At 52.6% G+C, this 68344-nt stretch overlaps 6 protein-coding genes across 7 annotated transcripts; 2 read left to right on the forward strand and 4 right to left on the reverse strand.

Annotated features, from left to right (window-relative positions):
* Positions 1–1328: 1328 nt before the first annotated feature.
* Casp14 (caspase 14) lies at positions 1329–4651 on the reverse strand. The gene is made up of 6 exons (XM_090335782.1): positions 4583–4651; positions 3859–4008; positions 3538–3763; positions 2801–2917; positions 2569–2672; positions 1329–1590 (listed from the first exon to the last, which is right to left on the reverse strand). Exons 1-6 carry the CDS (start codon positions 4619–4621, stop codon positions 1486–1488), a joined length of 741 nt encoding a protein of 246 aa, XP_090191908.1. The 5' UTR covers positions 4622–4651; the 3' UTR covers positions 1329–1485.
* A 12607-nt stretch (positions 4652–17258) lies between these two features.
* Tektl1 (tektin like 1) lies at positions 17259–21438 on the reverse strand. Its single transcript, XM_090328080.1, has 7 exons — positions 20770–21438; positions 20403–20507; positions 19990–20188; positions 18676–18842; positions 18446–18541; positions 18245–18358; positions 17259–17500 (listed from the first exon to the last, which is right to left on the reverse strand). Exons 1-7 carry the CDS (start codon positions 21343–21345, stop codon positions 17300–17302), a joined length of 1458 nt encoding a protein of 485 aa, XP_090184206.1. The 5' UTR covers positions 21346–21438; the 3' UTR covers positions 17259–17299.
* A 5309-nt stretch (positions 21439–26747) lies between these two features.
* On the forward strand, positions 26748–39718 carry Slc1a6 (solute carrier family 1 member 6). 2 transcript variants are annotated; one of them, XM_090335805.1, is made up of 10 exons: positions 26748–26851; positions 30890–31128; positions 31720–31857; positions 33679–33883; positions 34434–34476; positions 34732–35075; positions 36373–36606; positions 37101–37295; positions 38425–38559; positions 39368–39718. In XM_090335805.1, exons 2-10 carry the CDS (start codon positions 30924–30926, stop codon positions 39561–39563), a joined length of 1695 nt encoding a protein of 564 aa, XP_090191931.1. In that variant the 5' UTR covers positions 26748–26851; positions 30890–30923; the 3' UTR covers positions 39564–39718. The 2 variants fall into 2 exon arrangements, with proteins under 2 accessions (XP_090191931.1, XP_090191921.1); XM_090335795.1 differs by lacking the exon at positions 26748–26851 and having other exon boundaries at positions 30717–31128.
* A 2990-nt stretch (positions 39719–42708) lies between these two features.
* On the reverse strand, positions 42709–43652 carry LOC150067876 (olfactory receptor 7C2-like). Its single transcript, XM_090332417.1, has one exon. It carries the CDS (start codon positions 43627–43629, stop codon positions 42709–42711), a length of 921 nt encoding a protein of 306 aa, XP_090188543.1. The 5' UTR covers positions 43630–43652.
* Positions 43653–50937: 7285 nt separating this feature from the next.
* LOC150067877 (olfactory receptor-like protein OLF4) lies at positions 50938–51897 on the forward strand. Its single transcript, XM_090333581.1, has one exon. It carries the CDS (start codon positions 50938–50940, stop codon positions 51895–51897), a length of 960 nt encoding a protein of 319 aa, XP_090189707.1.
* A 3465-nt stretch (positions 51898–55362) lies between these two features.
* On the reverse strand, positions 55363–56440 carry LOC150067878 (olfactory receptor 7A17-like). Its single transcript, XM_090328334.1, has one exon. It carries the CDS (start codon positions 56423–56425, stop codon positions 55457–55459), a length of 969 nt encoding a protein of 322 aa, XP_090184460.1. The 5' UTR covers positions 56426–56440; the 3' UTR covers positions 55363–55456.
* Between the last annotated feature and the right edge of the window lie 11904 nt (positions 56441–68344).

The raw sequence follows: 68344 nt of genomic DNA on the forward strand, positions 1-68344 counted from the left end.
GCCACATTAGAAGGTAAGGAGGGACACAGGCTAGAGCGCAGGCGGGAAGGATAAAGGCTCTGAGATGGAGACAGAGAGGCTGGATAGGGGCCCTTGAGGGGGTTGGGGGTCTTGAGGGGTGTTGGGGGGCAGGGAAGGGAAGAGAACAGGCAGGGAGCCCTGGCATATGGAGGGCTGGGGGCTGGGGATGTCCACAGAGGCTTGGAAAAGAAGCTGCAGTGTTCAGGGATCCCGGTATGCCCGCCGAAGCTGCTCCAACTGCCAGCTCATGTCTAGAAACCTTCCCGAGACCCCACCACCAAGGGAGGGGCGGGGGTATCAAGACAGTGCTAAATACAAAGTCTTCCCTCCCTCTTGGCGTAACAGGCGGGAACCACCAGAGCCTGGCAAAAGGGACCACAGTCACCAGGCAGTGCGAAGTAGAGACATTTTCTTTTGAGGGGACTCATGGGGCTCGTTGAGATGAGGGGATGATGGAGCTGACATGTTGAATTGACACCCCTGGGTAAAAAGATACTTTGAAATAGAGCGAGAAAGCAAGGGCAGCGGTTTACGATCGGAGACTTGGCCCACGGTGGAAACGAGAGTGGGATGAAAGTTAGACCTGGCTCCACCTCTGGCATCCTGGGTGGCATCTGACCACAGACTGGACGTCCCTGGGCCATGGTTAGGCGGGGTGGACACAGCAGAGCCCTGGAATGCCCAGAGCCCCGCAGTTGGGCTCACGCCTGTCACCCTAGCTTCTCAGGAGGCTGAGAACTGAGGACAGCGGCTCAAAGCCAGCCTGGGCACTAAGAAAAAAAAGGCCTGGAGTTTGGCCTAGTGGTAGAGTGCTTGCCTAGCATTCACGAAGGCCGGGGTCCGATTCCTCGGTACCACATACATAGAAAAGTGCTGAAAATGGTGCTGTGGCTCAAGTGGTAGAAAGCCCAAGGACAGTGCTCAGGCCCCGAGTTCAAGGCCCAGGACTGGCAAAAACAAAAAATCCTCAAGAATAGAGGTGGTGGATTTTTTCTTGAAGAAAGGGCAGAATGCAGGGCCTTTATGGGAAGGAGAGAGATGGAAAAAGAAGAGGAGGCAGTTCCATAGCTGAGAGAGAGAAAGAGAGAGAGAGAGAGAGAGAGAGAGAGAGAGAGAGAGAGAGAGAGAGAGAGAGAGAGAGAGGAGGAGGAGGAAAAGGAGGAGGAGGAAGAGAAGGAGAAAGAGGAGGAGGAGGAGAAAGAAGAGGAGGAGGAGGAGGAGGAGAAGGAGGAGGAGGAAGAAAGCAAGCATGGGTCTGAGAGTGGAAAAACCACAGCTTGATGTGGCTTCCTCTGTGTGTTTTGGTCGTGGAGAGGCAGAACAACATGGAGACTGGTTGGATGCATTCCTGGTGGTTTAGTAGAGTGGGGGTTTGGGTGATGCTTGGGTCTTGGGGTGGCTTTTCAGGGCCCGGGAGACTGGATGGTGACAGCTGGCCGTGGCGCTCTGCTGGCTTCTGGGCTTTTACTGAAGGTAGAGCCGTTTGCGGAGCGTGCTGTGGATTTCAGGGTTCACTTTCCTGGCTCTTCCCTCCTGGACCAGCTCTGCTTCAGCCATGCGCCGGGTCACCTGCGAGGTTGCAGGCTTGTTTAGGGGACCTGGCCCGGGTGTGTGTGTGTGACGTGGCATGGGTGTGGGGGGGCGGGAGGAGGGCAGGGATGGGCAGGTGGGCAAAATGAGAGGCGCCCATCCTCTCTGTCCTCCTTCTGAAGGGATCGGCCAGACTGCTCTTGGTTTGTTTGTGTGCTGATCTTAGGATTTGAACTCAGGTCCTGGGCACTGTCCCTGGGCTCTTTTTCATCCAGGTTGGCACTCTACCACTTGAACCATAGCATCACTTTTGGCTTTTTGGTGGTTTCACTGAAGATAAAGGGTTCCTGGGCTTTCTTGCCCGGGGTTGGCTTTGAACTGTGATCTTTGGATCTTATCCTCCTGAGTAGCTAGTTTTATAGGTGTGAGCCACCGGCATTTTGGCTCTGGCTGGACATTTTTGACACAGGGATTGTTTGCCTGTCTGTCTGTCTATCCATCGTCTGTCTGTCTCGCATATATCATCTACCCGATGCACATACGTATTCTAGCCTATGTACTTTTGTTTGCAATAGAAATGTAGCACTGTTAGAAGAAGAAAAGAGTTAACTATAAAGGGGGTGAGCTGGGGGCTGGTGGTTCACGCTCTCACCCTAGATACTCTGGAGGCTGAGATCTCGGGGTTCCAATTGGAAGCCAGCCCAGGCAGTGAAGTCTAAGCGACTCCTATCTCCAGTGAACCACCAGAAATCCAGACATGACCCAGGCCCTGAGTTCAAATCCCCAGGACCAGCACAAAAAACAAAACCAACCAGAGGAAGGCATCATTGATAGAAGTCCATCCATATTTCACTTCAACCATGGGGCCTGCTGCTAGCTTTGGAAGGCCTGGCATCATCATCATCATCATTATTATTATTATTATTATTGTCGCTGTGGGGCTGTGGTGTGGCGGTGGTGGGGGAGTGGGAGCAGGAGCTGGGTTCTCACCTCTCCCACACCTTTGCCCTGCGTTACCTCGGTAAGCAGCTCCAGGACGGGTCCCTTCTTCTTTGTGAACACTTCCGTCAGGATCTGAATGAAGCAGGAACCTTCCTGATCGTGCCTATAGGCGATGTATCCTGGAAGGGGGGGATTAGGAGGGGGGATTAGGAGGGGGGGGGATGTTGAAAGGTGCAGGGGAGGGGGCTGGAACTCATGGGTACAGGAGGAGAGCCTGCCCACCCCGGGGCCGGCTGGGGGGGGATACCCTCCATGGTGGCATAGACATGGACCGCATCAGTGAAGGTTGGTATGGTTTCGGGGGGCTCTTCCTCCATCATCACCATCTGGTCTCCACCTATGGCTTCACCCTGGTCCCTGTGCTCTGAAACAGTGGAGAGGAGCGAGCAGAGTCAGAGAGGCACAGGAGTGGGGTGGGGGGGTGGGGTTGGGAGGAGGTATGGGGGGTGCTCTAGCCTTAGCTGGGGCTCAGATCTGGGAAGGGGATGGCGGAAGGGTACACGCCTGTTATCCCAGCCATTGGAGGAGGAGGAGGTGGAGGTCCAGAGGATCGAGGTTCGAGGCCTGGACATGATTTTGTGAGCCTAATGTTATTTGAAAGTACAATGGGTTTGGGGTGTGTGGGGGGTGTGTGGGGGTGATGGGCGGCTCAAGGGGAAGAATAGCTGCAGAGGAAGACACCAGGACTTGAGTTCACCTCTCAGTGCTGCCCCCAAAAAGGAAAAGACAACAAAGAAGAAAGCAAAGCAAAGGAAGCTGGTCGCTGGTGGCTCTGTCTGTCATCCCAGCTATTCAGGAGGCTGAGAACTGAGGATCCCAGTTCAAAGCCAGCCTGGGCAGGAAAGTCCATGAGACTCTTATCTCTTACCTGGTAGAGCGCTAGCATGGAGCACAAAGAGACTCAGGGACAGCGCCCAGAGCCCGAGCTCCAGCCTCAGGATTGGCAGAAAAGAAAAGGCAGACTGTTGTCCTCCCGGCCCTCACCTCCTCGGCAGGCCTGCACGATGAAGACCTTGGGTCTGCCTCGCAGCGCCTTGCAGTTCCTGTTGTTGAGGGCTTCAAAGATGTCATCCAGCTTGACCATCTCCTCGTCCACCCCCTTGAGCAGCCCTGCGTCCCCGTGGGCCATGAGGACCACGAAGGCGCAGCTCACCGGCTCCGGCCACTCGTCCAGGGTCTCCTGGAATGTCTTCATCTCGTCTAGAAATTGCTGGAAAGGAGAAGAGGAGAGAGGCGGGAGGCTGGCTGGGATCTGAGGCCTCCGGGTCTGACCTGGACCTCGTCCGCCCCCCCCACACCTGATACCTGGCTTGTAGGGTTTTTGATCATTTTGTTCTTGAATCTCAGCTGGTGGAACATGTGTTTCACAGCCTCCATATCAACCCCGGAACCGTCTCGCTCCTCAGTGACGCAGAGCGTGAGGGCCAGGCGGGCGCCAGACATGTCATACGCCTCCTGCGGCCCAGAGGTGACACAGAGGTCAATGCTGTGCACGATTCAAGCGTCAGCTGTGAATTGTCTGCGTCTGCGCACGCGCACACACGCACACGTGCTGGCCAGGGGGCTTCAGCAGTCTTGCTCCCTACCCTTCCGCCAAGCCCCCTTCCCGTTTTCTAGAGGTTAATTGGAGATAAGAGTCTCAGTCCTTTCGTGCCCAGGCTGGCTTTGAACCTTGATCCTCAGATCTCAGCCTCTTGAATAGTTAGGATGACAGGCGTGAGCCACCATGCCTGGCTCTCCCTCCCTTTCTTCCTTCCTTTTTCCCTTTCTTCTCTGCTTCCTCCCTCCCTTGCTACCTCCACCCTTCCTTCCTTCCTCCCCCCCATCCCGCCCCTCCTCTTTCTTCCCTCCCCTCTGTGTTGGGGATCAAACATGGCGACTCCCTCATGCCAGGCAGGTGTTCCACCACTGAGCTGCCCCCACCCTTCTGTGCTTCATGAAGCATAGAATCAGCCCTCCCCACATCTTCCCCCCACCTCCCCCTGCGCCCCTCTCCCTCCCCCGCTCCCCGCTGCCCCCCCCAGCCCACCTCCTTCAGAGGCTGAGGCTTGGTTACTTGTTCCTCCATCCCGAGAGTGTTCTGATCAGCAGGGATCTGGTCACGACTGGCCATGGGCTCTGAGGAGGGCTGGAAGGCCGAGGGACAGATTGGCATGTCTGCCCGGGGTTTTAGGGCTGGGGAGACGTACAGAAGCAGGGGCTCCAGGGCTTGGGTTGAAGATGAGGATGGCGTGAATGTGAGGAACATGAAGGTTTTGTTTTTGGTGCAGTCCTGGGGCTTGAACTCAGGACCTGGGTGCTGCCCCACTCGAGCTACAGCTCTACTTCTGCCTGGTTCTGGTGATTTATTGAAGTCCATAGACTTTTCTGCCTGAACCCCAGTCCTCAGATCTCAGCCTCCTGAGCAGCTAGATTTGTAGGCGTGCACCTCCATGCCCAGTTAGGAATATTCCTTGGAAGCTGTCATGGGGAAGAAGTTTGGCCTTGAGAAAATCCTGTCTGAGTTCTGTCAAAGTGCTCCGTTCTCTTCCTGTTATGCTCTATGGCTGGACAGAGAGACGTCAGGCCCACTCTTGGTATTTTCCTATCACTGTGTTATGTAATATGATATTTTTATATTACTCATTGTTAGCCTGGATATTTCTTCACAAATGAAGAGTTCCTTGATGATTTTGGTGGCATAATGCTTGCCTTGCCTCTCCTCCAGCACCCACCCAAGTCATGTATCTGTCTAATCACCTACTATGTACCCCTCCATCCATCCATCCATCCATCCATCCATCCATCCATCCATCTACCCATCCCATCCATCCATCCATCCATCACCTATCATTCACCCATCCATCCCCTCGTTCCATCTACCCTTCCCATCCCATCTCATCCACCCATTCATTCAACCATCTGTTCATCCTCCATCTATCTAGCCAGCCATCCACCTATCTATCCATCCATCAGTCTGCCCATCCATCCATCCATCCATCCACCCATCCCATCCATCCACCCACCCACCCATCCATCCACTCATTTATCCACCCAGCACACATTTTCTGAGTATTATGTGTTAGGCACTGGGAATGCATTATACAAACCAGACATTCTTCTTGTCCTTAGGTAGCTCTAGTTGGGGACAAAAAATGCACATGAAATATTTCCCACACACACATCCATGTGCTTTTGTACACACACACATTCACAAGTGTGTGTGTGAGTGTGTGTGTGTGTGTGTGTGTGTGTGTGAAAGGTGAAGGAGACTGCATGTTGTGAGGTAGCAAATGGAAGGAGCCCAGCTCTAGAACCAGATAAACCAGAATCACATCCTGCCGTGGGCCCCTCCCAGCTGTGTGACCTTCAGCATCTCCCAAGACCAGAGAATCATGGTTCAAAGCCAGCTCCAGCAGGAAGGTCCCCAGGAAATATTTATCTCCAATGAACCACTTAAAACCCAGAAGTGGTTCTGTGGCTCAAGGGGAAAGTGTTAGCTTTGAGCACAAGAAGCTTAGGGATGACACCTAGGCCCTGAGCTCAAGCCCCAGGATCAGCACCAAAAACAACCCCCCCACCCGAAAAAACCCAAGACCAAACCAAAACAAACAAACAAAAAACCAAGGAAGCATTCTGTTTTTAAACCGATTCCTTAAAAAAAAAAAAACCCTGTTCAAGCAGTTGTACAAAGGAGTTGCCATTTACCAAGGTGGGTCATGAATAAACAATGTCCCTTGGTCTATGCGCCCTCCTTTCAAACCTTCTGAATTCTCAAGAGTGGACTGCTTAGCTGTTGCCTTGCGTGTCTCTCAGGACCCCAGCCGGGCCAGGAAGTGGAAAGGATAGACGGTGCATGAATGAATGAAAATTCAGACATCTATGGAAGAATGAGGATGAATGTGTGTGTGTGTGTGTGTGTGTGTGTGTGTGTGTGTATGTGTGAGAGAGAAAGAGAGAGAGCGAGCGAGCGAGAGAGAGAGCGAGCACATTCGAGGCACCACCAGACACTCACCCTAATGCCAGACGCAGTCTTGCCACCCTCCTGGCTTCTAGCTCAGGGATCTGTCTGGGTTTCTCCCCACAGGGCCGCCTGTGACTGCTTGTCCTTTTTATTGCCACCACAGTTTCATGAGTAGAGTCTGAGACACGCCCTTGGCACAGCCTGGGCGTAGAAACAGTCAGCCGCCTGCCCGCCCGTGGAGTAAAAGGCTCGGCTCCGTAAACGCCCCCTGGCTAAGGTGGCTGTGGGAGAGCGTCGGCAGATTCGCAGATCTTTTTACTGTGTGTGCCAGCAAAACCACAGGCCCCTCCGCCCTCACCCTGGGTCCAGCTCACCTGAAGCCACCCTTAGGCCCCGAGAATTCTTTTCCTGAACAGATGGTGCCAACGTCCCTGGCTTCCTGGCACCTCCTGCTTTGCAGAGGAGGAAATTGAGGCCCATGGTTGAGACATCCATTGCCTGCTCCAGGTCACCTGGCTTGTGATTGGCACAGCTTGCGTCCAGGGCCATCCGGTTGCTTCCATGGCTGTTTTCTGGCTCTCCCTAGCCTCTTTCTTGGTTCTCTCTCAGTATTTTATTTTGTGATTTTTTTTTTTTTATTGCCAGCTCTGGGGCTTGAACTCAGGGCCTGAGCACTTCTGGGGCTTTCTCATGACTAGAGCTCTACCACTTAAGCCTCAGCACCACTTCTGGCTTTTTCTATGTTTGTGATACCAAGGAATCGAACCCAGGTCTTCGTGCCTGCCACCACTAGGCCAAACTCCCCGCCCTTTTTGTGATTTTTAAAAAATGTTCACAGCTGTCATAATCCACCCACTTCAGGGCGTGTCTGCTAAAAATGTTCAATTCGACGGTCTTTGTTTTTATTTTTTTTAACTTATTATATGTACAGAATGGAGTCCAAACCCCATGTCATCCTAGAATATTCTGGTCATCTCAAATAGGAAACCAAGACTCAGTAAAACCAGACTCAGGCTGGGGGCATGGTCTGGTGACAGAGTGCTTGCTGGCATGCTTGTTCTGTCACTCTTCACAATCCCCAAGCCACATGCAGTCACTCTACCTGTCCATCAGCCGATGAGTAGACAGAGAGAAAATGGAGTATTATTTAGGAATGAAACGAGGCCGGGTGCCGCTGGCTCAGGCCTGTAATCCCAGCTACACAGAAGGCTGAGATCTGAGGATCCAGGTTTGGAGCCAGCTCCAGGCAGCCCTGAGGGGCTGAATATCAGAATGCCTGGCTTCTCCTTACACACAGGCCTTCACTGCGTCCTTATAATGGCTCAGGAAAGATCTGGGTATTTTGGAGGAGGAAAGTACCTCGCAGTCACTGCGTCTGCTGCAGAGGCTAGAGGTATGGGAGGCGTTGCTGAGGGTAGGGGGAAAAGAAACAGAAGCCAGAGGCACACGAGTTAAATGAGAACCCATTTCCTTTCTGAGCCTGTGTGGAACCCAAAATTCTCCTCGTGTCCCTTTTTGAAACTTTATTTCCTTCCTTCCTTCTCTCCTTCGCTCCTCCATTCCCTCCCTCCCTCCTTGACTTCTTTTTTCTTTCTTCTTCTTCCTCCCCCTCCCCTCTCAATTTTCTTCTTTCTTTTCTTTTCTTTTCGTCAGTCCTGGGCCATGAACTCAGAAGCTGAGCACTGTCCTTGGACTTTCTCAAGGCTAGAGCTCTACCACTTGAGCCACAGCACCGCTTCCAGTTTTTTTCTATGTATGTGGTACTGAGGAATCGAACCCAGGTCCTCGTGCATGCTAGGCAAGCACTCTACCACTAGGCCAAACTCCTGACCCCTCTTTCTTTGGACAGTATTTCGGAGTGAATGTAAGGTCTCCAGCTTGCTGGGCAGCCCGGCCCAGTCACTCTACTTCTTAAACCATCCCTTTTTGGTGTCAGTCCTGGGGCTTGAACTCAGGGCCTGGTCTCTACTGTCCCTGAGCTTTTGTGCTCAAGGATTGTGCTTTACCACTTTGAGCCATGGTGCCACTTCTGGCTTTTGGATGGAGTCTGATGGATTTCCTGCCTGGGTTGACTTTGAACCTTAATCCTTAGATCTCCGTCTCCTGAGTAGCTAGGATTTCGGGTATGAGCTACTGATGCCCAGCTAGCCTTTTCTTTTTCTCTCCTTCCTTCCTTTTTTTTTTTTTTTTTTTTGCCAGTCCTGAGCTTGAGCTCAGGGCCTGAGCACTGTCCTTGGACTTTCTCAAGGCTAGTGCTCTACCACTTGAGCCTCAGCACCACTTCCGGCTTTTTTCTGTGTATGTGGTACCGAGGAATCGAACCTGGGTCTTCGTGCATGCTAGGCAAGCACTCTACCACCAGGCCAAACTCCCGGCCCCTCTGTTTTTGTTTTTTGAATGGGGTTTTGTGCCCAGTCTGTCCAGGACCACAGGGGGAGAATCACCCTGCACACATTTTTTTGGTTGGTGGGCTGGGGGTGGGTGGCAGTGGTTGGTGTCACTAACCAGTCTGGAAGGGTGACCGTCCTGCTCTCTGCCTTCCAAGGAGCTGGGCTGTGGGTGGAAGCCACTGTGCCTGGCTGGAGCTTCGTTGTGCTGAAACACGACTTCGTGTTGGTCAGTTACGATGACTGGCTTTTGAAGGAAGAAATTGAGAAATGCAGTGCTGGCATTTAGAATGACTTCCCATTTTCCTGGTACAAACAACCTCACTTTGGTTGATCTCAAATTTCCAAGATGGCGCCCCCAAAAGTGGGAAAGACTGACCAGAAATGACTTCAGCTAGAACAGGACATTTCTCTCGTGTTCTAGATGTCTATCTAGGCGGGCCCAGATGAGGCTGCTCTCCGGGTGAAGGCTGCGTTTGCGTTTCACTGGGGGGTCAGACGCATAGTCGGAGCATGGAATGGTTGCTAGGGAGTGGATGGTGGACGGAGACTTTGTACACTGGCGGATGGAGAGATGGCCCCTGCCATGTGGAGACCCGAGGAGGTCCTGAATGTTTTAGAGAGGCAGCATGAGTGCCATGTCAGCGTAAGCGAGAAGGGTGTGTCATCCTATGTCAGAGTCGTGGCAAATTGACTAATTGATTCACTATTATAGTAAGAGTTATCGAACAATTGGTTAGTCAGAGAGAAAACAGCCTGGGAGATGGATTCCATGCGGGAATGCTGCCCAGAGGATACAGGATTAGGAACTGGGTTTCGGGGAAGAGGCTGAGGAACGAGTCGTTTTCCAGCTGGGCATAGGGAAGATGCAGCTGGATAGAAGGTACTGGCTTGAGGCGTGTCGGAGGCCCAGTGGGGAGTGAGCTGGACTGTGAGATGCCACGTCTGTTTGGTTTGACAGCAAGGTGTCAGGGGGGTTCTGGGAGGTGAGAGATAAACGCGGATGATAAGGAGTAAGCGGGAGGCGGTGGCTCACGCCTGTAATCCCAGCTACTCAGGAGGCTGAGATCTGAGGACTGGGGTTCGAAGCCAGCCAGGGAAGGAACATCTGGAAGACTCTTCTCTCTAATGAACCACCAAAAAGCCGGAAGTGGAGCTGTGACTCAAGTGGTAGAGCACCAGTCTTGAGGATAAAATCTCAGGGACAGTGCCCAGGCTCCAAGTTCAAGCCCCAGAACTGACAAAAAAGAAAAGAAAAGAAAAGAAAAAACGACATTTCAGTGCTCAAAAACCAGGAGAATCCCAGGGAAATGAGCTGATACCCTAACATACTGGAGAATTCTGAGCTGGAGATGGGTACAGCAGTCCTTGCTTGTTTAAAAAAAAAAAAAGACCCCTCAGATGGGAGTTGGCCGTGGAAATGAAGCTCTGATGGGAAGCTGGGCCAAGCTGAGCCCCTCGTCCATGGTTCTGTGCGTTCAGGAAGCCACACGGCCCTTGGACTGCTGCCTTTGCAAGCCCCCCTTGGTTGGCTGGGGTCTCCAGTGGTAGAGCACTCACCTAGCAAGCAGGAGACCCTGAGTTCAAACTCTGGTACTGACCCTAAACAAAATAGCTAGAGATCCAAGGCTAGCGCCCCACCACTTGAGCCACAGCTCCACTTACGGTTTTATTTGTGTGTGTGTGTGTGTGTGTGTAATTTTGTTGTTGTTGGTGGTGTTTAATTGCAGATAAATGTCTCACAGACTTTCCTGTCTGGGCTTTGTTTTTTTGGCCAGTTAGCGGGGTTTGAACTCTGGGCCCGGGCGCTGTCCTCGAGCCTCTCTGTGCTCAAGGCTAGTGCTCTACCACTTGACCCACAGCACTTCTTCCAGCTTTTTCTGTCTATGTGGTACTGAGGAATTGAACCCAGGACTCGACACCACGCTAGGCAAGCACTCTACTGCTCAGTCCCCGACCCAGCCTCTGGTCTCTGGTTAGTTGTTTGTTTGTTTTGGGGTCTTGGGGCTTGACCTCTGGGCCTGGGCGCTGTCCCTGAGCTCTTCAGCCCAAGGCTACCACTCTACCCCTTGAGCCACAGCACCACTTCTGGTTTTCTGGTGGTTCATTGGAGATAGGAGTCTCAGGGTCTTTAGTGCCCTGGCTGGCTTTGAACCTTGATCCTCAGATCTCAGCCTCCTGCATAGCTGGGATGCCTGGTGCGAGCCCCGGCGCCTGCTTCTCTGGTGGTCTGGGAGGTGGTGTTTCGCGGAACACGTGGGTGTTTTCTGAGCGCCATTTCCTGAGAGGTGGCAGGCGTGCTGGATCCCCCTCCACCTGCAGTCACAGTGGGGTCAGGCACTCAGATCTCCTGTGTGGGGGCACACACACACTCATACTCACACACACTCACACACACCCTTGCTTTCCTCCTGCAGCCTCTTCTCTGCCTGCTGGCCTGCAGCAGCAGCCTTTCCCTGTCCAGCTCCAGCGTAGAACTCCATGCGGCCCTTCTTCTTGACCTCCTCGCCAGGCCCCCCATCTGCAGAGATTGTGGCCCCAAACTTTGGCCAACTTTCCACCAACCCGGACTGCCTTGGAGGGAAAACATCTCAGCTTGACAACACGAAGAGCAGGCAAAGGGCAGGCGAGGTGACTCAAGCAGGATTGAGTCAATCGACACCCCAGTGCCCCAGGCATCCGCTCTCCCTCCCCTCCTCCTCCCCTTCCTCCTCCCCTCCCTCCCTCCCTCTGTCTCCTGGAATGTGTCAAAAGTTTTGCAAACCTCCCTGCCTGCAATCCTCCAGGGAGGAGCGGTGGTGATGTGTTGTGCAAGACCCCAGCCACTCGAAAGAAACGTGTCTTCCCATCTCACCCCGTTTGTTTTGTTTTTAGAAGAGAAATAGCTTCCCTCTGGTATGGATTACCACACCCGGGCACCATCATTGAAAAGCACCCGAATACGTTTAGTAGCAGTTGAAATACCGGTAGCTTGTTTTTGTTGGCTGCAACTGGTGCTCTGAACCACTTTAGCCAGACTCCCAGCCCCGTGTGGCTTTCTAGCACCACTCCCTTCCTCCCCCCCCACTCCCGTCCCCCCCTCCCCCCTCCCGTCCCCCCCTCCCCACTCCCTCCCTTTTCCCCCTCCCTCCTGCACATCACCTGCATGTCATATCAATATCTATAAAGTAAGTGTGTGTGTGTGTGTGTGTGTGTGTGTGTGTGTGTGTGTGTTTGGAATATGGACCAAAGCACTGGACTTTGCACTTACTTAATAGCTGCCTCTCCCTTGAGCAAAGACCTCTGCCTTTTTTTTGCTTTGCTATTATTTTTTCCATTAGGTTTCATAATTATACCAAGACAAACCTCGAATGCAGTCCCCCTGTTTACACAACCAGATGGCTAGGGTAACAGACGTGGGCTGTCGCATTTAGCTTCTTCTTGGTTGAAATGGGACTCTCATGATCTCTACCCACACCAGGCGAGCCTCAGATCTCAGCCTCCTGAGAAGCTAGAATGACAGGTATGAGCCACCATGCCCAGCTCCAAACACCCCAAGATCCTCCCTCCCTCCCTCCCTCCCTCCCTCCTTTCTTCTCAGTCTTCTTTTTCTTCTAACACCACTTCTTGTGTGTTAGTTTGGTGGGCAGCCACCACACCCTCCCAGTGGCCCAGCAGTGGTAGCTGGCTGCTGTGGACAAACCCTCGCCACACAACTGGCTCTTTACTGTCTGGAGGAGCTTGGCCTCAGTCCCTGAAGCTACGTTGTGTGTGCAGGCTTTGGGTTTTCTATGACAAACATGGGAGAAAGAAAATTTGGCATTGGGGGCTCACGCCTGTCATCCTAGCTACTCAGGAGGCTGAGATCTGAGGATCGAGGTTCAAAGCCAGCCCGGGCACAAAAGGACCTGAGACTCTCAAGTCCAATTAACCTCTAGAAAATGGGAAGTGGGGCTTGGCTCAAGGGGTAGGGCGACAGCCTTGAGCTGAAGAGCTCAGGGACAGTGCCCAGGCTGAGTTCAAGCCCCATGACAAAAAAAAAAAGAATGAATGAATATGCTGTGAAAATCCTTGAATATGATATGAAAATACGAAATGAATATGATGGGAAAATACTAATATAACGAATATGATTAAAATGAAAAAAAAAACCCCAATGGAGCTAAAAATACTTAAAGAACTATATTGTCAGTGCCAACTTGTATCTAAGGGCATATGGCCAGAAGAGATAAACCCGCTAGATCATGGCGTGTAGCAGTGACAGTGGTAAACTCCTGGGCACAGGAAATAGCACAATGGTAAATGGCTGAGTCCAGACACCAGGGTGCCCCTGGGCACAGCCAACCCGAGAGAGACTTTTCTGGGCTCTGACCATTTTGAATCAAGCAAGAAGGAGTTGAAGCCAGAAAGCAGCAGCCAAGGACCCATCTAAGCAAAGGACCCAGAATAAGGGACAGCTCTTCTGCTGGCCTTCACCGGGACTGCGGTTCCAGGGTCTCTGGTCATGCAGAAGCTGCTCCTTGCCGGAAAAGACCGAGAAAACCAACGGAGACGCAGGCCCTGTTCCACTTCAGGATCAAGAGATGTCCAGTGGGGGGAGTCCAGCGGGGGTGCTGGATAGGCAGGAGAGAATTGGGCAAGTGAGGACTAGAAGCTAGGAACTAGAATATAGCATTCACTCTGCTAAGTTAAGTTAAATCGATAAACGACGTTGCATCATCGTATCTGCCTATTGATGAATGACTTGGCCTGTTCAGGACAGAGGGGACAGCCCAAAACCTCAGTGGGACCCATGAGCCAAGTCAGGTCTCCTGGAGGAGGAGGAGGATGGGCTGGAACAAGTGTGGGATGTGGTGACTTCAGCGCAATTAAAGATGGATACTTCAAGGGCAAGATGAAGATAAAGGAGTAATTATCCTGTGCGCACCCCAAATACTCAGAAATGGCCATGGTGGTTTATTCTTGGAAAGAAAGAGTTGCAAACATGTTTTCGTGTTCAGGATGAGGTAAGAAAAGATGGGAAACAATGAGAGAGAGAGGGAGGAGAGCAGGGAGGAGAGAGAGGGAAAGAAGAGTGGGGGGAGGGGGGAGAGTGCTCGGGCCAGGTCAGTTCTGCACAGACACTGGAGCCAGAGTCCTGGGGCTGTCAGCCGCTGTCAGGAGTGGCCACAGGAGGTATGTCATGAGATACTGCTGTCCAGGAGCCGAGAAGCCAGAAGTGGGAAGATGGTGGTGTGAATGAGGCTGGATTTTTCCCAGTGCTGGGCAGGGTGGGAAGTTGCTGTTTCTGGGGGGACCGGTTATGGTGTCACACAGAGAGCTCTTGTCTTATTTTATTTTTGAAACCCTCCTATTGGGGAAAAATGCCATTTAGATAGTACTTCCTTTACCCATTCCGTTTTCTCTATTTCTCTCTTCTTCCCTCTCTCTCCTTTCCCTTCACTTCTTCCTCTCCCTTTCCTCCTTCTCTCCCTCCCTTCTTCCCTCCCACTTTCCCTCCCTCCTTTTCTTCCTTCTTCATTCCTTTATGTGTCTATGATTATATAGAGATTTTCACTCAACATGTGATATTTGTCTTTTTTATCCCCCCAGTCCTGGGGCTTGAACTCAGGGCCTGGGCACTGTCCTTGCACACTTTTTGCTCAAGGCTAGCCCTCTGCCACTAGAGCCACAGCACCCCTTCTGGCTTTTATCTATGTATGTGGTACCGAGAAATCAAACCCAGGGCTTCATGCATGCTAGGCAAGCACTCTACCACTAGGCCATGCTCCCAGCGCCAATATTTGTCTGGCTTATTTTGCGTCCTGTGAGGCTCTCCAGTTCTCTCCACGTTCTTCCAAGTGTCATTCTTTATGGTTGAATAATACTCCTGCATTTTATTATTTTCACGAATAACAACCCAATTATAAATGGTTAATGACTAGTCCTATTAATAACTAATAATATTTTTGTGCCAGTCTTTGGACTTGAACTGAGGGTTTGTGTACCATCCCTGAGCTTTATTTCATTCTATCACATGAGACACAGTGCCACTGTGAGCTTTTTTTGCTCTTACCTCATTGGTGGTCAGAGTCTCACGACTTTCCTGACATGGCTGGCTTTGAACCATGATCCTCAAACTCCAGCCTCCCGAGTCGCTGGGGTTACAGGCATGGGCCACCATACCCGGTAGGTCGACTGCTTTTAACTTCTGTCTATGAGCGCAAGCTGGCCTGACTTGTCTTTCCACGGTTGGTTTAATGTAATTCAATGGAAGGTCTCCGGTCTGTACACTTTGTTGCCAATGGCTTCATTTCGTTCTCTGTGGATGAAGAGTAACTGAATTGTGTCTGTAGCCCGTTTTCTCTGGTCCCTCCTCTGTTGATTGACAGCTAGTGTCACTGCCTCTCTTACCAATGATGCAGTAAACCGAAGCATGTGACAGTCTCTTTGGTAGGCTCATTTCATATCCTTTGGACACATACTTAGAAAGGTCAGACGGCAGTTTTCTTTAAAAAAAAACAATTCAGTTGTAAAGAGGGGCTACAGTTACATAAGTAATGAGTACATTTCTGTTAGGACATTGCTACACACTCCAATATCTTCTTCCTTGTAATACTACTGTCCCTCGTAATAGTAGGGCTAATTTATATCCCAGTCAGCAGGGTTTTTTTTTTTCAGATTTTATTTATTTATTTATTTATTTACTTATTTATTTTTGTCAGCCCTGGTGCTTAGACTCAGGGCCTCACACTCCCATCTGGCTTTTTTCACTCAAGGCGGTGCTCTACCATGGCGCATGTTGATGTAAGGCAACTGGGCGGTGGGAAACAGAAACCACCTCGTGGGTGGTGGGATTGGCAGTGTTGATTGGAGCGGCGGCTGCATCTGCGGGTGGACGCCCGTGCCAGAGACCTGCAGCCCCTCCTATCCACTCCACACCGCCAGAAAACTGAGCCAGGAGAGCAGAGAGGACAGAAAGAGCTGGACACCAACCAACACCAACCAACCAGATCAGCTCCAATGGAGAGCTGGCGTGGGATGGATGCTGTGGGGACCAAAGGAGACACAGGAAACCCGAGAGTCTCGCAAGTTCAAGGCACAGGACTGCCAGGCCCTGTAACCTCTCATCCCCTATCTAGAATTCATGTACCCCAGCACCTGGAAGGTGGGACTCCCCATTCCTCCACCATGAAGACGAGACGGCCTCAGTGAAACCCAATACTCTATCATCCACTATGTGGCCACAATGGTGCCGGGCTGGCTTCGATCTGTCATCCTCAGATTTCAACCTCTGGAGTAGTTAGGATCGCAGGCCGTCTGTGAATGATGGCACGTGGCTCCCTTGAGATTGGCTGGAAGGTGTTGTGTCACTTTGGTGGCAGATGGGAGGCATCCTGGTGGGAAAGTGCATGGACGGAGTATTGACAGTGTTGGTGAACTCTGTTGATGTGGGGGTGCTGGGTCTCCCCGGTGCCATCTTGGCCCTGTGGTGGATAGATGCCCCCCCCCCTGCTTTATGGACCACTGATGAAAGTCCAGATTTCATCATCCCCGCGTGCCATTCTCCCACTGTTCCGATTCACCTCTGTGACCCCTAGAGACGTGTGGACTGTTCAGAAAGTCAACTCACGGGGGAGGCTGAGCTGACGTCTCGGCTCTGAGGCAACAGAGGGGATTGTGCAAACGCTGACAGGGTTACGTGTGCGCTCAGGGTGACAAGTGGGGCTGTGTCAGCAAGGGCGAGGGTGGCAGGCTTGTGTCCCACAGGGCAAGACCTTGCTTGCAATAGGGAGGGGATTTGCATCCTCACATGAAGATTCTGGGAATGGTGGCGGGTGAAGCTGCATGGCACGAGGATGACACCAGCACCCGGAAAGAAGACACAGGCAGGGCCGGTGAGGCTGGCCCGACACCCCAGCTACTCAGGAGGCTGAGAGCTGAGGACTGCGGGACAGAGCCAGCCTGGGCAGGAAAGTCTGTGAGACTCTTGGCTCCAGTGAGCCTGCAAAAGCAAAACAAACCCCACCCCCCACCCCCCAAAAAAACCCCATCAACCAGAAGTGGAGGTGTGCTAGTGCCTGGAGCACAGACGTTTAGAAACAGCTCCAGGAACGGCCCCCAGGCCCTCCGTTCAAGCCCAGGACGGGCGTGCAGTGTATCCGGAGTATCCTTTGTGTATGCTCACTAGCAACAAAGAACAAGGGCACAAGCAGAATCGGTGGTGTGGGGTGGACCGGGGCGGCGGCGTGGCCTCCCGGAGACTGTGGGCAGAGCGGGACACGGGTGGATTCTCCCCAGCCCAACGCCAGGCAGCTGAGACGCGGCGGGCCAGGCCCCCGGGCTGCCCACACCCTTCCCGAGAGCTTTCCGGAACGCCTCCCACAGCGGGCCACGCACGATAGATAAATCGCATTTTTAATGGTAGCTCTGGGCGGGTCGGGAGGGGCGGGGCGCCTCAGTCGTGCACCAGCTGCTGGGCCTGCTCGTAGCTCATGTGCGGGTGCTGCTGGCGGCGGCGCAGGCGCACCACGTTGTAGTCGATCTGGTAGCCCAGCTCCTTGGCGCCCAGGCACCCGGCCAGGCCGTCCCGCGTGGCCAGCAGCTCCTTCAGGTTCTTCTCCATGAGCACGTTGTGCCGCTGCAGCTTGTCGGTGCCCTGGGAGCGGGGATGGGGGGGCGGCTGTGGCTCGGGGGCGGGCGAGGCCATGACGGTGGGCGTGGCTGTGGGCGTGGCCAGGGCGAGGGCGTGGCGGTGGGCGTGGCCATGGCAAGGCCATGGCTGTGGGCGTGGCCGCGGGGGGCGAGGCCATGACTGTGGGTGTGACGGGTCGACTGTGGCTCGGGGGCGGGCGTAGTCGTGGCAGTGGGCGTGGTGTGGCCATGGGCGGGGCGGGCGTGGTAGTGGGCGTGGCTGTGGGGCGAGGCCATGGTTGTGGGCGTGGCTGTGGGCGTGACCAGGGCGGCTGCGGCTGGGAGGGGGGGCCTAGCCGTGGCCGTGGGGCGGGCGCGGCAGTGGGCGTGGCAGGGGCGTAGCGGTGGGGGGCGAGGCCATGGTTGTGGGCGTGACATGGGGAGTGGGGGGGGGCGGCTGTGGCTCGGGGGCGGGCGAGGCCGTGACTATGGGCGTGGCTGTGGGCGTGGCTGTGGGCGTGGCCGCGGGCGGGGGGCGGGCGTGGCAGTGGGCATGACAGGGCGTGGCTGTGGGGGGCGAGGCCATGGTTGTGGGCGTGGTTATGGGCGGGGCGTGGTTATGGGCGTGGCGTGGGGAGTGGGGGAGCGGCTGTGGCTCGGGGGCGGGCGTAGCCGTGGGTGGGGCGTGGCCATGGGCGGGCGTGGCAGTGGGTGTGGCGCGGGCGTGGTCATGGCCTTGTGGGCGGGCGCGGGCGCGGGCGGCACCCACCTGGGCCAGGCGCATGGCCTCGGGCAGCTGCGTGCCCACGTGTTTCTGGTACATGCGCACCAGCGGTCGGTCCAGCTTCTCTCTGGCCTCCAGGTGCGTCTTCAGCAGAGGGCCCTGGTGGGGAGGAAGGGGGTGTTGGGGACACCGAGGCGGGCGGGAGGGGGTGTTGGGGACACCGAGCCGGCCCCGGCGCCGCTGTACCTTGATGAGCCCGTGGGTCACGTACATCTCCTGGTTGAACTTGTGGCAGCGGTGGATGGTGCCGCGCATGAGCCCCAGCGTCATGTTCATCTGCTCCTGGGGCGGGGGTGGGAGCGGGGCCGTGGCTGGGCCCGGGCCTCATGACCCCCCCAAGTCCCCCCTCCCGGCCCCCAGGTCCCCCCTCCCCCCTCACGCCCTCCCTTCCCACCTCCCCCCTCTCCCTTGCACACCTTCAGCTCCAGCGTCTCCCGCATCTTCTGCTGCAGCGCGTTGTGCACGCGGTGCCCGATCTGCCGCTGCTGCTCGCCCAGGTCGCGCTCGTGCTGCAGCATGTCGGCCACCACCTCCTTGGACTCCATCAGCAGGCGCTTGGCCTGGAACAGGGCCGCCGCGCACTCTGGGGAGCGGGGGTGGGCCTGGGGCGCGGACCTCCTCCTCCCTCCCGGCCCCCAGCCCGCCCTTGCCCCCGCTCGTCCTCTCGGTGCCCATCCCGGCCTTGAACTCAGCCTGGGCGCCGTCCCGGAGCTCAGAAGATCAAGGCTGGTGCTCTACCGCCCGAGCCACCGCGCCACTTCCCGTTTTCTGGAGGTTAATTGGAGATGAGAGTCTCAGGTCCTTCCGTGCCCGGGCTGGCTTTGAACCTCCATCCTCAGATCTCAGCCTCCTGAGCAGCTGGGATGACAGGCGTGAGCCCCCGCCCGGCACCATCTTTTGTATTTTATTCTTTTTTTGCCTGTCCTGGGGTTTGAACGCAGGGCCTCAGCCCTGACCCTGGGCCTCTTTGTGCTCAAGGCTAGTGCCCTACCACTTGAGCCACAGCTCCCAATCCCAGCTTTTTCAGAGTTTATTGGAGATGAGTCCCACGGACTTTCCTGCTGGGCTGGCTTTGAACCACAGTCTTCAGATCTGGGCTTCCTGAGGAACTGGGATTATGGATGTGAAGGAATCAACGCTTCTCCACAACTTCCTCCTCCTCTTCTTTTTCTTCTTCCTCCCCTTCTCCTCCTCCTCCTCCTTTTCTCTTCCTCCCTTTCCCCTGCCCTCCTCTTCCCCCCTTCTTTCCCATTCCTCCTCTCTCTCCTCCCTTTCCTCCCCTGCTGCTCCCTCTCCCCATTCCCTGGGTAGAGGTAGGCTGTGCACACGGGTGACCTTAGTAGGAATTTCGTGAGTGGAGAAGTAAAAGCCCAGCTTGACTGTGGAGGGCTGTCCAGGGGGAGAAAGGAAGCAAACCCTGGCTGGGAGGGAGTCTGGTGGTGCTTGCTGCGCGCTGGTGGCTGAGGCTTGGGGGTGGGGAATGAGATCTGAGGATCCTGGCTTCAAAGCCAGGCTGGGTAGGGAAGTCTGTGAGATCACCAAAAAGGCCAGAGGCGCAGCTGTGGTTCACGTGGTAGAATGCCTGTCTTGATCATCATTAGCAGCAGCAGCAACAAAGATCAAGGACGGCGCCAGGCCCTGAGTTCAAGCCCCGGGTCTGGTGTGCATGTGTAAGCACGGACACGCGAGTGCTCACGCTGTAATGGAGTCCTCCCTCCTGTGGGCCCTACCTGGGGTGTAGGTGCCCACAGGGTCAGTGGGCGGCGTCTTCAGGCCCTGAGTGCGCGGGGTGGGGGCGCGGGAGAGGTCCACCCACGAGTGGCGGCCCGCCTGCTCCAGGACCTTGTCCAGAGGCTGGTTCATGAGCTCCGCGGCCTGGAGCCGTTCCTGGCAGTAGAAGCCCAGGGTGTCGCGGCAGGAGGCCAGAGCCTGGAGGCCGGGAGACCGGGGAGCTCCTGTGTGGCCGGGCTGGGACGTGCGCCCCCCACGCCGCCCCTGGCGGGAGTGTGACGGGAGGAGGGGTCCCGTCACCCTCTGCAGGCCAGGCTGCCCCTCTCGGGGCCGCCCTGTCCTTGGGACAGCCTTTGGAGTCGGAGCCGGGGACCCCAGGCCTCCGTCCAGCCGGGGACAGGTGACTCCTGACCTTGAGCATGGCCTCCGATTTTTCCATGTCCACCTCCATTGTCCTCTTCATGGCCTTCAGCTCCTCTTTCTCCCATTTCAGCGTGCTGTCCACCCTGTCGGGAATCTGCACACCCAGCGGGGGTGTGAGGGGGGGTGGCTCACACCTGCGGCCGCAGCTTCTCAGGAGGCTGCGATCGGAGGGTCGTAGCTGCAAGTCAGCTCGGGGACGACACCAAAAAACAGCCCTGGACGTGGGGCCGTGGTTCAAGTGGCAGAGCGCCACGGGCCTTGTAACAAAAACTCAAGAGAGGAGGCGATTCCCCCGGGGTCCCCGGGGGGCGGGGGGCGGGGCCAGCCCTCCCCCCGCCCGCCCCGCCCGCCCGCACCTTCTCGGAGGCGTGGCGGAAGCCGCGCAGGCGCGCGCTCTGCTGGTTCACCAGCAGCCCCTTGCGCAGCTCGCCCAGCCGGCGGTCGCAGCTCTCGCGCAGGCGCTGCAGGCGGCACAGCTGGCTGTTGACCTGGCTCTGCGCGCGGCCGAGGCGCGCGGCCGTGAGGCGCGCCCCGCGCGCGTGCGTGAACACATGCTCGGCCGTCTGCAGGGTGCGCGCGTCGCGGTGCAGCGGCAGCGGCATGCGCGCGCGCCAGGCGGGCGGCTTGGTCTTGCCGCGCCACAGCGTGACGCCGTCGCCGGGCGGCGGCTTCTCCACCGTGCCGCCTCCCTTGAGCATCTCCACGCGGAAGCGCCAGGGCTCCATGTAGGCGGCGCGGCTCAGGTGGTGCGCCAGGTGCGGGTCCCGTGCGCCCTCGGCCGGCTGCCACATGGCCACCGCCTCGCGCCCGCAGCGCTCCGTCAGCTGCTGCGCGCGGCGCGCCCCGGCCAGCGCGGCCTCCCGCCATGCGGGGTCCCCCACGCGCAGGTCCTGCGGGCGCTCGGCGGCGGGCGGGAGCAGCACGGGCGGCATGGCGCGGGCCTGGACGCGGACACGGACTCGGACACGGACGCGCGGGGATCCCGGCCCCGCGGTGCGCAGCGCTCCACCCCGGCTCTGGCGGGGAGCGCAACTCACGCGGGTCACCCGGGCGACGGGACGCGGACGCCCGCGGGGTTCCAGGGGGGAGGGGCGGGGAGGCGCTGAGATCGGAGGATCTGGGTTCGAAGCCAGCCCTGGGTTCAGCCCACTGAACCACCAAAAGGCCAGAACGGCGCTGTGGCTCAGGCGGTAGAGCCATAGCCTTGAACAACAACAACAAAGAAATAATCACCTCTTGTTCCTACTACCTGTCCCACCATGGCCCCACTGCAATATCCTGGTAGGTAAAAAAGAAGTTGATTTATATATCCTGCTTGGCAAAAACAGTTTGACCGCCTCCTGACTCCCTCTCCAGGTTTGTTTCAGGTATATGCTGTACAAAAAAAGTTACTAAGCAACCTGCTTGCCTGTCAGTTACCCTTTCACTAAGCCTCTATATTCTGCTGTACAAAAATAAAGATTAAAACCTTCATCAAAATACTGTCTTGGTCTCCCTTCCTTGTGTCTGGTTTGTCTCTCATTCAGGTCTACTCCTCCTCGAACTCTAGTTGACTGCCCTACTGGCTGGGGCACAATTCAGCTGGGTACTAGGAGTTCTGGCCTGTAATCTTAGCTACTCAGGAGGCTGAGATCCGAGTCAAGGTTCAAGGCCTGCCTGGGTTAAGAAAGTCTGTGAGATTTTTATCTCTAACTTAGTCACCAGAAAGCCAGAAGTGGCGCTGTTTCAAGCTCAACCTTGAGCAGAAAAAGCTTGGGGGCACTGCCTAGGTCCTGAGTGTGGGCACACACAAGAAAGAGAAAGAAAAACACATATTCAGTGTGTAATAGCAACGAAAAAAGGATGCTAACACTTGGGAATAAGCACCCCAACATTTGGCTCCTTTTTCAACTCTTAGGACATTCTGCTCCTAAGCTTAGAATTCGTTTTGTTATTCCCTTTACATGTAATTCTCTTTCAGTATCTTTTTTTGTTTGTTTGTTTTTTGGTGCTGGTACTGGGGCTTGAACTCTGGGCCTTGCACAATCTTTTGGCTTTTCCCTTCACGGGCTGACGCTCTACCCCTTGAGCCTTGTCTCCAGTTCTTGTTTTATGGCTGCCTCCTTTTCAGAACCCAGCTTAGGTATCTAAAAGCAGATCTTTCTCTGCCCAAGTGACTAAGCCCCATTCCCTTCCATCACTCAGGAATTTCAATGCAAACTCTAGGAATAGGACAGATGGCCGCCCCTTTAAGATGACAGACAAAAGGCCAGAAACAAAACAAGGCAAGACAATGAAACAACCAAAAGTTGAAAGCCATGTGGCAGCCATTGGGGACCCTGTAGGGCTGGCACTTGCACCCTGTCACCGTCTCCTGTCCTGATCCTGGAGCCAGTTCTGGCTTCTCATCTTCAGAGACCTCAGGGTCTCAGCTGGCTTCAGTTAATTAGCTGAGCCATGGCCAGGCCTGGCAGCAAGGGAAGCTTGGAAAGTGAGTCACGAGTGGAGCATCCTCTTTGTGTGGTGGAAGAGTTAGAGCTCAACTTCTGTTTCTGAGAGGGGAGAGAAATGGCTGAATTTCCTGTTTCTGAGATGGGAGAGAAATGGCCGAATTTCTGTTTCTGAGAGGGGAGAATCAGGGCTGGACTTACTATTTCTGGGATGGAAGAGTTGGAGCTGAACTTCCATGGAAATGTCTTGGCTGATCTTGTTCTCGTTTCTCGGATGGGAGGAGTGTCCTTGCTGAATTTCCTGGTTCTGGAACAGGAGAGTCATGGCAGAACTTCCTGTTTCTGAGATGGGAGAGCCATGTCTGAGTTCCTTGGTTCTGGGACCATCGGAAGAGCTTGTGGCCTATAGAGTCACAGCATTGTCCCTGCCTCAGAGGACACAGCTCAGCGTCAGGGAAAACCAAGAGGCATCCTTCTCTCCTCACTCACTCCCTATCACATCTACGCCCCGAACAAAACCTTCAGATGGCATTCCCTCACTTTTCTCCACTCGCCTAACGTTTCCTCACTTGGAAGTTGGCTCACCACGTACCACTGCTGCTCATGACACAAAATTAGGAATGTTTCGTTAGTTGTGTTTTGTTTTTGAACCTCAATCCATGAACATGTTCTCAGGTTCTACCTTCCAAACTCATCACTGAGCAGAGCGCCCTGTTTTCCATGGTGGCGCCATCCTCTGTCCGGAATGAAGTCTCCTTGCCTCTTGGCTTACTTCCAGCCTAACAGCCAGCAGTGATCTGTTCGGAACCGGGAACACCTGCAGGCTATCTCCTCACAAGACCCTGCAGAGTCTGGCTATTTTCTTGACCTACCCAAATGAATAGTCTTCGGTCTCCACCTCATCTCTATGCCAGCCTCCCTGGTTTATCTTGATGTTCTTACAGTATCTGTGCTGTTCAACTTTCTTGATCAGATCTCTTTATTTATTTATTGGTATTTCCTCTTACAATTAAAAAAATGTTATTTGTGTTGCTCCTGGGCCTTGAACTCAGGACCTCGTGTTCTTGCTTAGCTTTGCCCACTCAAGGCTGGCACTCTACCTCTTGAACCACGGCTCCACTTCCCGTTTTTATTTTGCTGGTTTAAAGGAGGTAAGAATCTCACAGACTTGTTTTTTTTTTTCCCCTGTGAATCTTCAGATCTCAGCCTCCTGAGTAACTGGGATTCCAGGCATGAGCCACTGGTGTTTGGTTATCTCCTCTTAAGTCAGGTGACCAACTACGACAACTTGAATCTTTCTAACTCAGGCCAATAGGGAATTGTTTTTTTTTCTCTATGAAATTACCTCTGTGATTATACACTTTTTTAAAAAAAATAATAAAGCAGTGAGGAATTTTCTCTTTGGCTGTCCTTTTGGCTGGGGCCACACGCTAGAGCAGTGGAGAGTTGTGTCCTTGGGTGCCATGCCTGTGAGGTTCCAGAGTGGCTGGGGAAGGACCTTCAGAATCTTTGAGTGACTCTTTTCGCCTTTCCTTTTGGCATGCCATGGAGATGCCCTTCACGCTGCCATCTTGGCAGGTAATTATCAGAGACCCCTTTTTAGGTTCCCCGAGGTCTTCCCTTCTGGGGCATGGGTTTCTACTTTTAGCAGATGCCCCCCTTTCTCTCGGAGATAATCACATCAGTTGGCCTCTCTTCTCAGGGGGACATGACCTAGAATTTGTTTTGTCTTTGAGAAACCAGGTCGCTTTCCTGGCAGAGGTGTCAGGAGATGTGGGAAGCCCCGGGCTGTGGGGGGGGGTGGTCTTTCCTGGTCCCTGGTCCATATTTACCAGGGAGTGGCAAGGACGGGTCACCACTTCCAGTCTCCTGAGAGGGATTCAAGCAAAGGTTACCAGGGCCCTGTTGGACCTGGCAGACTCCACCCACGTTTCCATTGCAGTCGATTCACCCTTTAGGGTACTATCTGAAACTGTTGATGTCCCTGAGTCGTCTTGTATTTTTTTCACACTTAAAAGCATTTATCCCCCCTCTCTAGGTTCTCACTAGCTGGTTGCTTACCATTCCCTCCTCACAGTTTGCTTGTTTATTTAGTGCTGGTACTGGGACTTAAACTTAGCACCTGGGTGCTGTCCCTTAGTTAATTTATTTTTGCTTAATGCTAGTGCTCTACCACTTGCTTTAGCCACAGCTCCATTTCCAGCCCTTTGCTGTCTCACTGGAGTTAAGAGTCTCACAGACTTTCCTGCCTGAGCTGGCGGGATCCTCAGATCTCAGCCTCCTGAGTAATTAGGATTCGAGGTGTGAGCCGTTCGGCAGCCTGGCTCATTTCTCTTTTAGGTTTCTGTTTTATTAATGATTATTATTTAAAAATGTTAGTTATTGTTTTTTAACCTGCACAGATGACGAGTATTAAGAGGAAGGAGCCCTACCTCGGTAGGTATCCACAGTGACCCACAAGGTTTCTAACACTGCCATTTCGGGCTATTTTTTTTGGAATACGCGTTCCATCACTGTCATCTCTACTACTGTGGGGAGTGGAGCTCAGAACTCCGGCCTCTCTCGGAATTCTGTCCTTGCACTCCCTTCCTGGCTTCTCTGCCCGGCCCCTTCTGGGTCTCTGGTAGCCATGCTGAGCTCTTGATTGTCTCCCTCTGTGAGAATCTGTGAGAACAGTGGTAGATAACCACGCAGGAGCCAGGTTTCCACTTGCCTTTCTGTGCCTGGCTTATTTCCCAGTGACCCCCCCCCCCACACCTCCTTTCTGTGCCAGTCCTGGAGCTTGAATTCAGGGCCTGGGTGCTGTCCCTGAGCTCTTCTCACTCAAGGCTGGGCACCACTACCACCTGAGCCACAGCTCCACTTCTGGATTTTTTTTGGGGGGGGGGTTCACTTTAGTGCCTGGGCTGGCATTGAACTGCGATCCTCAGATCTCAGCCTCCTGAGTAGCTGGGGTGACAGGCGAGAGCCACCTCACCCGCTCCTGCTCACACTTGGTCTTCCCCTGGCCACTGGCCTGACATGGCTCACACCAGCCCCCTAGAGCTGCCACTCTCTCTCTCACGCCAGCTCCCCTGCACCCAGGGGCCCCTGGGAACAGCCGGGAAGCAGCTAGATCGAAATGAGAGCCCCCCCCCACTTTCCCTTAATGACTCTGGGGGTGTCGGGGATGCCGCGGGCTAACTCTGCCCTAATTAATTGACAGGGAGCGCTACCCACAGAGGAATTAGCCTGGTTCTTCCATGTCAGGCTCTTCTCCGCGTGGCTCAGCCCAGGTTCAGGCCCAACTTGCAGCCTGGTGCTCTCCCGGGACGGTGGGGGTGGGGGGTCCACTGGCTGGAGCTGGGGGTCACAGAGGACCTGGGCTGGGTGACACCCACAGACCAGGGGACTCCATCCCCCGTGAAGGCGTGGCCCTCGCCTTGGCCTCTTTTGTCCCCTCCTGTTTTAAGAGGAAGCTGGCGACTCCCACCAGGGACCAGGGCAGAGGGCAGAAGAAATCAGAGCGGGGCTCACGCCCGCCATCGCAGCCACTCAGGAGGCCGAGGGCGGAGGATGGCGGTTCGAAGCCCCGCAGGACCGGCTGGCACGCGTGCGCACACGCCGAGCCCTGGGCCCCCGCATGCCCGAGACGGAGGGCTCGGGCGGGCTGCAGACCCCGGGGCCCGCGGAGGAGGGGCGGGGGCCCGGGAGGGCGGGGCGGAGGCTGCGCCCCAGGCCCCGCGCCCGCCTCCGCGCCCCGCGCCGCCCCCGCGCCCGCCTCTCCCAGCGCGCGGCCCCCCAGCTCCGCGCCGGGCGGGGGCGGGGGGCGTCCCGCAGGGATCCCGCGCCCTCCCGCGGCGCCCCGCGCCCACGTGAGCTCAGGCCGGCCCCGATCCCGCCGGCTGCACAGCGCGCGCGTCCCGGCTCCGCGCCAGCCAGCGCCCCACGGTCCCCGGCGGGTTCCCGCGGCCCCGGCAGCCGCGCGGGCGCAGCGCGAGGCCGCCCCGGCCGCTCCGCTCCACGGCTGGTGAGTGCGGGTCTCCCGGCCCCGGGCGGGCGGGCCTCGGTCTCCGCTCCTCCCTCCCCGGTCTCGGCCCGCCGCGCGTCTCCATCCCCTTCCCCGCCGGGCCGGGGCTGCGCGTGTGCTTGGGTGCATGTGTGTGTGTGCGCGTGTGAGTGGACCCCGGAGCCGGGCTGCCTTCCTGGAGGGCCGTGGCTGCGCTCCGTGAGGATGCGCCTGCCCGGGGGAAGTTCAGTGCCTGAGTACGCGCGTGCGCTCGGGGCCGCCGGTCAGCGTCCGATGCGGCGGGAGGCGCTGGGGTCGCGCGGGGCCGTGGACGAGTGCGCGGGGGCGCACGCGGAGGCAAAGGCGCGCCTGGGGCGCGTGTGTGCACGGGTGTGTGTGTGCACATTGGGTGTGTGTGCATTGGGCGTGTGTGTGCACGGGCGTGTGTTCACGGGTGTGTGTGCACTGGGCATGTGTGCACGGGTGTGTGTGTGTGCACGGGCGTGTGTGTGCACGGGTGTATGTGTGCATTGTGTGTGTGTGTGTGCACGGGCGTGTGTGCACGGGTGTATGTGTGCATTGGGCATGTGTGTGTGCATTGGGTGTGTGTGACCCGGCGTGTGCCAGTCTCTGCCAGCGAGGGGCCGTGGACGAGTGCGGTGGGCCGTGGACGGCCAGCGGGCACTGGCGTTTTCCGAAGGCGGTGTGTGGCTGTCCGCGTCCCCCTCCCATCCCCGGGTACCTGGCGTCCCCGGACCTCGGGGCAGGAGAGGCCTGAGCCCCACCCGAACCCCGACCTGAAGCCCACACAGCTGTCTCTGGGGCCCAGCCGAGGGCAGGGTGGCTGCCACGCCCGCCCGGGCTCTTCCCTAACCCTCACCAGAGCCCCAGGCGCTGCGCACCCCGGGGGTCTGGAGACTGTCGGGTGACTGAGCTGTAGGCGCCCAGGTCAGTGAGTCCGGATTTCCAAGCCGGGCTGGTGCTCACACCTGTGACTCCAGCGACTGAGACCTGCGGATCGCGGTTCGAAGCTAGCCCGGGCGGGAAAGTCCCCTCAGACTCTTCTCCAGGGAGCCCCCCAAAAGCCAGAAGCCGAGGTGTGGCTCGAGTGGTAGGGCGCCAGAGCTCAGGGTAAGAGAGAGGCAGGAAAACCCAGGTGGATGGCAAATTCCAGGGAAAACAACTTCAAATCTGGTATTACATTTAAAAAAAATACTCTTTTTCAGCTTGGCCCACACCAAGCCCTGCACGTTTTCACTGATGTGGGAGCTGTAGAAGAGAAAGCGGCCAGGGAAGATTCTAATCCACGGAGGGGTTTTAGGCCTACTTCCCTGTGCTCTACAATTCAGTGGGGGGCTGAGGTTCCCAGCCCCCCCACGAGAAAGCCCCCTTTACTCTGACTTGATCATTATCTACTGTGTTCATGGTTTGAATGAGCACACTACTCCATAAACAGGTACAATGAATGTCAATTTAGAATGAGAAAAGTGACACATGTATTATATATATGTGTGTATATACATACATATGTATACACGTACATACTTGTATGTGTGTGTATGTATGCTGGGGTTTGAACTCAGGGCCTGGGCACTGAACTTTTACTCAAGGCTAGCACTCTACCACTTGAGCCACAGCGCCACTTCCAACTTTTTCCGTGTGTGCGGTACTGCGGAATCAAACCCAGGGCTTCATGCATGCTAGGTCCAAAGCCATCTTCCCAGTCCTCTTGCAGCTTCTTTTGTTCAAGGCTAGTGCTCCTACCACTTGAACCGCAGCTCCACTTCTGCTTTTTGGTGGTTCATTGGAGATAAAGCTCATGGACTTTTCTCCCCAAGGCTGGTTTCAAACAGTTCCTTAGATCTCAGCCTCCTGAGTAGTTAGGGTTACAGATGTGAACCGCCAGTGCCAGGCTCTGAACATTATGTTTGACAATTTATAAATTCTATATTTACAGTAACACAGACAGGACTGAGACAGGCTGATGTTACCAGGGTTTGAACTCAGGGCCTTGTGCTTGCTGGACCCATTCTGTACCACTTGAGCTATGCCCCAGTCCTCTTTCCTGTCATTTACTAGACAGTCTTGTCTTATACCCTCTCTGCTGCTCATCCTGTGAGCCTCTCACCTGTGTCCAGTCATTGCATTCCTCTGGTAGCAGGGATACCACGCATGCTCCATCATGCTCAGGCACTTATGTAAGGCAGAGTCTTTTATGTAAACTTCTTTTATGGCCCTGGCTGGCCTCCACCTGAGCCGAATCTCCACCTCCCAAAGTGCTGGGATCACAAGTTCCAGTGGGTTGTTTTTCTTTTAGTTTTTTTTTTTTGACCAGCCCTGGGGCTTGAACTCAGCGCCTGAGCACTGTCCTTGGGCTTTCTCAAGGCTAGAGCTCTACCACTCCAGCCACAGCACCACTTCCAGCTTTTTCTATGTGTGTGGTAGTGAGGAATCAAACTGGGGTCTTTGTGCATGCTAGGCAAGTACTCTACCACTAGGCCAAACTCCCAGACCAGGTTTCTGTTTTTTCATCATCAATATTTAATGTTTCGTTTGTGGCCCCCATGGACTGTTCTGAGACAGATGCACTCAGCTCTCTCATCCACAGTGCCAGCCCTGTGCCAGTGCTACCAGGGGAACGAGGGTGTGAAGTACAGAGCGCAGGTGTGCTTTCCTCTAGGCTGAGGGCCAGCAGGTTTTTAATTTTCATTGTGTGTGTGTGTATGTGGTTCTGGGGCTTGAACTCAGGGCTCAGGTTCTATCCCTGGGTAAGAGTTTTGGAGATCTGCCTGGGAACCACAAATCTTCAGATCACAGCCTCCAGAGTAGCTATGGTTACAGAATGAGCTGCCAGTGCTCAAAGGAAAGAAGGAAGGAAGACAGTCAGACCTTTGGGAAGGGTTGGTGAGACGATTAGAAAAGAATAGTGCCAGGAAAGCAACTGTACCTCCTAGCTGTCCCATGGAAAGAATTCAGGCCCTGGAGGTGGGAGGTGGTTTGGGGGAGTTGGGATTTTTTTTTTCCAGGCCTGGGGCTTGGATGGTCCTGAGCACCGTCCTTGGGCTTTCTCAAGACTAGCGCTCTACCATTTGAGCCACAGCACCACTTCTGCTTTTTCTGTGTATGCGGAACCAGGGCTTCATGGATATTCATTCGACAAGCACTCCACCGCTAGGCTACCCTCCTGGCTCTGAGCTGTGATTTCTTAGAATATGCTGGTTAGCCAAATTCTCTCTTTCTGAGGCAGGATCTTGCTACAGTCATGGTCTTCCTGTCTCAGCCTCCTGAATGCTAGCATTACACGTATGTGCCACCACGCCGTGCTTGTATTTACCTTGGAATCAACGCAGTAGTAAAATATAATTTTAAGATTATGGAAGTGGTCTATGAAAGGGAACGTTCCTCAGATCCATGAAAAGTCACAATTTCCGAGCTCTCCTATATGTTTGAGGTGTAGAGCCGGTAAAATAGATAGGCAAGTTTTTAGTTTCTGCTAATTCCTTCTATTTAATGCCTGTGGAAAGCACAACGTTTTGAGCAGTGATCTAAGAGTTCTATGTTGGATATCTGTGTGTGTATTCTCCCCCCCTCAAGATAGGTAAATGCAGATAAAAGCCTTTGGCTGAGATCTGAGGATCCCGGTCTGAAGCCAGCCTGGGCAGGCTCCTTAATGAACCCCCAGAAGCTCAAGCAGGGCCGAGCGCCGGCCTCGAGCAAGGCTTCGCCAAGGCGGGACCTGGGGTCTCTGCTGCTGGCTGGGGGTGCAGGGGGCGCGCATGCGCGGACCGAGCACCCGCGGTCCGCCTCCCCGGCTGGGGAGGACCGGGCGGGCAGTGGGGCCCCGCAGGCCGGGGCTGGGGACCGGCCTCCGCCGCCATCCTCCCGGGGCTCCCTCCGGGCCCGCCACACACACCCGGCTGGGATGCCGCAGGCCTGGGAGTCGCAGTCGCCCGGATGTGCGGTGACCTCGGAACCTCAGGCCAGGGTCTCAGGCGTCGTCTCTTCCGCCCCATCCTCCCCCATCTTCCTCCCATTTTGTCTTTCCTCCTCCCTCACCAGACACCCGGGCTCCTGTGTCCCCCGCAGAGAGACCATGAGCAGCCACGGCAACAGCCTGTTCCTGCGGGAGAGCGGCCCGCGCCTCGGCCGGGCGGGCTGGCTGCGGCGGACGCGCGAGGGCCTGCAGCGGCGAGCACTGCGCATGCGCCTGCGCCTGCAGACCACCACCCGCGAGCACGTGTGCCGCTCCCTGCGCCGCAACGCCTTCATCCTGCTCACGGTCAGCGCCGTCGTCATTGGTGAGCTGGGTCGCTCGGGGGCGGGACTTCCTGCGGGCGGCGTGAAGGATCCCGGAGTTCCTTGTTGCTGGGGGAGGGCGGGACTTCTCCCTCTTCTTCAGCGGTGGTGGGCGGGACTTCCCACTGGCTCATCTCTGATTGGCAGTCAGAGTCCCCGCACAGGTGCATTGAATGTCATGTCTGGTTTCTCACATCCTAGAAAGCAAATGACTTTCTCCCTTTTCTCGTACTTGCTGCTTGAACTCAAGGCCTTTGCTCCACCACTTGAACCACAGCTCCACTTCTGGATTTTTTTTTTTGACCATTAACAGGAGATAAAAATCTTACAGACTTTCCTTCCCTGGGCTGGCTTTGAACTGAGAGCCCCAAATCTCAGCTCTCCTGAGTAGCTAGGATGACAGGCGTGTGCCGTAGACACCCACCACATGCATGCATTTCTGCAGTGTTTGCATTTACCACACACACACACACACACACACACGATGTTTCTCCAACCGCCACGCCCGTGTGAACCATTCTCAGGATGGAAGGAGCCTTCCTGGGCCTGAATCACCCATTCTCTGCTCCTTGCATACCTTCTTCTGGCTGTAGGAGTCAGCCTGGCATTTGCCCTGCGCCCGTACCAGCTCACCTACCGCCAAATCAAATACTTCTCCTTTCCCGGCGAGCTTCTGATGAGAATGCTGCAGATGCTGGTCCTGCCTCTCATTGTCTCCAGTCTGGTCACCGGTGAGTAAAGGTGGGCCAGTGTTGGCCTCCAAGGCTTAGCCACCATCCCGCCTCGGATTCCTTTCACACCTCGGTGCCTCCTGTCCTTGGCCTGAGCTTGGGGTCCCTTCCCATCCAAGTCCTAATGCCATCCACACCCCGCTTGCCTCAGTAACTCTCCTGTACTTCTCCTTAGAGGCTCAGGTTTAGCCAGAGCGGGGAGAAAGGCTGGGGAGGGAGGGCCAGTCAGGGAAGCTGGTTGGAATGTGGGGTTGGTGGTGGGATGAAGAGGACGTGAGTGAGATGGAGGTTCCAGGATGGAGAGCAGGGGGTGAGCTGGGAGGTTGGATGGATTATGCAGGGCTCTGTAAGCATTTTCTCTAGAGCGCTAGATAGCCCACTGATCTCCATAGCAGTGATTCAATCACCGCTGGTTCTTTTTTACTCTTTCTTTCTTTCTTTTTTTTTCCAGTTGTCGGGCTTGAGCTCAGGGCCTGAGCACTGTCCTTGGACTTTCTCAAGGTTAGAGCTCTACCACTTGAGCCACAGCACCACTTCTGGCTTTTTCTATGATGTGGTATTGTGGAATCGAACCCACGTCTTTGTGCATGCTAGGCAAGCACTCTACCACTAGGCCAAACTCCCAGCCCAGATGAACATTCTGGAATTCCAATAAATCTTTATTTATTAAAAAAAAAAAACAAAACAAGAAGTGGGTCAGGCTGGGTTCCTTTAGTAGCACTTGGCTGAGTTCTGGATTTGACGACAGAAATGAAGGGCCCAGAGTGGCTTCTTGGGTGGAGCTCCCTAGAAGGAGAGGTTGATGGGATATTTGGGGGGGACCCATGAGGAGGTGATGGAAGCAGGATTTGGTGAGGGATGTGGGTTCAGAAGCACCCCTGCCTCTCTGCCTGGGGAGATTGTCTACACCTGCATCAAAAGGAGTTGGCCTTTTTGTGAGATAGTCCTGGAGCACTGTCCCTGGGCTCCACTGCTCAAGGCTAGCACTCTACCACTTGAACCACAGTTCCACTTCCGGCTTTTTGCTGCTTATTTGGAGAGAAGGGTCTCATGGACTTTCCTGCCCTTGCCAGCTTTGATCCTCAGATCCCAGCCTCCTGAGCGGCTAGGCTTACAGGCGTGAGTTGCAGGGCGCCTGGGGGGCATGAGCCTTGGAACCCCTACACTGGCTGTAGGGGATTGGCTGTTTGGGGAGGCTTTCTGCGGAAGCAGTGGCTGCTGTGCTCAGGGCAACTGTCACGAGAAGGAGGCAGTCTGAGTTCTTACCAGCCAGCACTCATAGCAGCTGAAGGATGGGTACGCCAGGTTGGTGAAGAGTATTGGGGCAGAGTGTCAGAAATACCCACTGTGGGCTGGGCGTTTGGCCTAGTGGTAGCATGCCTGCCTAGCATGCACGAAGACCCGGGTTCTACTCCTCAGTACCACATACACAGGAAAAGCCAGAAGTGGAGCTGTGGCTCAAGTGGTAGAGTGCTAGCCTTGAGAAATGCCCCAGGACAGTGCCCAGGCCCTGAGCTCAAGTGCCAGGACTACTGGCAAAAAAAGAAAAAAAAAAGAACGGGGTGAGCCACACATGCTGGCTTCTGCCTGCCATCCTATCCGAGACGAAGAAGATGGAGAGTCAAGGCTAGCGTTGGGGAAAACACACACACACACACACACACACACACACACACACACCCAAACAACTTCGTGAAACCTCCCCCCCTCCACGTCTGTGCGAGCAAGCCAGGCCTGGTAATTCCCGCCTGCCGTCCCGGCCAGGAAGCCGGTGTGACAGGGGGATCACGGTCCTCCACCACCGTCCCGCCTGTCTTCCAGGCATGGCGTCTTTGGACAACAAGGCCACAGGGCGGATGGGGATGCGGGCCGCCGTGTACTACATGGTGACGACGGTCATCGCTGTCTTCATCGGCATTCTCATGGTCACCATCATCCACCCGGGCAAGGGCTCCAAGGAGGGGCTGCACCGCGAGGGCCGCATCGAGACCATCCCCACGGCTGACGCCTTCATGGACTTGGTCAGGTGACAGCCTGTGCCTGGGGACAGACTGGGGACACGGGGACCCCAGGGTCGTTCTCCAGAGAACACAGCACCCTCGGGGAGATAGCTGCTGCCTGCTGGATCTTTTTCCCCCGGAGGGAGGCGCCATGGTGGGGACAGCTGCTGTTGGCCCAGGGCTTCCGAGTTGGAAGGGTTTAGGAACGCTGCTTGGTTGTGCGACACCATTGGTGTGGGGGTTTGTGTGTGTGCATGGAAGCTCGGAGACACGGCAGGGCTGTCGTGAAGGGGTTCATGTAGCACCGGGTCTCAGGTTTGTCTTCGCCTGATCCCCGTGGCTGTCACAGAATACCCCGTGGCTCCACGCTGGGTAAGGGATACAAGTTCTCTGAGCATCTGTTTCTTCCCGTGTAAAAATGGGGACACGCGTGCAGCTCCGTGGTGGGTCTTTGTAGGGTTCGGGACAGGCCTGCAGGGAGGAATGCCTTCGTTGTTACTGAGGGGAAGCTGAGTCACAGCTCAGGGCTCCCTTCCAAGGTCTAAGCGCCTTCCCTCCTTCGTTATTTCCCCGCAGGAACATGTTTCCGCCCAACCTCGTGGAGGCCTGCTTCAAACAGGTCAGGGGAAGAGCTTGCTTTCATTCTGGAGGAGCTGGAGGGAGGGGAGGACGTGAGGGGGAGAAGGGGTTGGGGGATCTTTAGCTTTTGGGGGAGTCTGTATATTGTGGTCCATTCACCCCTCTCTCCTGTGCCTCCATCGAATCAAATCATTCCTTCGCTCTCTCCGATCTCTGGGGGAGGAGGAGAGGGGGGGTTGTGACCTCCCTGCGACATCCACGGTGCTAAATGTGGGCCGACCTCCCCGCCTTTCAGTTCAAGACTCAGTACAGCACGCGGGTGGTCACCAGGACGGTGGTGAGAACTGAGAACGGGTCGGAGCCGGGGGCCTCTGCAGCGCCCCTGTCCTCGGCAGAGAATGAGAGCAGCGTGGTGGAGAACGTGACGAGGGCCCTGGGCACGCTGCAGGAGATGCTCACCTTCGAGGAGACCGTGCCCGTGCCCGGCTCCGCCAGTGGCATCAATGCCCTGGGCCTGGTAGTCTTCTCCGTGGCCTTTGGGCTCGTCATCGGGGGCATGAAACACAAGGGCCGCGTGCTCAGGGATTTCTTCGACAGCCTCAACGAGGCCATCATGAGACTGGTGGGCATTATTATCTGGTGAGTGGGGGCTGGGCTGGTGGTGCCCGGGGGCGGGGCTGGTAATAGAGCCGGAGGAAGGGGCCAGTCAGGCCGCATGGAGGATGCCGAAGGGTGACTGGGGAGATTCGGCCACAGTCACGTGTCTCTCCGTTGGTTAATTTACTTACCAGGTCATTCCTTCATGAAAGCATTCGTGCATTCATTCATACTTGGCAGTGCTTCATGTCGTTGCATGGCGTCTCATTCATCTGTGTGTCCATTTCTTCTTTTTTTGGTCGGATGTGGGGCTTGAACTCAGGGCCTGGGCGCTGTCCCTGAGCTCTTCAGCTCAAGGCTAGTGCTCTACCACTTGGAGCCACGGTGCCACTTCCGGTTTTTGGGTGGTTCATGGACCTTCCTGCCCAGGCTGGCTTTGAACCTCGATCCTCAGATCTCAGCCTCCTGAGTAGCTAGGATGACAGGCGTGAGCCACTGGTGTCCAGCTTTCTAGCGTTCATTTTCAAGATGGTGTCTCGTGGGTACATTTGTTCACCCTGTGCTCACAGAAGTGGAGCGGGACAAAGGAGTTAGTTCATTTATTCCCGTGTGTATCGCCTAGCTCATGCCTTCACTTCCTCTACGCTCATTCTAACATGCTCTGGCATTCTTCATTTTTCTTTGCAGTACCAGGGTCTGAATCAGCCTTGCTAGATGGGTGCTCTCCCACTTGACCCACAGCTCCACTTTAGGCTTTTGGCTGCTAGAGTCTCACAGACTTTCCTGCCCTGGCTGGCTTCGAATCTTGATCCCCAGATCTCCACCTCCCGGGTGTTTTGGGAAGCCAAGCGTGAGCCACTGAATATCCACTTTTGTGAACGTGCACATGGACGGTTCACTGTGATGATGTAGACACACACACACACACACACACACACACACACACACACACACGTAGAAGGAAGGCCCTGGGGACAAGATATAACCCACAAAGCCATTCCCTCCCCCTCTGCCGTGACCTGCTTCCTCTAACTGGCCTCCACTTGCTGTAGTGTGCACACTGCCCGTGGGGCTCATCCAGCTGCTCACCCCTCGTTCCTGGGTGTGATCAGGGCACTCAGAATCCCATCACCCCCGAAAGCCCCTGTCTCCGAACACCACTGCGCTGGGGGACCGGCAGACGTTGGGGGACGTTAGATCTGAGCTGTGACCCCGCTGCTGTTTGTGAGTGTGCAGGAGCGAGTGTGTGTGTGTGTGGGGGGGGAGTGGAAAGTGGGGGCGCTGCCCCCGAGCCCGCTCGCTGGGACACCCAGGCCTCACAGGCCCGTGGCTCGCCCAGGTACGCGCCCGTGGGCATCCTGTTCCTGATTGCCGGGAAGATCCTGGAGATGGAAGACATGGCGGTCCTGGGCGGTCAGCTGGGCATGTACACGCTGACGGTTATCGTGGGCCTGTTCCTCCACGCCGGCGGCGTCCTGCCCCTCATCTACTTCCTGGTCACCCACCGGAACCCCTTCCCCTTCATCGGGGGCCTGCTCCAGGCCCTGATCACCGCCATGGGCACCTCTTCCAGGTAGGGCAGGCCCCTGCCCCTCCGCGGCCACTCCAGCCAGGCTGACGTTCGACCACTGGAACCACAGCGCCAGCCACTTCTGGCTTTTTGGCGGTTCATTGGAGATCAGGAGCCTGGCTGGACTTGGGTGCCCAGGGGCTGGCTTCGCCCAGATGCCCTATGTGAGCCCCCACTGCCAGGCCCACACCCTGCGGTTTGCCCTACGGGTGGGAGCTTGCTGTCCAGGACGGGAGCCATCCGTGGCTTGGCGCTCTGGGCCTTCAGCTCCTGAGGCTTGGGGGTCACGGGGCTGCCCGCTTGCTCTCGGCCTCCCGCCCCAGGTCTGACCTGGCTGTCTCCATTCTGTTGTGGGAGTCCTCCTTTGTCCCACTGCTGCTCTCTCTCCTCCCCTCCTCTCTGCCCCCCTCTTCTCTTTCCCTCTCTCTCTTCTCCCCCTTTCCTTCTGTCTCCTCTCTCCTTCCCTTTCCCTTTCTCTTGTCGCCTCCCCCCTGCAGCTCTGCCACTCTGCCCATCACCTTCCGCTGCCTGGAGGAAGGCCTGGGCGTGGACCGGCGCATCACCAGGTTTGTGTTGCCCGTCGGTGCCACAGTCAACATGGATGGCACTGCCCTGTACGAGGCCCTGGCCGCCATCTTCATTGCCCAAGTCAACAACTATGAGCTCAATCTGGGCCAGATCACCACAATCAGGTGAGACCTGGGGGGGGGGGGTCCTTGCTATTAATTAATTAATTAATTAATTAATTGTTTTACTTCAGTTTGGAGGATCGAACCCACTTATGTTTAGGCGAATGCTGTCAGTAAATTATTTAAAGCTCAAAACAGAACAGGTTTTTCTTTTTCTTTTTCTTTTGGATTGGTCCTGGGGCTTGAACTCAGGGCCTGGGTGCCATCCTGAAACTCTTTGTGCTTGAGGTTATGGCTCTCCCACTTGAGCCAGGGCACCACTTCTGGTTTTGGGGTGGTTCATTGGAGATCAGAGTCTCACGGGGGTTTTTCTGCCTGGGCTGGCTTTGAACGAGGATCCTCACATCTCAGCCTTCTGAGTAGCTAGGATTACAGGTGTGAGCCACCAGTACTCAGCTCAGATTTTTTTTATTTTTTTAAATTGAGCAAGAAATGCACTCCAGAGCTGACTTAATGCAGATGTCCCGGCCTCCAGTGAAACAATCCATTGAAACGTCTGCTCCTTCTCACCTCCCGTCAGCCACGGGGAGGGGTAACTGGGGCACACTGTGGAGATTTAGGTGTGTCACATGGCCTGAGAGACGTGCACATTGAAAAGTGATTTCTGCATCAAGCCCGTCAATTTTTATATCACCATATAATTATCTTTCTCTCCTCCCTCCTTCCTTCCTCTGTCCTTTCCTTCCTCCCTTCTTCCTTTCCTCCTTCTTTTCTTCCCTCCCTCTCCCCTTCTTCCCTCCCTCCCTTTTCCCCTCCCTCTTTCTCGCTTTCTTCAGTCTTTTTTTGTTTGGAGCACTTTTCTGTTCTACTCTTTTTGGAAACTTTAGCTCCACAGCCACCATGATTAACTGGCTGCCGTACTGCTCATGAGATCCCTAGGACTTAGTCATTTTGTGCCTGAAATTTGTCACCCTTGGACCCAGCTCTCCCCCTTTCCCCTCCCCCCAACCTCCCTATCCCTGAACCTCCCCCCCACCACAAATCACCACGCCACTTTATGCTCTGCATCCCTGAGTCTGCCATCTTCTGGGTTCTCGCTTGTCTTCTCCTTGGTGCTATGAGGTCACCCGATGGAGGGGATCCCTTCGCCGCGCCCCTCACGTCCTGATCCTCGCTTCCTTTGCACTTCCAGCATCACAGCCACGGCAGCCAGCGTGGGGGCGGCGGGCATCCCCCAGGCCGGCCTCGTCACCATGGTGATCGTGCTCACGTCCGTGGGCCTCCCCACAGAGGACATCACGCTCATCATCGCCGTGGACTGGTTTCTGTGAGTGCCCGGGGCCGGGCATCCCATGACGCCTTCCCTCTCTTCATTCCCACCCTCGCTTTCTTGGTGTGACCCAGTGAGGAGAGAGCTCTCGCGTGGCGTGGCCGGCCACAGGGTCTTCGGAGAGTTCTGGAAGCCCCAGCCGGGGACCCCAGGGGGCTGGATGGGTCGGGGCAAGTAGGGAGAGCTTTCTTCATCAGCCAGAGCAGCTCCTTCTCGAAGCGTCCCGTATGGGCAGAGCAGCAGGCTTGAACTCGGGACACTGCCTGTGAGCTTTGTGCTCAAGACTTCGTGCTCTAGCACTTGAGCCACAGCTCCACTTCTGACTTCCTCCTCCTCCTCCTCCTCCTCCTCCTGCTCCTCCTCCTCCTCGTTGTTGTTTAAAGTGGTTCGTTGAGAGGAGATCCGAGTCTCACAGATGTCCCTGCCTGAGCCGGGCACGGTGGCTCATGCCTGTCATCTCAGCTACTCAGGAGGCTGAGATCTGAGGATCGAGGTTCAAAGCCAGCCTGGGCAGGAGAGTCCCTGAGACTCTTATCTCCAACAAAGCACCAGAAAGCCAGCAATGGAGCTGTGGCACTTAGTGGTAGAGCACCAGCCTTGAGTTGAGGAGCTCGGGTCCCGAGTTCAAGCTCCGTGGCTGACAAAAATAAAAAGAAGGCACGCTGAGGGCAGAGGGGGAGAAGGCCTTGCTCAGGAGATGGGGCATGGCTCCCCTGCCTCCCTGCTGTGCTCCCCTCGGCCCTCTGTCTCCTGGTGATCCTGCTTGGTCCTCCGTGGACAATGGCTTCCGTCTGTCTTCCACCAGCGACCGTCTTCGCACCGTGACCAACGTGCTGGGGGACTCGATCGGGGCTGCCGTGGTGGAGCACCTGTCTCAGCAGGAGCTGGATCTGCAGGAAGCCGAGCTCACGCTCCCCAGCCTGGGCAAGCCCTACAAGTCCCTCATGGCACAAGAAAAAGGGGCGTCCAGGGGCCGGGGCGGGCACGAGAGCGCCATGTGAGGGGCTTTGTGCCAGGCCACTGGGGCAGGCAGGGAGGGGGCGGGGCGGGGGGCCCAGGGGACTGGTGACACCCCACTGACCTTGCGCAGAACGCACGTGCTCTGCCTGTGTTGTTCGGGGAGGGAGGGGAACTGAGATAAAGGAGCAGGAATGCACGAAGCCCAGCGTCTCCTTTCCTCTCCGGCCTTATGACACACTTGATGGAGGGCTGAGCAAGGAGGAAGGGGAGACATTTGCTTTGGGTTTAGGGAAAGAAGGGAGGCTCAGCTGGGTGCTGGTAGCTCACACCTGTCACCATAGCTATTCTAGTGGCTGGGATCAGAGGTTCGAAGCCAGCCCAAGCAGGAAAGCCCGTGAGACTCATTAGCTCCAAGAAATCACCCCAAATAAAGCCGGAAGTGGAGCTGCTTCTCAAGTGGCATAGCACTGGCCTTGAGTGACAAAGCTTGGGGACAATACCCAGGCCCCAAGTTCAAGCCCCAGTACTAACACGCCCCTCACCCCCCACCAAATCATCATCTCACGTTTATTTTCTCAAGGAATATTGGGGCAGAAGAGGGCAAAGGAAAAGATCTCATGTTTTTTTTTTCATAACATAACAAAATGTTTGTGCTCCTTGAACACAAGGAGTTCAGGAACAGTGCCAGCTCGAGTTCAAGCCCCAGGACTGGCACAAAAGAAAAGTAAACGAAAGGAAAGGAAATAGTAGAAGCAGGGAAGGACATCTGAGTGTGACAGCCCAGATTTTCTCTCTTGAGATAAATCAGCACTGTATCTCTGCTACACAAGGGGTGTGTGTGTGTGTGTGTGAGTGTACAGTGGACATGGAATTCTCTCCCCTGTATGATAGCGAAGGCTGGGAGGAAACACAGGCTAAGGGAATGGAGTGGGATTTGCAACCAGTTACCTGAGACTGGGTATGTTTACAAGTCGTGAAGCCAAGGTGAACGAGGCCTTCTGGCAGCTGTGGGTGCAGCATCTGGCTACTGCATTGGCCGAGGGCCAAATGCTTCTTCGCAACATGGTGTGAAAGTCAGAGGAGAGAGAAGGTATGCAGAAGCAAGTGAGATGGGGGATGGGGGCGGGGAGGGGGGAGGGAGACACGGACCCGATACTGTACCCGCTCTCATGGGAAAGGCATTATTCCATTCACGAGGGAGGCATCCTTCTGCACTATGCAAGCGTAGGCATATTTTAGGATACCCGTGCTGTTTTCTGAGCCAGTGTCCAGCTCAAAAAGAAGTGGACTGGAGGCCTGATCCAAGTGGTAGAACAACAGTGAGAAAACCAAGTGAGACTTGGTGGCTCACGCCTGTCATCCTGGCTACTCAGGAGGCTGAGATCTGGGGATCGCGGTTCAAAGCCCTGTCAGGCAAGAAAGTCTATGTGATTCTCACCTCCAGTTAACCAGCAAAACGCTGGAAATGGAGCTGTGGTTCAAGTGGTAGTGTAGATCGCTGACCTTGAGCACAAAGAGGATCAGGGACAGCACCCAGGCCACTCTCACCGCCCCCCGAAAAAAATGCGAGAAAAAGTTATTTAGGCAATATTTCCCTGACTTTAATCCACCTAACATGTCAAAATATTTCCACCTCAGGCCAGGAGCGTGGCCTAGGGGTAGAGTGCTCGCCTAGCATGCACAAAGCCCTGGGTTTGATTCTTCAGTACCACATACACACAAAAAGCCTGACGTGGTGCTGTGGCTCAAGTGGTGGAGTGTCAACCTTGAGAAAGCTCAAGGACAGTGGTCAGGCCCTGAGTCCTGAGTTCAAGCCCCAGGACTGACAAAAAATCCACATCAATTCATTAGGGGTAACCCAGTTGTAACCAAATTTTGTGTAGTAAGATACCTTATTATTACAGATTGGATCTTGATACTTTTTTTTGGCCAGTCCAAAGCCCTGCAAGTTATTTTTTTTTTAGCCAGTCCTTGAGCTTCTTTACTGTCCCTGAGCTTCTTTTGCTCAAGGCTAGCGCTCTACCATTTGAGCCACATTCCCAGCCTTGCAAGTTAATATTTTATCAAGAGAAGTCAGATCCTAGGTCCATTCAGGATTTTTGCTTGGACACTGTCAGGAACTGAATGGCCCATCCGAGGTTCACCATAAGAGGGCGCTCATGCAAAAGCTGATTCACAAGGGATTGGCAGAAAGTTTCATCTGAGCAAAACTTTAAATACACATACCAGTGTTACCTAAAAGCAAGATGTCTGACGGTGCAGTCACAGTTTATGAAGGCCTATCAGTCCAGGAATAAGAGTACTTATCTGGCCTAGGAATCAGAAAAAAGTGTAATGAAAATACACGCATGCCTTCCATAAGCAGAGAAGGATCTATCACCCAGTGCAGTAGGGACTTGGTTCAGTTGTTAGAGCCACAGATTGCTGTGAGGCACTGGAACCCTTACGGGTAGAACCACGTTGGCCACTGGTGGCTATGCCTGTAACCACAGCTTCTTTGGAAGTGGAGATGCAGATCTGGGTTCAAAGTCAGTCTGTGAGAAAAGTCCATGAGACTACTTCCATTTAACCACTAAGAAGTCGATAGTGGGGCTGTGGTTCAAGTGGGAGAGTGCTAATCTTATAGAAAAAAGTACATTAGGTATGCCATTAAAAAAAAAACGGGCTGGGAGTTTGGCCTAGTAGTAGAGTGCTTGCCTAGCATTCACGAAGGCCCGGGTTCGATTCCTCGGTACCGCATACATAGAAAAAAGCCAGAAGTGGTGCTGTGGTTCAAGTGGTAGAGCTCTAGCCTTGAGAAAGTCCAAGGACAGTGCTCAGGTCCTGAGTTCAAGGTCCAGGATTGGCAAGAAAATAAAAAATAAAAAGAAGAAGACAGACATTTGGAGACTCCTCAGTCCAGTGATCAATGAAGCAGAGATGCATAGAACCCCAGGGATCGTTACACATTGCGTGTGTACTGGATGACATGCCAACCCAGTGATGTGTATACACATTATACAGCAATTAAAATACGTATATAAATGAAAAAAAAACCCAAGTCATGAAGACACAGAAAAGTGGCTGCGTTGTACTCATCAAGAGTTGAAATTATGGCCAGGTGCGTTTGGCGGCTTCACCAGCCAGAGCCCCTCCACTCCCTCACCAGGATGCCACCCCTCGGGGCCCCTTCCCCGAGCGAGGCCATCATGCCAGCAGTCTCCCCAGGGCCCCCTTCACGTCCCTGTTCCTCAGGCTGTAGATGAAAGGGTTCAGCATGGGGGTGACCACGGTGTAGGCCACGGAGGCCATCATGCTCAGCCGGGGGTTCCCCGGGGCTGCAGAGGAGAGGTAGACCCCGAGGCCGGTGCCGTAGAACAGAGAGAGCCCCAGCAGATGCGAACCGCAGGTGGAGAAGGCCCGACGCCGGCCATGGCCGGAGGACATGCGGAGGAGGCTGGAGAAGATGTGACAGTAAGACAGGAGGATCCCCGCCAGGGGGCCGACAGCCAGGACCAGGGTGACACAGTACAGCACGGCGCTGTTGAGGACAGTGTCGGAGTGGGCCAGCCTCAGGACGGTGGGCAGGTCACAGAAGAAGTGTGGGATGGCCACGCATGGGCTGAAAGCCAGCCTTAGCACCGTCAAGGTTTCGGGAAGGGACGCCGTCGCACTGGCCAGCCAGCACCCCAGGGCCAGCATTTCACACAGCCGGGGGGTCAGGAGGGCCTCGTAGCGCAGGGGGTGACAGATGGCCACATAGCGGTCATAGGCCATGACGGTCAGCAGCAGATTGTCTAGACACCCGAACAGGATGAAGAAGTAAATCTGGGCCAGGCAGCCCGCGTAGCTGATGGCCTGGCTGTGCGTGCGCAGGTTCAGCAGCATGTTGGGGACGGTGGTGGAGGTGAAGCCGACGTCCACCCAGGACAGGTTGCACAGGAAGAAGTACATGGGCGTGTGCAGACGGGGGTCGGAGACGGTGGCCAGGACGAGGAGCAGATTCCCGAGCACCGTGATCAGGTACATGGACAGGAAGAGGCCAAAGAGGACGGGCTGCAAAGTCAAGTCCTCTGTGAAGCCCAGGAGAAGAAAGTGTCTGACTCCTGTTTGGTTTTGTCTTTCCATGCGGCTGCTCCATTGACCCAGAGGAAGAGGGACAAAAGAAAGAAAGGAAGAAAAGACAACTGTAGTGACATTTATTCTTCAAATGAAAGAACCTCAAATGTTCCGAATGAGAAAAGATGACCATGTAGAAAAGCAGAAAGCAAGAAGAAAACAAACCATTTAGTGGGGTGTGGGAATCTGCGAACGCTGAGCTGTGGGGTCTAATAAAGAGAAGCGGAAGGCTGGTCTGTGTCTCAGCAAGCTGGAGCAGCCTGAAAAACATCAGTGGCTCCTAGCATTACCGAGACCCAAGATTCTCCCTCCACCGCAGTCAGAACCCAGACTTTCTTGGCCCTTGCAGTGAGGGAGAGGCCTCGACAAATTGTGGCTGTTTGCTGCTTGCTTCCTAAGATAAGAAAGTCACTCGTCTTAGGGTCATTTTGAAATCCAGGGTCTGTAACTTCAAAGAGATTGCTACCTTACTTTCTGCAGGTTCCCCCCTCCCCACCCGTCCCCGAAGCAATACAGACCCTGCTAAAGGCACCTTGGGTGTCTGTTTTTGGCGAGAGGCACAGGTCCCCTGGTCCCCCCCCAACCACATCCATGATCCAGTTTCCATCACTTGGCTCATTCCCGGTCGTGATCCATTGCCACCATCAAGTAGAGATTGCTTCTTCATAAAACCGGAAATATAAATTCTAGGAAGATTCACGAGCTGCTGGGGACGAATGGAGAAGTACAGAAGAGGAAAAGGCAGGACAATCGTAAGTGCTTGAAGATTTTGCTGGAGGGTGATCTGGGGTTTGAACTCGGGGCCTGGGAAGCTGTGTCTGAGCCTTTTGTGCTCAAGGCTGGCGCTCGACCAATTTGAGTCCCATTGCTGGCTTTTGACTGGTTCATTGGAGAAAGACTCTCACAGACTTGAGAGAGAGAGAGAGAGAGAGAGAGAGAGAGAGAGAGAGAGAGAGAGAGAGAGAGAGAGAGAGAGAGAGAGAGGGAGAGGAGGGTGTTGTGTCTCATAGGGTGAGACAAAGCCACGAAGGTCAGAGATGGGGGATGACTCTGCAGACAGATGGCACGGAAAGCTTTAAGTGCATGGTGTTTTCTTCTCTTTGCCTTGATCAGGTTGCATGGTCTTCACCTTGGAGAGCTCTGTCCCCCTCCCATCCTCCTACCCTTCTTTCTTCCCTCGGTCCCTGCCCTACCTGCCTCCAGCCAGGGGCTGCGATGGTGAAATGTTTCCTGGCTTCTTGTTTCTTCACCAGGACACAAAGATGTAAGCCAGCTGCCAGTGTGGGGAGAGGATGAAGCATCACGCAAAAGTCTTTTCCTGATGGGAGCTTGTGGTGGGAGAAGTCACATTTTCTATTCGCAGGCCCTCTGAGGTCCAATTCTCAGAAAGCCTCATTAGCGTAATTGTTCCATTGTCTCTTCTGGAGCAGGAGGAATCTCCAGGAACCAGGGGCCAAAAATAGGCTTTGTAATTAAAAAATGATCTTGGGGTGGGGAGTGTGGCCTAGTGGTAGAGTGCTCGCCTAGCATGCATGAAGACCTGGGTTCGATTCCTCAGTACCACATATATAGAAAAAAGCCAGAAGTGGAGCTGAGGCTCAAGTGGTAGAGCTCTAGCCTTGAGAAAGTCCAAGGACAGTGCTCTGACGTCCTGAGTTCAAGCCCCAGGACTGGCAAAAAAAAAATTATCTTTACATAGTTGTAGAAAGGAGCAGTTTCTGAGCACAGTGCATCTTGGTCAATGCCACTCCTTTTAATATTGTCACCGCCCTTTCCCTTACTTATCTTAAATTTAGGTTACGTATTGAAATTATTATTTTTTGCCATTCAATAAAGCATATGGGAGCACACATTGTATAATTCTTTCAGAAGGCATGGTCAAAACCCAGCAACATAAGTTCCAGGCTATGGCTGCTTGCTAAGGGGTGAAGGGGTGAGGAGTGAGGGAAGAAGAGGGGAGGGGTAGAAGAATGAAAGGAGGAAGAAGGGGAGAATGGAGGCAAGAGTTCAGAATTGAGAAATGTAAGGGAAATGGCGGGAGGAAGGGGGAAATGATCAAGATCTATGCATAAATGCTCCCCCCTTTAAAATCCTCAGCGTTTTGTATTCGTGGCATTTCTGCTTTCACTAGATATATTTATTCTCCCCCCTCCTCAGGAGCCGTCTGCTTGCTCAGCGTGTTCTTCTCCTCTGGATTAATTCCACGGGCTAGGGGGTGGGGATAATTTTTCTTTAAGTTTTTTTTTCTTTCTTATGGGAATCCATTGTGAATTCTTCCTCAACCTAGGAGATGAAGTTTCTTTGCCTCTCAAAGTTATTTAAAGTAGAAAAAAGGACCTGCCCCCCAAATAAACAAACCAAAGAAAACCACAAAACCATGTGAGCGCCGAGTGTTTTTGCCGTGACTTTTGTCGCAGGCACTGCATGGCCTTGGTCACAGCTCTGGCCACGCTGCAGGAGAGACAGCTGGCGGGGGGGGGGGCAGCGCTGGCCCCTGGGGCTCGGCTTCTGGCCAGTCCTTAGCGTCACACAGTCAGCCAGAAGCGTCTCTCGACCCCTCCTGGGCCAGCCTGATGGGGACAGGCCGTCTTTCTCATGGCTAGAGCTCTATCACTTGAGCCACAGCAGTGTTTCGGCCTTTTTCTATGTATGTGGTACTGAGGAATTGAACCCGGGACTTTGTGCCATGCTAGACAAGCACTCTACCACTAGGCCACACTCCGGCCCTAAACAGGTCATCCTAACAAAAATTCAGACAGCAAGCCCGGGGCGTGGTGGTTCTGTCACCCCAGCCCGCTGGGCTGGGCGGTGAGTTAGGGGTGATGGAAGGCGGAGGTGCGGGGCTCGCAGACTCTGGGGCCTCGTACAGCGTTCAAGCCCCAGCTGGACGGGACAGGGCTAAAGATGTGAGGCCTGCAGTCTTCCCAGGGGCCCAGTCCTTCCTGTTATCCTTCCCACAAGAGAGCTTCAGCTTCCTCCTCCTGCATCCAGGGAGAACGAAGGCGCCCATTCCGTGGCCTCCATCTCCCCACGGCCCCTCCAGGCTAGTGAAAGCCGGGCAGGAGGGCAGGAGGGGATAGGGGGAGGGTCCCCAGAATCGCCAACGCCACCTGGCCCAGAGCAGGCTGCTGGCTGCTGGTAGGTGGTGTGTGATCCTCAAGTTAGCACCCGCCTGTAATAGTTCACCTCTCTGCCATGCCACGCGTGTGTGCCTTGTGTCCTGTTCAGGCAGCTGTGCATGCATGTATCACGTATGTCTTTAGCTGTGGTCCTGAGGTTGGCTATTGTCCCTGAGCTTTTTTTTTTTTGCTCAAGGCAAGTGCTCTACCACTTGAGCCACAGCACCACGTGCAGCTTTTTGGTGATTCTTTGGAGACAGGGGTTTCATGGACTATTCTGCCCTGGAGTTTGAACCTCCCTCCTCAGAATCTCATTCTCCTGAAGAGTAAGCTTTACAGACACGAGCCACCAATGCCTGGCGTTGTCTATGTTATTTCTTACCTATGATGCTACTCTGCAACTCACATCAAATACAAGTTTAATTAAAATCATAAATGTGATAGAGAGGGTTGGAGAAGGATGGAAAGCCCCTGATCAAGATGTACAAAAAAAACCCCTGTAAAAAATAAAAGAGCCAGGCATGGTGACCTGTCATCACGGTTTAAAGCCAGCCCAGGCACTAACGACTGTGAGACTCTTATCTCCAATTAACTACTAGAAAACTGGGGCTGTGGCTCAGGGGTAGGGCGGTAGCCTTGAGCCGCAGAGCTAAGGGACAACACCCAGGCCGAGAGTTCAAGCCCATGACCCCCCCCCCCACCAACAAAAGATGTATTGTATTCCTAAGTAGATATGTCCAATGGAAACCCCTTCATTCAACTTCAAGATAATAAATGAATGAATGAGTAAATAAAATGATAACAGCAAGGAAGATGGGGGAGGGGGAGTTTGTTCCATGTGCAGTGTGCAACTCTTACAACCAAAGGCCTCACACTGCAAAGACTTGGTGATGCAACACCAAGGTAAAAAATTGTCAATGAAAAGTTATAAAGATGTGCCTTTTTTTTTTCTTTAAGAGTTGAAATTCTGACCTTTCCTTTTCTGGCTTTGAACTCCCCTTCTTCTCCCCCTCCCCCACTTTCCCAACTCAATTTCCTGCCATCATAATATATCGTGTGCTTAGAAATGACTGCAAGGTCCTCTTCGTTCATGTCGTGGGGCTTAAACTCAAGGCCTGGGTGCTGTCCACAAGTCCTTTGTGCTCAAGGCCAGTGCTCTACCACTGGAGCCACAGAACCATGTCTGGTTTTTTGGTGGTTCACTGGAGATAAGAGTCTCACAGACTTTCCTGCCCCGGCTGGCTTTGAACTGTGATCCTCAAATCTCAGTCTCCTGAGTAGCTAGGATTACAGGAGTGAGCTGCCATCTCCTGGCTTACAATCTGTTTTTAAATCATACTTTATGGACGTTAAATAAAAGAATATAATTTTCGGATCCCTGAGCAATGTGTATGAAGCCATCACACATATCTCGATAACTCTGAAATGTATAAAGAAAGGGCTATCACCTGGTGGCTATAGATCTGTTAGTTTTTTCTTTAAAAAATCCCTGTGACCTGATGGCTTCCCATCAAAGGAGCTCTACTCACTGGCAATCTGGAAATGAAGTGACAGGGAATTATCTGAAACTCTTGGTGATTTGAAGAACACGACAATTCCTTAGTTTGAGATTACTTTGGGGGGCAAACTTGTCGAGGGGTTGAGTGAATTAAAAAGCAAGAGAGGTTGATGTATAGGAAGTAATAACGATTGTATTCCCTGTGGTTTTCTTTTTAATTTTAAAAGTTTTTCTTAACATTTTTTTAAACATCATATTTCAAATGCCACATTGAACAAACAAGCATTCAGGGAGGGAATCTCTATATGCCACATAAATTTTAGAACATATTAAAATTAAGCTGAGAGTTTGTATGTCATAGATACATATCTATCTATATAATGTAACATCATGTCTACAGAGTATATATCCCGTCAGAGGGTTTACAAAAATAAAACAAAAAACCCGGTCTCTTGAGAACAGAGAAACTTCGAGAACAATTTTCTTTCCGGGTGGCGCCTCATCCCCCAGGGAATCTGTGAGCTCAGGTGTTGGAATCACAAGAGGAAATTGGAGCTAAGGGAGAAGAGACTGAGGATAAGAATGTCCCCTCTCCAAGGCCAGTCCTTCAGAATGTCTAACCTTGTGCTGGGTGAGACATTGCCCCGTCACTCTCTGGCGTCCTGAGTCTGTCCTGGGGTATCTCAGAAGCGTCCGGCCACCCCAGGTATGGTGGAAGTGTTTGTGCTGCAAAGTGAGAAGTCAGGAAAATGCAGGGGGCGGGGGCATGGTGGCTGGGGAAGCCACAGCGACAGGAGCCAGATGAGGAGAGGGGATTAGAAGCATAAGAGCACAGGTGAAAGGACAGTCGGTGTTGATGATGGTGTTTGCTGTTGAACTCAGAGCCTGAACACTGTCCCTGAGCTGCTTTTGCTCAAGGCGGGTCTCTACCACTTCAACCGCAGCTCCACTTCTGCCTTTTGGCTGGTTCACTGGAGATGAAGAGTCTCCCGGACCTGGCTGGCTTTGAGATTGCGACCTCAGAGGTTAGACTCCCAGGTGGTTCATCCTACTTGACCATGCGGTGGCATGGATCAATGCATATTCAGGGCGACGAATCGCTTGCAGATTGCACCTTGCGATCACAGCCCACCGGGGTTACATCGTGCAATTATCTTCTCCCAGGTGAGAAGGCAGAGGAAGAGCAATTCATGGTGGGAAAAAAATGGAATACTTAACAAAAATTCACCTCGATTCAGATCTAGCTGTGGAGTCAAAATCTATTTGTGATTTGTGAGCCACTGACTTTATTAACTGCAAGTTGTTTGAGCTCTTTTGCCTCTGTGCAAATGGAGACGGAATGTTTTCACATTCCTTTTAAAAATTGAAGTCATTCAAATAGAAAAATTTGGAATTTTCCATATGTTTTTCTATTTTCCATTTTTTCAATGCATACACACAGAGAGCAAACACTTGTGAAAACAAACATATGTGTGTATTGGGGGAAATTATTAAATTGCATTTTTTTAAACCAGTCTTGGGGCTTGAACTCACTCTGTCCCTGAGCTTCTTTTGCTCAAGGCTAGCACTCTACCACTTGAGCCACAGCACCACTCCAGTTTTTTTCTGTGTATGTGGTACTGAGGAATCAAACCCAGGGCTTGAAGCATGCTAGGCAAGCACTCTACCACTCAGCCACATTCCCAGGCTCATTGCATGTATTTTCTGATGAGGTGAAGTTAGTCACAGCTCAATCCTTTCACTGCTTGTCTTTCTTTTCTTTTGTTCTGATACTGGAGCTTGAAGTCAGGGTAGCTCGCTCTTGCATAGCTTTTGGGCTCAAGGCTACCAACTTGAACCAAAGGTCTACTTCTGGCGTTTTAGTGGTTGACTGGAAATAAGAGTCCCATGGATTTTCTTGCTTGGGCTGTCTTTGAACCGTGAACCTCAGATTTCAGGCTCCTGAGAAGCTGGGCTGACAGCTGTGAGCCCCTGCACCAGGTGTGTGTTTTCTAGTCTCAGGTATTTGTTACTGGGACGGAAAGCAACAGTGTGAGTTATTTATCCAAGGTAGTTTTTATTTAAACTCACCCATTATTTCATTGTGGGGATTTTCTTTTCTTTGCTGTCTAGACAATGCTAATAATACAGGACACAACCCCTTTATATCTCCTGAAGGCAAGAAAGATTTTCTTATTAGGATGTTTGAATGACACAGGAATGTCCCATCAGAGACAACACCAGAAATGCTCTAAAGTAGACCAGATTCATCTGCAAAATGTTGAGCTTGCTTGCTTGCTTGCTTGCTTGCTTGCTTTCCTTCTTTTTGGTTAGTGGGGCTTGAACTCTGAGCCTGGGCCTTGTCCCTGAACTCTTCAGCTGAAGCTTAGTGCTCTACTGCTTGAGCCACAGTGCCACTTCCAGCTCTCTGGTGGTTAAGTGGAGGTTAGAGTCTCAGAAACTTTCCTTCCCAGGCTGGCTGTGAACCTCAATCCTCAGACCTCTGCACCCTGAGTAGCTGGGATGACAGATGGAGCCACCGTGCCGGGTTACTGTCTTGTTACAGGAGGTTAGGGGGAGGCATGGAGCTTGGTGGAACAGTGCTTGCTCAGGATATCAGAGGCCACAAAAGACAAAATGGATGTCAAGTGATCCATGCATCCTCATAGCATATTCTTTATCTTCTTTTAATGTCTTTTTTGGGGGGGGCATATCAAGCACATGGAAGCCAGCAATGACACCCAACCATCAGGATTCCTTCTTCTGGGATTTTCTGACCAAGATCCACAAATCTACCCTCTCCTATTCGGGCTGTTTCTGTCCATGTACCTGATCACGGTGCTCGGGAATCTGCTCATCGTCCTGGCCATCATGGCAGACCCCCGTCTGCACACGCCCATGTACTTCTTCCTGTGCAACCTGTCCTGGGTGGACGTCGGCTTCACCTCCACCACCGTCCCCAACATGCTGCTGAACCTGCACACGCACAGCCGGACCATCAGCCACGCGGGATGCCTGGCCCAGATGTTCTTCTTGTTGCTCTTCTCCGGGTTGGACATCTTTCTGCTGACCGTCATGGCCTATGACAGGTACGCGGCCATCTGTCACCCCCTGCACTACGCGGCCCTCGTGAGCCCCGGGCTGTGTGTGCGGCTGGTGTTGGGCTGCTGGATCACGAGCGTCCTGAACTCCTCCCTCCACACCTGCCTGGTGCTCAGGCTGGCCTGGTGTGCACACCTGGAAATCCGCCACTTCTTCTGTGAGCTCAACCAGGTGGTGCAGCACGCGTGTTCCAGCACCTTCCTCAACGACCTGGCCATCTATGTCACTGCTCTGCTGCTGGCGGTGGCTCCCTTCGCCGGCATCATTTATTCCTACTGCAAGATCGTGGCTGCCATCTGGAAAATCTCCTCCGCCCAGGGGAAGCGCAAGGCCTTCTCCACCTGCGCCTCTCACCTGTCCGTGGTCTCCTTGTTTTACGGCACGCTCCTGGGTGTGTACCTCAGCTCTGCCGTGGCCCAAGACCCACGCGCGACGGCCATGGCCTCACTGATGTACACAGTGGTCACCCCCATGCTGAACCCCTTCATCTACAGCCTGAGGAACCAGGACCTCAAGAAGGCTCTGGGAATTCTGTTTTGGAGGGTGACTGGGAGAGAAGCGGCGGCCCCGTCGGGGTAGAAGCGCTCGCGCTGGAATGGGTGGCCGTCTGGGCGTGGAAAGCTGAGATCACTTGCAGCAGCGTGGGTCAGGCAGAACTCGGTCTCTTCCCTTGTGATTTCCATTTCATCAGCGTCTCTAGACAAGAGCAAGGAGGCCGCATTGCCCAGCTCTGTCTCAAAACAAAACAATGGTCTTTCTTGGTTATTTCCTCCTTGCTCCCCAATGACTCCATGCTCAGATCAGAGCTAGAAGAGCAGGGGCTTCCAGCTTAAGAACAATCCATCCCGCTGGGCTTTAGCAGCGAATGCTTCCGTGAATTCCCCGTCACTGCTTTCTCTTCCTGCTAATTGTTAATGCAGACACGAACTTATCCATGTGTTAAAGGCCTCTCACAGACTTGTCTGCCTGGGTTGGCTTTGAACCGTGACTCTCTGCTCTCAGTCTCTGCATAGCTAGGATTACAGGAGCGAGCAACAGCTCCGGGCTCATTCCTTCCAGCGCCTTTGTCCTCAGGAATCTCTTTAACCTTCATGATCATTTGGTGATACTGAAGACATTTCCCTTCCAGCCATGAAATCCACACCCAATAGATTTTCTGCTCCTAAATATGCTCATTCTTACATCTCCTGTTTGGCTGGAAAGGAACCTTTCTAAGACAGTCACTCAACATAAACTCAGTAATACAGAATAATTAGCTGTCATCAAACACCAGATCAAATGGTAAGAATACAAGTAGCAGATTGTTGTAATTTTACTATGTTTTTTTTTCTCCTTTATTTATTTATTTTTTTTTGCCAGTCCTGGGCTTGAGCTCAGGGCCTGAGCACTGTCCTTGGACTTTCTCAAGGTTAGAGCTCTACCACTTGAGCCTCAGCACCACTTCCGGCTTTTTTCTATGTATGTGGTACCGAGGAATTGAACCCGGGTCTTCATGCATGCGAGGCAAGCACTTTAACCACTCGGCCAAACTCCCGGCCCTTTTTCTCCTTTAATTATTGGATTGGTCAGCGATTCTAGTGACGTGAAGCCATCCTAAAACCATTGTTTAAATAAAATACCATTATCCTCAAATGGGTGTGCACTGAGAGAGTGCTCTTGAGATCCTCTATATCTTCCTGAATTTGTGTATAGCTATGAGATCATACTTTGTCTTCTTTATTTTTTGCCAGTCCTAGGCTTGAACTCAGGGCCTGAGCACTGTTGTTTGGCTTTCTCAAGGCTAGGGCTTTACTACTTGAGCCACAGCACCACTTCTGGCTTTTTTTTTGCCAGTCCTGGGCTTGGGCTCAGGGCTTGAACACTGTCCTTGGGCTTTCTCAAGGCTAGAGCTCTACCACTTGAGCCTCAGCACCACTTCCGGCTTTTTGCTATGTATGTGGGGTACCGAGGAATTGAACCCGGGTCTTCGTGAATGCTAGGCAAGCACTCTACCACTAGGCCAAACTCCCAGCCCCTTCTGGCTTTTTTCTATATATATGGTGCTGAGGAATCAAACCCAGGTCTTCGTGCATGCTAGGCAAGCACTCTATCACTAGGCCAAACTCCCAGCCCTTGAGTTTTTTTTTTCCTTTTATCTAATTTATTTATTCCTTTATTCCTATCAACTGTATTCAATAAGTGAACACAAATTCAAAGCACTCTAACTTGCTGAAGTTAAACAGCCATAAAAAAATCAGTGAGTACTGTTGATTTGATTTCATGTGTACAGTTAAAAAGGATTTCCCAAAGACGGGTGCAGTGGCTCACACCTGTAATCCCAGCTATTCAAGAGGCTGCAATAGGAGGATTGCGGTTCAAAGCCAGCCCAGGTACCATAGCCCTGAGACTCTTATCTCCAATTAACCTCTAGAAAACCGAAAGTGGGGCTGGGGCTCTAGGGGGAGGGTGGTAGCCTTGAGTTGAAGAGCCCAGGAACAACATCCAGGCCCAGAGTTCAAGCCCCACGACTAACAACAACAAAAAATTCCCAAGGAAGTTTGTATGTCTATAAGATTAAAAAGGCCTCTCTGGTCCATCTTGTGGATAGAGCTGGAGGTTGTTATGTGCAGATAAATACGCATAAAGCAGACATAGAGAAACCAGTCACCCTCGTGTTGTCACTCAGGAGTAGAATCCACAAATGGATCTCTTAGAGGTGTGAAATACAATTGCCGCCATTATCAGAGGCCGTCAGTTTTCAGGAGGGGCAGGGAGTAGCAGATTAAAATCACGTGGAAGGAAGAAGACCTTTTGCACCACTGCCAGCAGTCGGGCTGGAGAGATGGCTCTCTCCATTAGTTGAGTCAGGAGCTCAGCGTTTGCCCACAGGCTCAGATGCAAGAAAACAAAACCTGGTTGGCGTGGGCAGGCTTGATCAGCGGCTCCGTGGCCGCCCTCGCGCTGTTAGCTTGGTCTCTTTCTGTACTGGACACTGCCAGTTGCCATGACAACATTTTATTGTATTTTTACAGCCTTTCCATTTCCTTCCACAAGCTTCCCAGATTTTGTCTTCAGAGAACACATGCTGGAAGATACTTCTAGGATATGGTACCTTACTTAGCCTGGTGGAACTTGTCCACAATCCACAACTTTCCCTTGAGGGTCTAGAGTCAGGGCCCAGGAAGTGGACATATGCTCGGCCTTGGTTTCCCCTGAGAGTCTCAGGCAAGTGGACTTCCTTCGCCTGTTCTGGGAAGGTGTGGCTGCCAGCTGTGATGCTGGAACTCTCTGCTACTTGAACTGGAGGACCACATCAGAACCCCCTCTCTTGTTTTCTCTCTCTCTCCTCTCTTTGGGATCATCTCTCAGATCAGTAGTGGAGTACCCGAAGAGTCCCTGAGAGGTGTATGGCTCAGGCGAGAGAGCGCCAGCCTTGAGCAAATCAAAGCTGAAGGACAGCACCCGAGCTCTGAAGTCAAGCCCCTGGATTGGGGCAAAAAAGAAACAAAACACCCCAATAAAAGTGCAAAGAGGAACTGACTGGTTTAAATGTTAGAGAGAAGAGAAAAAAATGGGTTACCTACATTTTATAGACCAGATCAAATTAAAAAAAGAAATGGAAACACTGTAATCTTAGCTAAGTATGACGCTGAGACCAGGAGGATGGTGGGTCAAAACCAGGCTGGGTAGAAAATTTCTTCAAGACTCTTACCTCCAGTAAACCAGCAAAAAGCCAGACTGGAGGCATAGTGGTAGGGCACCAGCCCTTAATAAGTAAACAGAGAGGGTAAAGCTCTGAATTTAACCTCCAATACCAGTACAGACAGACAGACAGACAGACAGACAGACAGACACACACACACACACACACACACACACACACACACAAATAATAACTTCAATATGGTGAAAGTACTTTTTATGCAAACATGTAAACAGAATGCAAACATGGTTTCAAGAAGAGAATAAGAAACTAACAGAGGGAGCATATTTGATCAAAGTATATTATCCACTTACTGACCATGCTGAAACCAGCTGCTACAATTAATATGTACCAAGAAAAACTTTAAAATTATGTAAAGAAATGGGAGCAAATGTGGCTTACACCTTCTGACCAGAGCGTTCATAAATTTCTCCTGTGGAGCACTGAATCTTTGGGTTAAGAGCTTGGTTTTAAACCATGGATCAGGATCAATTTTCTCATCTCTCTCTCCACGAGTCTCCTCAGGGCCTTCCTGAGGTCCTGGTTCCTCAGGCTGTAGATAAAGGGGTTCAGCATGGGGGTGACCACGCTGTACATCACCGAGGCCGTGGCCGTCACGCGTGGGTCTTGGATCACGGCAGAGCTGAGGTACACACCCAGGACCGTACAGTAAAACAAGGAGACCACGGACAGGTGAGAGGCGCAGGTGGAGAAGGCCTTGCACTTCCCCGGGGCGGAGGCCATGGCCCAGATGGAGGCCAGGATTCTGGAGTAGGAGTACAGGATGCCAGCCAGGGAGCCGCCGCCCAGCAGGCCAGCTGCCAAACCCATGATCACGTGATTACCGAAGGTGTCGGAGCAGGCGAGGCCCACCACCTGGTTAGGTTCACAGAAAAAATGAGGGATCTGCAAGGCCTCGCAGAACTTCAGCCTCAGCACCATGAGGCTTTGTACCAGGGAATCCAGGGCACTTGCAAGACAGGGGACCAACACCAGCCAGCCACAGAGCCACGGCTTCAGGATGGTCGCGTAGCGCAAGGGGTGGCAGATGGCCACCAAGCGGTCATAGGCCATCACCGCCAGCAGGAAGTTGTCCAAGGTGATAAAAAATGCAAAGAAATAAACCTGGGTGATGCAGCCTGCATATGTGATGGCCCGGCTGTGCGTGCGCAGGTTCAGCAGCATGTTGGGGACGGTGGTGGAGGTGAAGCCGACGTCCACCCAGGACAGGTTGCACAGGAAGAAGTACATGGGCGTGTGCAGACGGGGGTCTGCCATGATGGCCAGGACGATGAGCAGATTCCCGAGCACGGTGATCAGGTACATGGACAGGAAGAGGCCAAAGAGGACGGGCTGCAGTTCTGCCTCCTCTGCCAGTCCCAGGAGAAGAAATCCTGAAGTGTGGGTAGAATTCAGGGGTTCCATGTGTTCCTCTTGTTGCAGACTAAGGGAAAAGATGGAAACACATATTCGTGGGTCATGGTTTCTTCTTTGGATAGACCCCTGAAACATCCATGATTGGAGATTCCTGGCTTTTTCTATATTATTCGATCAGTATTTGGAATAAAAAATAAAAATTTAAGAACTGGGCACCAGTGGTTCACAGCTGTAATCTTAGCTATTCAGGAGGCTGAGATCTGAGGGTCATGTTTTAAGGCCAGCTCTGGGAAGGGAAATTGGAGCTTCTGTATGTGAAACCCTTATCTCCAATAAACCACTCACAAACCTAGAAGTGGAGCTGCACCTCAAGTGGTAGAGTGCCAGCCTTGAGCACCAAAATTCAGGGACAGCGCCCAGGCTCTGGGTACAAGTCTCAAGTCTGACATGCGTATGCACACACAGACACAGACACAGACAGACACACAGACAGACAGACACACACACACACTAGCAGTAGCTGACATTTCATTAGAATTGACAGACTTGTTCATACAGAGAAAAAAAATATCAACTTTCACATCCTCCCTAAAACTATCTCTACTTATCTATGACAAACAGCAGAGAGAAAAATAATTCTGCAGTACTTCCTATGGCAAAATGAAATATGATGATAAACACACTCATTCCCCTAAAGTAAAAAAAAGACAACCCTGTAGGATTAATTGGGAATGGCCACGAGAACAAACAAGGTGAAGACCCCGAAATATATCCCGCAGTGAACAGTAAGGAAAGGACTGCAATGCAATTTATCTGAAAGATTTGCAAGATGGGATACAGCCAAGGTACTGTCACACCCGTGTCCACCGTTGTTCTGGTACAAAACAGTCCTACCATGGATGAGCGGGTTAAGAAAATGTCACACACACACACACACACACACACACACACACACACACACACACACACACACACAGAGTCTCATATGCAGTCGTTTTATTCATTCTCCTATGGGGAAGAATGAAATCATGTCATTTGCAGAGATATGGACGCACACATAGTCTAGTTGACTGGAATAGAGCATCAACTTACACAGGCAGCATCAGGCTGTCTGAAGTCTAGAATCTGCAGGGTGAAACTCCATGGCCGGGGTGTAAGCCCTTTGCCCAGTTCACAGACAGCTTAACAAGACGGCAACCGGGAAGCCAACACACACTTTGAATATTGGGGGAAATATTCAAATGGAATGGAACATTGGAGGGGTTGAGTACGTACACTGGGATAAAGGAAGTGGACACATGAGTCTAGAGCGAGGGGAAGAGCTGGGGTGCAGGGAATGGTGAGGGATCAAGAGACATCACTGGCCCTGTTAAGTCAAAACCCTCCTGCGCACCCACCTGAAGACCAAGTTCAATAAAAACCAGCAAACGGAAACAGGAAGCTCCTCAGTTTCCCCCTTCACCTACTGACTGGAACTGGCTTTGTCCATGGGAATCATGAAGTGGGAGAGACGACACGGCTGAGGCTTGTAGGGTGAAGTCTTCCGTCCTTCCTGGGTGGTGGTTAAGGGAGACCCGGTTTCTATGACAGACAGACAGCAGGAAGGAATCACAGTCAGGGGGAAGGAGTGAAGCATTGGTTCCTGGCTCAGGGCTCCAGAAAGATGCCCCTGTGGGCATCAGGCCCAGGCTTTGCCCTGGGAGGGGCAGAACCGGGGGATGCTTTTATTTCCCCACGCCTGCTGATTAGAAACGCTTCCCCTTGTTACTTGAGCCCCTGAACACTTGACTTCTCCAGGGGGACCTTGGTGTGAGCAGGAAGGAGAAAGTTTCCTGCTCAGTCTCCCTTCCCAGCGACAGGAGCATTCTCCCCTGGGACTCCCTGCTTCCTCTCCTTAGTGCTGCTGCTCCGTTCTCACTTTGAATTTTCTCCAAAGACTGAAACCTGGGCCTGGGGTCCCCCGCCTCTCTCTTTCTCTGTGAGGTACGGGGGGGGGGGGCTTGAGCTCAGGGTGTTAAACTCTCACTTGGTGTTCTTGTTCATGGCCAGTGCTCTACCACATGAGCCATGCGTCCTAGCTGTATTTTTGCTGGTTCACTGAAAATGGGAGTGTCACAATTTAAACAAAAATTTTTAACCCAAGCTGGCTTTTAACCATGATGCTTCCAGTGTCAGCCCCTTGCCAGAGAGAGGGGATTAAGCTCTGGAGGCCTGGTTTTACAAAGAAGCTGAAGTCAAGGAAAGAAACATTGGAAAATAAGTACAGGCAGCCAGCTTCACTCTGAGGCATGGGACCTTTGATGAACAGAACTATTTTTTTTCCCTGAGGAATCATGGGTGCTTCCAAAGGCAGCCAGTCTTTCAGAGCGTCTTCTCAGGGCCTTCTTGAGGTCCCGGTTCCTCAGGCTGTAGAGGAAAGGGTTCAGCATGGGGGTGACCATGCTGTGATCACTGAGACCATGGCCATCGAGTGTGAGTGTGAGGTACACACCCAGAAGCGTGCCGTGAATCAAGGAGAGCACGGGGAGGTAAGAGGAGGCGTTGTACTTCCCTGGGTCAGGTGGGACTTCCAGGGTTGCGCAACAGCATCCAGCTGTGTGAGGAATTGGGGAAGCTCGTGACTCAGCACCCCCACACCAGCAGCACACAGAGCGGGGGCTCGGGCGCTCATAGGCCATCATCGCCAGGAGGAAATTGTGAAGAGATCCAGCTGAGCGATGCAGCCTTCCTAAGAGATGGCGTCTGGAGGTTGAGCGGTGTCGCGGGGACGGTGGCGGAGGCGAAGCAGACGTCTGCCAAGGACAGACTGGCTGGAAAGATGTACATGGATGTGTGCAGGTGAGAGGCTGAGTTTATGGCCAGGGTGAGGAGCTGATTCCCGAGCGCGGTGACCAGGTACCTGGACAGGAAGAGGCCATGAAGGACGGGCTGCGTGTGGGCATTCCTGAAAATCCCAGAGGAAACTGTAGATGTTTCTTGTGTCATGTGGTCCTGTGAGATGGCTGTCACCAATGTCATGGAGAGCTTTGTGCTTGCCCACTTTGGGAGAGGATTGTATTTGTTTTCAAACAATGGAAACACATTGTGTGCTATGCAAGGGGTTACAATGTATTCATTGAGATATAGTTCACTCAAGGGAGAACTCAAATAGTGGAATTCCTTAAAAAGGAAAGGAAAAATCAACACCAGGAAATGGTCCCTGCAAGAGGTGGGGTGGGGTGGGGTAATGAAGAAAAGAGGGGGAACATGCAGTCAAGAATTCAGTGTAGGGGAGGGGAGGGAGGAGAAGAAGGGGTGGAGAGAGGAGGGATGGGTGGCAACTGTTGGAAGGGAAGACGCTGATCATCATGTATTGTTCTCATAACCTGCTTTGTTAAATGCCAACTCCTTTGTGCAGTTCCTTAAACACAATGGCATATCACTGGCGGCTCTGTCTTTGTCTTTACAAGCCCATGGGATTTTTATGATTGACACGCAAGCGTGTCCTTGACCTCTGTATTTGATCATGGGATAAGCTTAAGGTCTGGGCTTTTTCCTCATCTCAGCTGGCGTTGGCTTCTGAGGACTGTCTGAGTCCCTTGCTCTTCAGCTCTATCATGCGATGTCAGCTCTAGCAGGGAATCATCTTCAACATCAGGAAATGAGACATTGAGAGGCTCAGGGATCTTTCCAGTTAGGAATCCATCAAGAGGGTTCCCTTCTCATCCCCTGCTCAGGCCTTGTACACCACGAGACATCTGGCATTGTCTGGAGGAACAGCTAGGGAGGTGACGTGCCAGCCATTCCAAAATCATAGGTAGCAATACATACAAATATTTCTAGAACATTCACCACTTAGCACCATCTAGCCACTTGGGGATCTTCTGTGAGCATGGATTATGATTTGGGATGTCTGGGTTTGCCCTCATGTTCTATAGAACGTAATTAACATTCCTTTAATTTAGGCTGGAGAACTAAGACCTGTCACCTTTTTTTCTAACACGAGGATACAATCAAGCTCCAATCATTACCTATTTCTCTAGTTATGTTGAATCAAACTGGGAAGGCGTGTGTGTGTGCTCAGGGCTTGGGTGCTGTCTCTGAGCTTTGTTGCTCCAGCACTCTACCACTTGAGCTACTTCTGGCTCTTTGAGCCAGCCCAGTCTCCTAGGTATCACAGTGTGTCTAGGCATAGGCAACAGCCAGTTTTTAGTTATGAAATCCACTAATGTCCCAAGAAAAGGCACAAAGTACCAAAAAGACAGTAACAGCCTATTTATTTGCTAGCATAACATTAAGGATCCCCAAGGAACTTAAAACACAACATTTAATACTTTCTTAAGATTAACACCCAAGTTACCTACACTGAATTTTGTTCCACTGAAATGACGCATTTTTAACGGTTATAAATGACAAGAAATGTGTGACTATTTAAAATATTTACAAAGGTCCTAACTTAATGGGGCATACCCAGTGTACTGCAATTTTCCTACAATTACTTTTCCAAAAGTTGACTTTTCTGACAGCACAGCGTGGTGTCTCTCGTGTAACTGGACAAACATCTGCTGAGTGACAGTCTCAGCCCTGCTATCTTCTTCACATTCCAAGGGCCACCGATTATTGTGAATTGTCCATTATCTGGCTTCAGCTGAAAAGCCTTTCCCACTTCTCTGTACTCCTGAGGTTTGTGGTACAAGCTCTCTGATGCACAGTGATGTTGTCTGTCTGTGCAGAGTATTTTCTACCCTGTACTCTTGTACTTTCTCACACGTATTTTTAAGTCAGTTAAATTCTATGAAGCTATTATTTATATCCTTCACAAACATACAGTTCTAATGCTGTGAAGTTTTGATGTCATTTACAGGCAGTAAGCAGAAGTTTTACTGAACTTTTTTAGTAGGGGGAGAATCTTCTTTGGGGTCCCCTTCAGGATGGAGTCTTGCTACTTTCTTTCATGACATTCACTTCCAAATAAAATTACCTTAAAATACAGTATCTTGTCACATAACCCAGGTTAACAGTCAAACCTGAGTTAATGAGATGTGCCATGGCTTCTGGCTTAGAACACTTATAGAGAGGAGACAATATATGAAAGCTTTTCTACGTTGCATGTGTGTGTGTGTGCATCAGTCCTGGGGTTTGAACTCAGGACCTGGGCACTGTCTCTGAGATTTTTTTCCACTTGAACTGCAGCCCAGGGGCGCCCTGATGCCTGAGGCTATGATATCCCTACACTTTTACACGGAGGGAGGACAGGGCTGTCTCACATTCGTCTCATTCACGGGGTTTCTGCCCAGTATGACTTCTCTGGTGTACATGCAGTGACTTCAAAACTTTGAATGCTTTCTTACACACTTCACACTCGTAGGGTTTCTGATTGCTATGAACTCTCTGATGGACGGTCAGACATGACTTCCACACGAAGGCCCTTCCACATTCAGAACACTGGTATGGCTTCTCACCTGTGTGAATCCTCTGATGGACTGAGAGGTACGATGCACACTTGAACATCTTCTTACAGTGTGGACACTCATAAGGCCTCTCATTTGTGTGTGTTTTCTGGTGGACACGGCAGCTGGATGTGGAATAGAATGTTTTCTTGCATTCCTGACACTCGTAGGGTTTCTCACCTGTGTGATGTCTCAGGTGGACAGTAAGGTGGGACTTAGAGCGGAACGATTTGGGACATCTCTCACACTGGTAGGGCTTCTCCCCTGTGTGGGTTCTCTGGTGCACTGTGAGGGAGGATACACTTTTGAACATCTTCCTACATTCTGGACACTCATAGGGTTTCTCACCCGTGTGAGTTCTCTGATGTACAACTAGGTATGACTTGCAATGGAAAGCTTTCCTACACTCTCCGCACTGAAAAGGTCTCTCGTCTGTATGGATTTTCTGATGTGTGACAAGGGAGGACCAATGGCTGAAGAATTTCCCACATTCTTCACACTTGTAGGGTCTCTCTCTTGTGTGATTTCTCTGATGTTCAGTGAGGTGGGACTTGTAAAAGAAACTCTTCCTGCATTTCTTACACTCGTATGGATTTTTACCTGTGTGGGTTCTCTCATGAGCTTGGAGGTTTGCCTTCTGGGAAAAAGACTTTCCATATATTTCACATCTAGTAAGTTTTTCCTTAGTGGAAACTTGCTGATCACCACTTACTTCTAACTTCTCACAGAATCTCTGACATTCTGTACGCTCCTGGTGCTCTTCAGCTGTGCCTGTTTCTTCTTGTTTTATAACGTGTGAGTTCTTATGGAAAGATTTCTCACCATCACTAGCTTTGTAGAATTTCTCTCCTTTGTGGACTTCTTCATGGTCACTAAGCTCAGACATGTTACATTCAAAAGATTCCTTCAGAACCTGAGCTACCCGTTGGGCCACAGGGGATACCTTATCAAAGGATTTCTTATACTCATGAAACTTATTAGAAATGTGTTGCAGATGAACCTTCTTGGGTGTCAATGTCATCTTTGTATTAAAGGGCTTTTCTGGCTCAGAATATTGAAAATACCTTTGTGAACTTTGAATCTCGTTCTGTAGACCAGAATGTTCTGGATATTTGAAAGGTTTCTCATTAAGAACTTGAGATTCCTGTCCGGTCTGTGTCTCCTCAGGCTCACCACGGTGTAGCACATTTTGACATGTAGGAAGCCCTCCAGGCATCGTTGCTGAACAGCATCCTACTTTAACCATGTGTTCAGCTGATGTATTATTGCTAGTCAGTAAAACTTCCTGTACACCTCTCTCTTGATTTTCCTGGCCAGTTTCACTCATTTTCTGGATATCTAAAATGATACAAGAAATATCAATACTAGCACATAAAAAGCATTTGGCAATTCCAACACAAATGTAGTATCATAATTACCTAATAGAGTAAGATTTTAAAATAATATGGACTTATAGATTTTGTACCTGGTGAATGAATACAACATGCCACTGGGAGATTTTCAGTGCTACATTCTCTTCTCGTTGTTTTACTCTTTAAGAAACATGGATCATCTGTTACCATAAGAATTCATAACTCCATGAATTCTGCAGCATGCAATGTGTATGGCACACAAGGCTTGATTCTAGAGTTGTCCTCATTTTATCAGCTCCACAGGTGTCAATAAACATGACCTAAATATTTGTTTTAAGCTACTGGTACCCCAATTTGTATTTGTATTACAATCATGGTCACAGAAGTATAAATATTCTTCATTCCTATGTGCTATATAACAAAGTTTTAAAGTACTCATCTCAAAATTAAAAAAAGAGGAATAATCTACTCAATAATCTTCCTTTTAGATCTTTCTAGCAATCCATTTAGTGCTTTAATCTCCTTAATCTTTATCGATCTTATCTCACTACCAAATAATTGTACCTTTGTGTCCCTTTTCTCTTTCAGAAAAATATAAGTTCTATAAGAGGAAGCCCACATTTGATTACTGATGGCATCACATGGCTAAAAAGACCACAGCCTGGGACATGACCAACCAGAAGTGTTGAAAAGAGCTTACATGGGGGGATGGATTTACATGTGACAATCTGCCTTGGAAACCTAATGTGGGTACAGTGTTACAACACCTCAACCTGGCCAGTGTCTGATGGGCTAACTCTATTCTTCCTTCTCTTTCTCCCAGTATGCAAGGACTGACCTGAGGGGCTCTGGGGTGGACTTTCTGCTGCCATGGTTGGATCAAGGCCTTGCTCCAACCTGAAGATTAACTCCGGCTTGGTACTGCAGTGCCCTGTAAATGCAAAATAATTTAAGATTTGTTGCAAATGCTAAATCAGATCTGTGGAGCAAAGTCATCTCCAATTTATTAAGTCAGCAGCGATGGGGGCAATTTTAAACTTTAGACTCACATGCATCATGGCTACACTCCTAAAATCTACTATACTAGTAGAGCTATTATTGGCAATGCTATTAGTTTTGTCCTTAATTTGTCACAAAGTTGTATGGGTAATAATCTACAATGATGAGTTTTAAAAAGCAGTCATTCGGGGGTAGGTACTAGTGGGAGAGCAGATGGAGGATGAAGAACAGTAAATATGGCCAAGATACTTTTGTGCTTTGTGGAACAGGAAATACTATGTGTGAAGATGGAACAAGGAAACTCGTTGGTGTTGTTTTGGGATGGGGATGAGGAAGAGTGGTGGAGGACATAGTCTAATCAAACTGCATGGTATGCACATATATGCATGTCAAGATGAAATTCCTGTCCACAAGTAATTGATGTAAATGAAAAAGGTGGGGAAACTGCTAAGGGAGAAACCGGAATATCAGACAGGTCGTACAGTAAAATAAGATCAACTTCTGGTGTATAGGAGATGTTAAGCAAAGAGACAGAGGAGACATAAAGAACTGATGGGAACTAGCTGCAGTGAGGCACTCTTGCAATCCCAGCATTTGGGAAGCTGAGTCACCCGGTACACTCTCTCAAAACACTAAGAAAACAGAACAGAAAAGAGCCAACTGGGAATTTGGCAATGAAGAACTCATATAAAAGAAACAAGATGAAGAACGAACAAACAAAAGCTAACAACCGAAAGATTTAACTGGAGAATTAATCAGGCAGAATTAGATGACTCACTATCTTAAGAGTGAAATTAGGTTACTTTAATTCAGATTGACTAAAACAAAGACGAAAAATGTGAGAAGGAAGACAAAGTCTTTCACACATGGGCCAACATAACCAAGCTGACAGTTCAAGTACAGATGCTACAGATGGGGAAGGGAAAGAACACACAAACCAGGTATTTGACAAAAGAACTGTCACCTAAGAGAGGGATAGGGACATAGACCAGGAAGCTTAAGCCACTCCTGATATTGTGGCCAATGTAGAGTCTGAGATATATTTTCTTCAAATCATCACAAGGTCACTGCAGTGAGAGAATTTTAAAATTAGCAAAAAAAACATCAGGTTCCCTTAAAAAAAAAAAAAAAGCACTACAGGACCAACAGAAAACAGAACAGACACAAGAGGACATGCAAGAGAGTCTTCAAAGTTTCCACCTGGGGATATTTCAGGTCTGGAAAAGTTTCCACCTGGGGATATCGCCTCAGGATATAGCCTCTCCTGAGGAGAAAGAATAAAGGAAAACAATACGCAAAAAATAATAAGAAGAAGAAAAAACTAGAAAAAAAAAGTAATAGAACACCAATGCTCTTGGCAAATTAGAATCTAACCAGGGGACCACGGCACGGCCTACAAAACGCCGGCAGCGGCAAAATAAAATAGAATAAAAATAAATATATGTATATTCACAAAACCATCGCGAAGGCGTGGACGAGGACACGCGTGGGTACGCGTAGCCGCCTCGCTGTGACTCCCCCGCTCCCCGGCCGCCCGGATGTGCCCGGATGTGCCCGGATGTGCCCGGAGGCGCGGCTCACCCACGAGCACCAGGCTGCTGAAGGTGTCCAGCATGACCGTCCTGTACAGCGACCGCTGCGCGCCGTCCAGCACCCGCCACTCCTCCGGGGTGAAGTCCACCGCCACGTCCGCGAAGGTCACCGGCTCCTGAAACCACACCGGGCTCCTCAGCCCCCGGGGCGCCCACCGGGTCCGCTCCGTCCGCCCTCAGTGCAGGCCCCGGCCCCACCCGAGGCCAGCGGGGACCCCCCCCGCCCCCGGCCCCCACAGCTGCCCTCCCGAGCCCTGGCCTGCTCTACCTCCACACCCACCATGCCTGAACGGGGTGTGGCGTCCTCCTTGGGCGCCTGCCTGGCCGCTTTCCCACCGTCAAGACGCCGCGGCGGCCCAGGCCTCCCGCGCAGCCGGTAAACGGACTCCAAGATGGCGCTCGGACCGCCCGGCCGCCCGCACTTCCGCACGAAGCCCCGCCCCTTCCCCACCCTCTGCTTCCGGTGTCCTGATTGGATGATCCGGACACGGGGCGGGCTGTCAATCATTTGAAACCGTCCTTCGGGGCCTTGCCCGGACTCAGGCCTTGAGTGACATGACAAGGGACCAGGTCACGGGTCCGGTGGCCAGGGCAGTCGAGCTAGATACCTGTGGAGGCCAGGGTCCCCCTTCTCTCTCTACCAAGCCTCTCGACGTGATTACGTGCCCTGCACGCGGGGGAAGACGATCTCCTGTGCTTTCTGAGTGCCTGCGGGCCACCCGACGTTGAGTGCAGGCCGCTCGGAGGAGCAGAAAGTGGCCCACTTCTTCCTTTTAATTATTTTACTGTTGTTGCTGGCAATCTCCTGCACATTCTGCCAATGGGCAAGGGTCAGATCTCGGGGAGAAGAGGTGTTATTCCCCATCTTAAAAGAGTGGTAACGAAGAGTTAGACTGAAGAAAAGCACGCAACAGGTAACAACCAACAAATTTAAAGAGGCGCGTTTCACAGGACGCTCCCGGGACCGATCACCAGGCCGCACTCCCTCACTCTCACTCGGGGGCTGCCCAAACACACTCCACTTGGTGCGGGGAGGAATCACAGAGACCCCTTCTTCCCCTCCCTGGGGAGTGTTGTCAAGCCTGACAGACACCTCTTCGGTGCTCCCAGACGGTTCAGGGTCCAGAAGACCCCTGCCCAAAGTGGGGTTCGGGACGTCTCCCTCCAGGATCACTGTCCGCACACGTCTGCCCCAGTGAGAGCCTGCCAAACACAAACGCGACCCATCGACCTCTACAAAATGAAAGCAAGAGGACAATGACACAGACAAGAAGTAGACAAGTGGGTTCTTACCGGTCAGGAGGCAACAAACCTTTTGGGCTCCAGAGGGTCCCGGTGGGGTTCCTGGGGAATCCCGGATGAGCCCCCAAATGTTGTGCCCAGAGGAGAGGTCCCCCAAAGAAGACCACCGAGATTGAGGCATCCAAAATGCAACAGCAAGGTTTATTGCGGGATACGAGCCAGACAGGGAACTCATCCGCAGGCACTCTTCGCAGCGAGGCTGTGAGGAGTTGCTAGTCAGGTTTTACACAGTCTGTTTAAAGGCAAAACCTACAAACAGTTGCTAGACAAGTTGGGGGGGGCATTCTACAGTTGTGAAAAACACAAATAATTGCTATCTATGGTCCAGAAGTTCCTTCCAGATAAGGTGACTTATTAACTGTTCTTTCTTGTTTTGTAGCCTCTGGGTTCCCAGAAACTTTCTATTCTGCTTACTGGAAGGGGAATAATTTTGAGTCTGGAGGTAATTGTTTTTCATCCTTTCACCTTGAGTGAAGAGCTGGGCCATCCTGGAGTGAAGACCTGGGCCGTCCTGGAGTGAAGAGCTGGGCTGAGTAGAAAGTAACCAAAAGACTCTTCTCTCCAATTCACTACTAAGAAAGTTGGAAATGGCACCATAGCTCAAAGTGGGTAAAGCACTGGCCTTGAGCTCAAAAGGCCTTATTACAAGGCTCAAGTCTTCCACTGAGAGAATTCAAGCTTCTATGAGAATAAATGCACACATGCTGTTTATGCATACACACAGAGATATACAGACTGCAGTACGATGCACAGGCCTCAGTCTACAGCTTTAACTCCTCCGAATAAAGAATAGACTGCCTCAACGATTGAATGCCAGGAAATGGCAACGTATTTGTAGGAGAAGGCTACAAAGGGGATGACAGGTGAATGCAGTGATTACATTTACTGTACATTATTTAAAAATGAACCCTGTGACTGGATGGAAGGGCTGGGAGATAAAAGATGGAAGAATCACAGAAGGGAGGCAGGGAACAAGATGCTTTGTGGTCAGCTTTGGAGATGTTGAACTGTAAACTCTTTGCACAACCACCTAGAAACCACAGCAGCAGCAGCCACGGCAAGCACAACTATCATGACAAGATTGCGTTTCTCTTTCTTATTTCTTATTTTTAGTATTTGTTTGTTTGGATCCAGGTGACAAAGTTGTAGAAATGAGTTAGTCATGCGGCTTGAGAGGATAATTAACCACGACCTATGCCACCCATTCCCCCCCCCCGTCTCCCCCACCTGCTCTCCTACCCTGTGATACCTCCTTTCCTTTTCCCACAGGAGCATGGAATATTATGACTACAT

Source organism: Megascapheus bottae, chromosome 1, assembly GCF_031878675.1.
Source record: "Megascapheus bottae isolate mThoBot1 chromosome 1, mThoBot2.hap1, whole genome shotgun sequence".
NCBI classification, from domain to species: Eukaryota; Metazoa; Chordata; class Mammalia; order Rodentia; family Geomyidae; genus Megascapheus; species Megascapheus bottae.

Bases quoted from the DNA above. Each gene is read 5' to 3' on its own strand.
- Casp14 (XM_090335782.1), bottom strand. From the start codon at position 4,621: ATGGAGGAACAAGTAACCAAGCCTCAGCCTCTGAAGGAG. The intron at 4,009-4,582 runs GTGGGCTGGGGG...TCTGGGCCGCAG, and splicing joins AGCCTCAGCCTCTGAAGGAG to GAGGCGTATGACATGTCTGG. The intron at 3,764-3,858 runs GTATCAGGTGTG...TCTCCTTTCCAG, and splicing joins TCAAAAACCCTACAAGCCAG to CAATTTCTAGACGAGATGAA.
- Tektl1 (XM_090328080.1), bottom strand. From the start codon at position 21,345: ATGCCGCCCGTGCTGCTCCCGCCCGCCGCCGAGCGCCCGCAGGACCTG. The intron at 18,542-18,675 runs GTGTGCAAGGGA...CCCCCGCCCCAG, and splicing joins GGGAGACGCTGGAGCTGAAG to GAGCAGATGAACATGACGCT. The intron at 18,359-18,445 runs GTACAGCGGCGC...CCTCCCCACCAG, and splicing joins TGACCCACGGGCTCATCAAG to GGCCCTCTGCTGAAGACGCA.
- Slc1a6 (XM_090335795.1), top strand. From the start codon at position 30,753: ATGCCGCAGGCCTGGGAGTCGCAGTCGCCCGGATGTGCGGTGACCTCG. The intron at 31,858-33,678 runs GTGAGTAAAGGT...CCTGTCTTCCAG, and splicing joins TGTCTCCAGTCTGGTCACCG to GCATGGCGTCTTTGGACAAC. The intron at 33,884-34,433 runs GTGACAGCCTGT...ATTTCCCCGCAG, and splicing joins GCCTTCATGGACTTGGTCAG to GAACATGTTTCCGCCCAACC.
- LOC150067876 (XM_090332417.1), bottom strand. From the start codon at position 43,629: ATGGAAAGACAAAACCAAACAGGAGTCAGACACTTTCTTCTCCTGGGC.
- LOC150067877 (XM_090333581.1), top strand. From the start codon at position 50,938: ATGGAAGCCAGCAATGACACCCAACCATCAGGATTCCTTCTTCTGGGA.
- LOC150067878 (XM_090328334.1), bottom strand. From the start codon at position 56,425: ATGGAACCCCTGAATTCTACCCACACTTCAGGATTTCTTCTCCTGGGA.